Genomic DNA, 70,092 nt, shown 5'->3' with positions numbered 1-70,092 from the left:
CATATAAACAATGAAATGGCATAGGGGCATATAATGGAGGACAGCATAAATGAAACAGTAAAACAAAACAAAACATGGACGCAATAATCTCATGGTCCAAGCATAAAAGACAGAATGCCTCAACATCATTCAGATATTTTCATACCTCGACACCAGTTCTTCCATGTAAAACTCTTTCTTTATCAATGCCCCAAGATAGACATTCAGTGTTCCTCCTTCCTTCTCGATCTGTAAAGAATATGTCCTGGTTTTCCTTACCAATCTCTAAGATCCACTGTGGTAGAGGGATCAGGGCTTCACCGGACTCACTTCTTCCATATTCATGAAATGCCATTACAACCTTCAGCAAAATGATTTCAGAAACCATTCATCAACAGCGTGCAAGATTCTCCAATATAGAATAAGAACCTATTCAAATTAAAACTTCCTTGGGTTACAAGATTAGGAAGTAGCAAGAATGCATCTTAACAAAATACATTATTTTGTTTGAAACCATAGGAGATTGCAGTGGAAGAGTGAAAGGTCTAAGCAGTGATGCATTTTCAAGCACTCAATCTAGTGCAAGAAAACTTGAAAGTATTCTGAAAATAGAAATGTCTTCATAGGTGTAGCTATTTTACAGCATGAATAACAGATATAAAAAATTTCTGGCCCACAACTTAGACAGTATACAAGCTCATAATCACCTACAAGAATTATATGCTTCATACACAAATGAGCTTGACAGAGCCTCCCATAAGTTTGGCTCTATAAAGGACTTGCCACAAACTGAAACTTACATTTATATTCCTTAATCAAGGACCAAAATCCTGATAGATTAAGATGATATAATAGTTAAAAACTTCACAACATTTTTGGGAAAACATAGACCAACATTACCACATGACAAAAGAAAAAAAAAAAGCACCTCCAAGAGACAAAAGTTTCATAAACCCAACTGTCATCTAATTTGGTTCGTCCTATTTGAAGAAAAAAAATTAAATTGCACTGCTTTTTTGACCATCCAATACATTAAGAATCTGGATAGCTCCATTTCTATGTGACATGCTTAAACTTTCTCTGAAACAACATTATCTTGGCCTTAAATTAACACAGAACGGAAACTAAGGAATTTAAAATTCCCAGCAAGTTTCCTTGTGCGCTCAGTAAACAAAAGAAAAGGAAAATTAGAGGCTCTGATACATTGAATATAATTTTATCAATTTGAGGGGAAAAAGAACAGAAAAAGATGTGTGTGTGTGTGTGTGTGTGTGTGTGTGTGTGTGTGCGCGTGAGAGAGAGAGAGAGAGAGAGAACTGATGTAAATTTCCAATTATGCCTACTTGTTAAATTCATGTGTTCTCCTTTGTGTGCCTGTTGGAGAAGATATCAATAATTTTGGTTCATTATCCATGAAAATTTAAGAACAGTTTAGACATACATGTGTTCGGATAAGTCTTAGACAAGTTCAACATGTGTTTGACTAATCATATGCATCACTCAAATTGTTTGCTGATACTAAGCCTTGTGATATTAAATGGAAACCTTTTAAATCCAAATTTTATTAAGCTTAATTTTGATGGTTCAGCTATTCAAAATAATTTACGCTTCCCTAAGCTTTATCAATGAATCAGAGAGAAGTACCTGCAATTTGAACTTGAACTCCCGGAGAATGTTAAAAAGACCTCTATAACCAGACCAAACATATTTCTGGGGGCTCCATCCTTCAACAATACCCCACCAACAATCCACGACAACACCGTCTACACTTAAAGATTGCATATGAGTTAGCTCCTGTCTTAAGCCTTCAGGATCAACCAGCTGGCAGTAATTGTTGATGAACCCAGTCTGCCAAACAAGCCCCAAGAATTGTATCACTTAAAAAACCTAGATTTACAAATATCTGAAAACAAAATAAACATTGTTCGTCTTAGAATTTGACAATCAGCAGTCAGAAAGCGCAGAAAAAAATAAATAAATAAAAGATGAAGAATTTACTTACTGCAAGTGTTACATAGAGAGGAACATAGGGATTGGGTGTAGAAAAAGCAGTGGTGCCAATGCCATGGTTACCAGGTCTGATGGGAAGGTCTTGCATGAGCTGATCAGCCTCAACAGAGTTGATGGGGCTTCCACCACTTGAAAATTTCTCATTCTTGGTGGTGTCTCTCTCTGCAATCACAACAGAATCAAGAGATGCTGGTGACAAGCTCTCATCAATTCTCACAACTGATGATGGGTTGTGAGGAGGATGACACTCCAGTGATTTTGTTGCTCTAACACCTGATGAAACTGGACTCTCTACCGACCTCATGCCCATTGCCTGTCACCAATTTCAAATAACAACAATAATTTTTATTATTCCTTTAAATAAAGTTAAAAACAGAAAGAAGAACAATGAGAAATTAGAAACTAGAAATGTACAGACAATTTGGGAGGGAGGGGGAGATTGGCGGTAAGTGGTGCCGTCGGCCTCGACAACCCAGCCGGCCTCACGTGCGAGGGCTGCGAGGACATCGTTCATATCTGCACGCGCAGGCAGCGGAAAGTTGCCGTACTGACGGAGGCCGGCGAGCATCCGGCTCGTGATGGATCGACGGAGCCGTTCTCGAAGCTTCGTGCGCTCCTTCTCCCTCTCCCTCTCCCTCTTGCCCTTATTAGTGGTGGGGGTGGAGGGACTGGTGGGGCCCACGGACCCGGCAGCTGTGGCGGCGAAGCCACGAGGTCGGCGGGGCTGAGGCTGAGGTTGTTGTTGGGGTTGGAGAGGGTGGGAGGGATGGTGGGGGTGGTGAGGGAGGTAGTCGGAGCTGTGGTCGCTTTGGGGGTCCAGATCCTGTCTGAGACTTTGATCGTCGTTCATGTCGTCCTATGGTTGGTTTGGTCACTGCTTACTCCCGGTATACAGCTTCATAAACATAAAAAAAATAAAATAAAAAATAAAAAAATTGGAATTCAGCATTTCAAGGAAAAAAAAAACAAAAAAAGGGGTAAATTTGCTCTGATTTGCATGTGTACGATTAGAACTTCTTTTTTCTTTTTTATTATTATTTTTTTTTCCAAAAGAAGAACTCGTTCTCATTCATAACAATTAAGAGAATGCAACAATGTCATTTTTTACAATTGATTTCAGCCATAAGGGAACCTCTTCAATCCAAGTTACTATAGTATTACAATTAAGAGCATGTCTGGATAGAAAATGAGCTGCTTGGTTACACCCTCCTGGACTAAAAGAGATAGTAACTTCTTCAAAGTGTTGCAGACTCCTCTTAATATAATCAATAAGATGCCCATCTGATGCCCACGACTCTTCCTCATCTTTCTTTACATCATTTACCACCCCTTGAGAATTAAAATCAATTAGAATAGAAGAAAAACCAACATCCCGAGTAAATTTCATCCCGAAATGAAGCGCTATGATCTCTGCATGTTTAGATGAGGTGGCAGTGGCAAGACGAAGGGCCATAGCCGCCATCACTTCCCCTTTGTCATTTCTAACTAGGGGAATTCGGCCAGATCAGATCGAAAATAGAGATTCCAATTCCAATCCAAAACCTTTTGGAATTCAATATAATTCAATATAGACTTTCGATTCTGATTCCGAAAAATTCTGGAATTTTCGAAACTTTCCGATTTCAAAATGTTGTATTCTTCCTTGACAAAAAGAAATATTAAGAGATTTAAATGCCTAATTTAACATTAGTAAAAATCTCAACTAAACTTTTATTAAGAATGCCCAACTCAGGAGTTTCATAACTAGCTCCACTGAACTATAACTTGACAGGCCTAAAGATGTTGAGCTTTAGGTCTATACGTAAAATGGCTGAGGGTGAAGATATTTACAAAGGTTGAAACACTTGAAGTTTCTTCTTGCAGTCGATGTGCGACTCCAAGCAAAAATAGAACTGCAACTTCTCTCTCCACTCTTTTCTTGATTCTACTTAGTTACTCCCCATCACTTCTCTTCTCTCTTCTGTGTCATGTCTAATCCATGAATGCCAACCTTCATTTTCTTTCTTACTTAACCTCTTCAGATATGGAACAATATGTACTGATCCTGTTTGTAAAACAAAATAAACACTTCTCGAACCAAAAAAGAAATCATTCTTCAATTCTTTATCTCTACTGTTTCTTCTCTTGCTTTTTTATTTTTCTGGGTTTGCACTCCAACCCTGCAGTCTGTCTCCATCAAAACTCAAGACAACACTAGCGTTGAAACTTGAAAGTCCCATCTCCTCAGACCCAACTTATCAAGAAACCCAAGAATGCCATCTTCTTCCTCTTGTCAGCATTGACCTAATTGTTACAGTAATCATGTGCCCTCAAACTTGTATTAGTGAATTCAATTGATGTTTCAATTTCTTTCAAATTGTAAAATTATAGTACAAAAAATTGTTCCCAATTAACTATCCACAGTGAAGAATTTTGATACCAATTAAGAGGCTTTCCTGGAGAAAAAAGAAGAGAAGAAGGGGGAGAAATAGAACTGGGGAAAAAAGAGAGTGGAGGTGCAGATGGGTGCGTTTGGGGGAGAGAGAGAGAGAGAGAGAGAGAGAGAGAGTTAAAGAGAATGGCATGGGGAGGTGGAGTTGTGCCAGATGGGTTTTTTTTGTTTTTGTTTCTGACCCTATGGGTTTTTCGTTTAAGATAATTTTAGGTGTTTTTAAAGATTTAGAATATTATTATATTTTTAAACTATATTTTATTTACCGGATAAATTTTTTTTTTTTTTTTTTTTTTAAATTACATTCCTTTTTTCTATATGAGACATGAACACAAATGTCTTTAAAAAGTAGTTAATATAAATTTGGATGAAAAAAAAGTAGTTCATATATATTGATACATGATGCAGCATTTCTATTTCCCTTATTCTCAAATTGTACTATCACATTTTCATTGTTTTCGTTTTATAAAATTGTTTTCCAATTAACCTATCAGACGCATTCTCGAATCCTAAAGCTCTCTGTATGTATATACAACAATCTATACTATTTGTTCATTCTTAATCAAAATAGTTACATGTTATGTGTATAAAGAGTGATAAACTTGCATTCAATATGTTAGTCTTGCTCTAGACAATTGGAACACTATAATTGTCAAGCTCCAATATGTTTATCTTATATGTGGTGTTTTGTATAAAATAATTTTATAATTAAAAGTTTAAATGAAGATAGTTTAAAATTTAAAATACGTACATAGATGGAATAGTTTACCACATATGTAGTAGGTTTGGATATAACAATCACACATATCATTTTTGTTATATTCAAACAAGCACATTTGCTCCAACAAAAAAGAAACAGGCACATTTGTCAAAAATATATAATCTTAAAGTTATAAATTATTATGTTTAATATTTTTTTGGGAGAGAGAGCCCCTATGATAGTATATATGAATATTTGTATGTGGTGGGTACAAAAAGATAACAAATAAGGGAAATGAAACATATATAAAACCTCTACACTAAAAATAATGCAATTAAAATTAGAAACTCGGAATTTTCCGGAAAAAATTGGAAAAATCGAATCGGAATGGGATCGGAGAACTTCGGAATATTTTCGGATTGGAATTGCGGAATTTTCGTCATTTATCGGAAATATCGGATTCTGATTTTCGGATATCGGATTTATCGGAGTCGGATTTTTTTGGAAAATTTTGGACCAGAATCGGTCGGAATCGGATTTTCCAATCCAACTTACACCCCTATTTCTAACAACAGCACCAATTCCACCCACACCTGTTTCGGGAATAAAAGCAGCATCAACATTTAGTTTATATTTACCAACCGGAGGAGGAGACCATTTGGTTTGTTTCTCTACAATTAATTTAGGTTCCCCTGTCACAAGACTTCCATATTAATTAGCCAAGTAATGAGCTTTGTTGAAAATCACATTTTGTGCATAAGAACGACCTTCAATAACAACTTTATTTATGTTTTGCCATAAATTCCAGCATATATATAAAAACAAACGCATTTCATACTTTGAAAGATACATAGTGGCAATTTCAAACAAATCCCCGTAGTTGTAAAAGTGTAGCCCTATGAAAACCTTCCTGAACATCACTCTTTTCCAAACTTTTTGGGCATTAGGACAACTCCACAAAGCATGAATTACACTCTCAGAATTCACATTACAAATAGGGCAAGAGTCATCAGAAATTATTTTCCTTTTCAGCAGATTAGATCTACAAGGAAGATAATTTTTAATAGCTCTCCAATTAAAATATAAGAGTTTTTGTAGTACCTCTTGGGACCAAACTTTTCTCCAGAAAGCACTTCGTATTCTTGGTTCCGAAGAGGATCCAACAGCCCCACTGCATTCCTTTTTCTTTGACATCTCCAGCCTATATCCACTTTTCACATAATAAATTCAATTAGTAGTATAATGCCAAATCCATCCATCTTTGTGATAATTAACACTCAAAGGGATAGATGTAATAGCCTTAACATCTTCCTCATGAAAACACAAATTTAGTAAATCAACATTCCAATTCCCAATAGGAAAAATAAAATCACTTACTTTAGTTTCTTGATCCAACACTTGAGAGGAAATAGGGCGGAAAAAGTTAGGTCTAGGAATCCAAGCATCACCATAGACTAGTGTTTCTTGTCCATCTCCAATCCTCTTCCTTAACCCACTCAAGAGCAACTCACAACCCAAATCAAAGACCTCCAAATATATGAAGAAGCTCTTCCTTTAGCAGCTGCCAAAAAATTACAATTTGGAAAGTATTGAGCTTTTAACACCTTATGAATCATGGTCTGTTCATTGGTAAGAAGTCTCCAACATTGCTTAGCCACAAGTGCTTTGTTGAAAGACTCCAGATCTCTAAACCCTATTCCACCTTCATCCTTTGCAAAACAAAAATGCACCCACTTTGCCCAACTAATACCTTTGCTACACTCTGAGTTCTCCCACAAGAATTTAGAAATCATTGAGTTTAAGTCTGCGCATAATGTTATAGGAAGTTTAAAGACTCCCATAGCATAATCAAGAATGCTCTGAGCCACCGCTTTGATAAGGAGAGCCTTTCCTGCTTTTGAAAGTAATTTCTCTTTCCATATATTAAACTTCTTTCTCAATCTTTCTTTTATTCCGTTAAAACACTCCTTCTTTTTCCTACCAATCACAGTTGGCAATCCCAAATATTTCTCATGAAACTCAACAATTGGGATCGCTAAAATGCTACTCACCTCATTCCTTAATTGCACATGAGTGTTTGGACTGAAAGCAATCGCAGACTTAGCCAAATCTATTTTTTGCCCTGCTGCCATCTCATAAATCTCAAACACCCTCTTTAGGGTTCTACATGCATGTCGTGTTGCTTCAAGAAAGAGTACGCTGTCATCTGCAAAAAACAAATGAGATATTGAAGGGGCCCTCCTTGCAACTTCAATCCCTTTTATGTCACCAGAAAGCTCTGCATGTTTAAGAAGCGTAGAGAAACCCTTTGCACAAATGAGGAAAAGATAGGGAGATAAGGGATCTCCTTGTATAATCCCCCTTTGTGGGATAATATTATCTTCAACAGCTCCATGCTTTATCAAAGAATATGAAACAGTAGATATACACTCAAATACCAGCTTAACAAGCTCATCATGGAAACCCAATTTCTCCATCATTTTACAAATGAAATTCCACTCAGCTCTATCGTATGTTTTTGCCATGTCTAGCTTCAAAGCAAACCTTGGAACTTTTTTCCCCCTTCTACATTTCATGGCATGGATTGTTTCAAAAGCTAGAATGATGTTATTTGAAATTTGCCTCTTTGGAACAAAAACACTCTGAGTTTCAGATATAATCATTGGGAGCACAAACTTTAATATGTTAGCTATGGCCTTAGAAATAATTTTATAAATCACATTGCAAAGAGATATTGGCCTGTACTGAGTCACAAATTCCGGTTTTCAACTTTAGGGATGAGAGCTATCAAAGTCTTGTTCAGGCTTCTCACACTTTCTTGACCATTAAGAATTTTTAGACATACCTCAACAACTTCATCCCCAAGAATGTGCCAAAATTTCTGGAAAAAAAAAAAAAAAAAAAAGAAGAAAAAAAACAGCTGACATTCCATCAATTCCAGGAGCCTTTGAAGGAGGCATTTGCTTCAAAGCAAAATCAACCTCATTCATTTGATCAGGCACTTTTGGACTAACCTTGTCAGTGATCACCTCCATATTATTGCCTCAAGTTTTTGCAAAGAGAGACTGAAAATAACTACAAAAAATTTTGGTTACCAGTCTCCTATCCGTACACCATTTCCCCTTTGAATTATACACCCCTGCTATGAAATTAGTCTTTGTCCTCTCCTTTGCATTTTCATGGACATAACTCGTATTTTTATCCCATTCTGTCAGCCACCCCACCCTTGACCGCTGCTGCCACATAACTTCTTGTTTTTCCAGCAGATCATCAATCTTCCTTTCAAGAAACTCCTTCCTCTAACTTTGTTGTTTCGAAGGATTAATACATTGCAGTAATTCCAGCTCTTCTTTGCACTCCTTTAATTGGGTCCTAACACTCCCAAAGACATCTTTTTCCCATTTTTTAAAAGAAAAAGCACACCTTTTGATCTTTTCTTTCTCGGAAATGCGATTAGCTCCACTATACTCCACGAAAAAAGAGTACAGCTGTGTGGATATACTACGTATATCTTAAAACAACGACGCTCCCAGCCCCTAGGTGCCACATGTCAAAAGAGTAAAGCCTAGTAAAGCTTTTTTTTTTTTTTTAAAATAAAGGAAAAACGAGTACCGCCGCACGGCTATACTATTTTTTCAAATTCAAAAAAATAGTGTAGCCGGGCGGCTATACTAATATATATATATATAAAGACCCGCCCCATGGCCTAAGCCCACGTGTCAAAGAGGTAAAGCCCGCCGGCTATACTTTTTTATGCAAAACGAGCATCGCCGCGCGGCTATATTATTTTTTGAAAAATAATTAGGGAAAACTGAGTACAGCCGTACGACTATACCCTTTTTTTTTTTTTAAGTACATATTATTTTTATTCAGAAATACGTGTATAATTCGTGAATTTTGTGTGTCTTACTGAAAATTTTGTAAAAAAAATACGTGTATTAAACATGAGAAATACTTGCATACGTGTATAATACATTATTAAACGTGAAAGTGCTAAAATCTTTATATGGGTAATAACTTTGGAAAAGCATCAAAAAGGGATGATAGATACTCGAGTAATGGCATAATTGTAATGGATAGAGCTCTTGGGCTATGGAGAAATTGAATTAAGACACCCAAACGATTTCATAACACTTAATAAATAGAAATTAATTACTTTGTGTTCTTTTTTTTCAATCTTCTTATATTAAATAATAATTAAAATCTAATTACTAAACAAAGTGATTAAAAAAGGCTAAGATATTACTTGATTACGTATGTAAATTAAAGAAGTAGGCCAAAAAACAAAAGTAAAGAAACAAATTTTATATTTTTAAAATATTAAAAATAAAAAAGGGTATAGCTGTGCGGCTCTACTATGTATATCTTAAATAAATAAAAAAAGACGCTCCCAGCCCCTAGATGCCACGTGTCAAAAGAGTAAAGCTTTTTTTTAAATTTATAAATAAAAAAAAAAAAAGGGAAAACGAGTACAGCCGGACGGCTATACTTTTTTTAAATTCAAAAAAATAGTTTCGCCGGGCTGCTATACTATAATATATATATATATATATATATATATATATAAAGACCCACCCATGGCCTAAGCCCACATGTCAAAGAAGTAAAGCCGGGCGGCTATACTATTTTTTGAAAAATAATTAGGGAAAACTAAGTACAGCCATACAGCTATACCTTTTTTTTTCAAAGTACATATTATTTTTATTCAATAATACGTGAATTTTGTGTGCCTTACTGAAAATTTTATATAAAAATACGTGTATTAAATATGAGAATTACTTGCGTACGTGTATAATACGTTATTAAACGTGAAAGTGCTAAAATCTTTATACGGGTAATAACTTTGGAAAAGTAAAACATCAAAAAGGGACGATAGATACTCAAGTAATGGCATAATTGTAATGGATAGGGCTCTTGGGCTACGGAGAAATTGAATTAAGACACCTAAACGATTTCACAAAAGACTTAATAAATAGAAATTAATTACTTTGTGTTCTTTTTCTTTAATCTTTTTATATTAAATAATAATTAAAATATAATGACTAAGCAAAGTGATTTAAAAAGGCTAAGATATTACTTGATTACGTATGGTAAATTAAAGAAGTAAGCCAAAAAACAAAAGTAAAGAAACAAATTTTTATTTTTAAAATATTAAAAATATAAAAAAGTATAGCCGTGCGGCTATACTATGTATATCTTTGAAAAAAAGGGAGACTTTGGAAAAGGCCAAAGGAGAGAGAAAATTTTTAAAAGAAGCCAAAATGGACCAAATTGCCCTTATTTATTTGTGAATTTCCTAAGGAATCCTTTACATTTGCATGTCTTTGATTTGAAAGTTGAGTGGTTTTTTAGTATTTTTTGAAAAAGTTTTGGCTTTTTCCAAAGTGAAAGTTCTTTTGTGGCTAAAACCTAAATTTAATGAAAAAGAATACGCTCCCAGCCTCTATTTGCCACGTGTCAAAAGAGTTAAGCCTTTCTTTTTTCTTTTTCTTTTTTAAAAAAGGGAAAACGAGTACAGCCGCAAGGCTATACGTTTTTTTTAAAATTCAAATATATACATAGATATATATATCTATATATAGATCTGCCCATGGCCTAAGCCCACGTGTCAAAGAGGTAAAGTCAGTCGGCTATACTATTTTTTGAAAAACAATTAGGGAAAACTGAGTACAGCCGTACGGCTATACCTTTTTTTAAAGTATATATTATTTTTATTCAGTAATACGTGTAGAATACGTGAATTTTGTGTCTTACTGAAATTTTTGTAAAAAATACGTGTATTAAACATGAGAAATACGTACGTACGTGTATTGGAACTGAGGCAATCATTCCTCCACACATCATTGTCCCCTCAATGAGCATTGAGATGGGTAATAGTGGTAAGAACTTATAACAAATGAAACTCAACCTTGACCTACTCGAGGGAGAACGCGAGAAAGCCATTGTCCAAGTTGCCTCTTACCAGCAGCAGTTGAAGTCTTACTATGACAAAATGGCCAAGGTCAAACAGTTTCAACCTGGCAACCTTGTAGTTAGAAAGAATTTCATTACGGCATAAAAACAAGGATCAAAGAAGATGAAACCCAATTGGGAAAGCCTTTACGTGATCAACCAATCCGGGGCAGAGGAAGTTATACACTTAACACCATGAAAGAGATTCCAAGACAACGGAATGCATGCCACCTTCAAAGATATTCCTCGTGAAGCTTTTGCCTGCCAATTCTTTTCCTTGTAGATGACTGAGCCCTGCCCACTTCTAAAAAATAAAAGCAGCTAATGGAAGTTCCAGGTTATTTATCCAATTATTTCCATTTCAAATAAAGCAGTGTAATCATATAAACATCAATGTAAGTTAAAAAATGTGTCAAAGAGAAGCAACTATTTATAAGCGTCCTAAGGGAGATGCAGTCCACAAAAAGTCCTTAGGGAGACCTAAGATGCGCTAGGAGTATCCTAAAGGAGACCCATGATCCTGTCAATTTCCTAAGTTAGGCATGACAATCATTTATAAGTGTCCTAAAGGAGACGAAGTCCTCAAAGAGTCCTTAGGGGGAAGCAAGATGCTCCAGGACTATCCTAAGGGAGACCCAGGTTCCTGTTAGTTTCCTAAAGTAGGCATGACAATCATTTATAAGCGTCTTAAAGGAGACGCAGTCCACAAAGCGTCCTTAGGTAGACCCAGGTTCATGTTAGTTTCCTAAGAGAGGCATGTTAATCATTTATAAGCGTCCTATTCTCTTCAGCGGTCTTCACCAACTTTTGGATTGCTTGGGCCATCTAAACAAGTTGTTCTTCAGTGGAAGTGACCTCTACCATCATGACTTGCACAATCATGAAGCATGAAGAGCTAGAGGAGTCTGAGTACATCATCAAAGCCTCCATCCAGTACATTAAATTTGATCAGTAGTATTCGTCCATCCTTGAGTTGGAATCAAGAACATGTGAGAATGGCTACTCTATTGAATCCTTTAGTCTTGATGAACACCTCTCCTTCTTCGAAAGACGTCCTTCTTTGCCCCCAACGAGGTAAGGGTGATGACTGACTTGTGTTTCTCATGGACTCTATTAGACTTAGACGGAGAGACATGGAAGCAGTGTGCTGGCCTGGAAGGTAAGTCTTCGTATTTCTTCGACTTACGGCGCTAGTAGGGGCTTCGCTTATGGTATAAGCGCTCGAGCTCTTCCCTTTACACACGAGAAAGACTTGAAGCCATCAGCTTTAGTGGATTGATTGAGTTTGAAACTGGAGAAAGAGATGAGAGGCTGAGAGGTCCCACTGGGTGTGCCAAACTTGTAAACACGAAAATCCTGCAACAAATGAGACAAGAACACATGAACAAAATAAATATTTATATTGATTTATCAAGTGTGTAGGTTACAATCTCTATGGGTATTCTTGTACAAAATAAAAGAATTCCTCTGATTTGATCTCCTAGTGTGTACGGTTCAAGGGTGCCAAGCACTGGATCATGAACATAATTTGAGGCTTCGAGGAGGACCATCACAACTTGATCTCAAGCATGTCAAGACCACGAGTAGTGTCATGTGGTGGATAGTTTTCGGCTTTGGTGGTGAAGGAATCGACATATGTTTGTTGTGCTTCTCATGGGTGATGACTGACCTGTGTTTCTCATGAACTTCATTAGACTTAGACGGAGAGAGGCAGAGAAAGAGATGAAAGGTAGAGAGGTCCCACCAGGTGTGCCAAATTTGTAAACACGAAAATCCTGTGACAAATGAAACAAGAACACATGTACAAAATAAATATTTATATTGATTTATCAGTGTGTATGTTACAATCTCTATGGGTATTCTTGTACAGAATAAAAGAATTTCCTCTGATTTCTTCTTCTAGTGTGTACAGTTCAAGAGTGCCAAGCACTGGATCATGAAACAGAATTTGAGACTTTGAGGATGACCATCACGACTTGATCTTAAGCATGTCAAGACCACGAGTAGTGTCACGTGGTGGATAGTTTTCGGCTTTGGTGGTGAAGGAATGGACATGTGTTTGTTGATTCTTTACAAGCTTAATGAAGAACTTGAGAGTCTAGGTGTTGCTTTGGGCATAGAGATTTGGAACCCCCAATCTGCATCCTTTAATTTAACTTTTAATTAAGTCAAAATCCATGATTTGAGGAAATTAACTTATGATTTAGGAATATGATTTATTTTATTCCTTTTTGTCATATGATTTAATTTGATTGATGGATCTCTTAGATGTTGGCATGTGTGATCTCCAACGTCCATCTTCGTCTTGATGAGCATGTGCCACATGTATTTGTGTGGAACCCACTACTGTTCCAACTAGCTTTGACTAGTTAAATTTTGAATTTTGACTGATGAAATTTTGGTTTCTACACCTGCATTCTATTTAACAATGTGAATTATGGCTGTGGGAACACATATTTCAGATGGGTGACACGCAGTGGCGGATCCAGGATTGTTACTCTATGGGGTCATAGCGTTAAAGTTCCGATTTTCTTTTTAAGGTGAAACAATGCAAAAATAAAAAACAAAAAACACACCGAACTTATTCCAATTAATAAAAACATCATTCAATAAATCAAGCTGATATATGTATTATGATAACAAAATACCTTGAATATTACCAAAAAAAAAAGGGAACACAGTGGGTGTTGAACCATTGACCTTACAGTACTTTTCAATTCACAGACCATTGTGGTATATGATATCTTTATGTTATTGATGTATAATTTTAATATTTATAGGTGTAACCAATAGAATTAAAAAATATTTTAAAAACCTTAACAAAATATCTTCCTTTTTATTAAAATTTGTGTCGGCTTCTTCCTACCCTTCTCTCTTTTCTTCTCCCTATGGATTTCTTCTTCCTTCCTCTCTCTCTCTCTCTCTCTCTCTCTCTCTCTCTCTCTCTTTCTTCTTCCTCCCTATTTCTTCTCCCTAGCAGCTTGCATCTTCTTCTCCATGGGGTCGCCTCTTATGGCTGCCAAGAGAAACCAAGGACCTCCAAGCCATTTCCAGGGCTGCCATGGTATCGTCTGACCCCATTGACCCCATGCTGGATCCGCCATTGGTGGCAGGTGCAAAAGAAATATTCCTTAGGTCAACTGATTACCCTAATTAAATCCTATTTAATTAGGGAACTCCTTGATTAATTACAATCTCCTATTTATGTGTAAGAATAATCCTAACCAAATATGGATTATTCTTCAAACCCTAGCCTACAAGGAGTTTATAAATACATGGCTACACAACACACAAGAGGTAATTCTAAAACCCTAGCCAAAGCTCTCTTTCTCTCACGCCACTCTTGGCTCTCTCTCTCTCTCCCTCACGACTCTAGCCACCAGGCTCTCCCTATGAGAGAAGACCTCCATCATTTATGTTATCTCAGTATCTTTCTCAAGAACATTTAACTAACCTAGGCATCGGAGGCCCTTTGGCCAACACCCTCTGGGTGTGGTCTATTAACTCCAACCTTTTTTGTAGGGATCGAGGAAGAAGAAACAAAAGGAAGCTTGAAGGGCGAAGAATCTACACACGAATATTCCCTGTGCGGAAATTTGCTCAAACAATGGTGTATCATTTAAACATTATAATATTACATTGGGAATGGAGCTTAGTACTATTACGTTTTAATTTGAAAGTCCAAATCCAGTTAGTGAAACAACTTGGGGGCCAAATTGGGGCGTGACATTCAATAAAATTCCTCAAAAGATACCAAAGGTGTGTTTGAATGATGAAAAGTACTAAGGAATTTATAAATGATGGAATTTAAAATGATGTAAATTAATATTCTAGAATTTATAAATTTTCTTATTTGGCTAATGGATTTAAACATGAAATTTAATATTTTAAAACTTTCACTCTCTTGGAATTTTAGAAATAAAATTTTTTTAGATAGAATTTAATGTTGGAATTCATGATCTCCAAATTTCAATTTTTTTTTCATGTAGAATTTCTAACTTTCAATGTTTTTTTTAAAATCCAAACACGGGAATTGTTGTATGTCAAATTTAGAAGTTCTGACTTTTGTCCAAATCCCAAGTTTATTTCCCCATCCAAATGCATTATAAAATAAAAAGAATAATATGGAAAATAAATGAAAAGAAGATTATGAATCCAATACAAAAACACACAAGAAGAAGATAAACAAGAAAATCGAGATAATCTTTCCTTTGTATGAAGTCTCCTTTTAGCAATTACCAAGTAAAGATTTTAATTTTAGGATGTAATTTTATGGTCAGTTTGATAACCATTTCAATTTTAGCTTTTATTTTTCATTTTTTGTGCTAGAGTATAGAGGAAAAAGAGGGAGAATGGAAGTGAGAATAAGAGTGGAGATGAGATTGAGAGTGAAGACGAGATGAGAGGATGGGAGGGATGAGTAACAAAAGCCTAAACAAAAACTAAAATTGAAATGATTATCAAAAGTGCCCATTCTCATGCTTTATTTGGGATTTGATACCACCACAATTTTTACGTAGCAATTTTGGTAGCTTGTCCTTTGTATGATTCAACCAACATCTTTTGGTAGGAGTCATAACCTTGTGTATCACCATCCAAATCAACATGATCAACTTCATTAGTAGGAGTCATAACCTCAGTTGCATCTGCACCTGTTTCAGCGCCCTCTCTAGTGGCTCTATCTTTGCCACACAAATCTACTATATCATCCCAATTTTCTATAACTTTAAATCGAAAACCTCTAGTATCGTCATGAGACTGCCAAACAAATAATCAAAGTCAAATAAGAATCTTAAAAGCACTATTTAACAATTAAAAAAAAAAGCACGTGATAAATTTAAAATATATATATATATATTTTTACCTTCACATATCTTCCCAAACATGATCTTTATCTACACTTATTATCTTTTTTTGTTGAATCCCAACTGAATCCACTTTGACTTAATATATCACTCACTACTCTATATAACTTTTTCCATGACTTAACACGATTTCTAATATTATTAACACTTATCTAGAGATTAAATTGCACAGCTAATATATTTTCAGTAGTATTGCAAGCAACTGCCTTCCATCTACCATCTCCTTTGGTGACCTAAGCTGCGCTCCTCGCGAAGTATATTAGCTAATTCAAAGTGATAAAGCTAACGAAGCAACTACATAGCTGTACCATAAACACAAATCACACACCAATAACCATGGGCATAGAGTGTTTTGTTAAGATTAACAAAACCCACCCATAATGCCACAAAGATCACAAAACCCATTCAACACATTCATTAATTTAGTCAGAAATACCTAATTTTTTAGCTACTATCCAACATATCATTGGCGCTCCTGATTTTTAATCGAATTTCGAGTTATTTTCCCTTATCCAAACGGAGAGTAAGGTGTGGGATTTAAATCATAAAATTGAAAATTGCTAAAAGAGTTGAAATGCGCATCCAGGGAATCGAACCCTGGTCAGTACCGTGGGAGGGTACTATGATACCACTACACCAGATGCGCTTGTTCATTCAAGATTCACTTATTTCATTATATAGTACTTATTATTGACTTAGCCTCATATTTTTAGCATTTCTTATTATTCATTTCAAACCCCCAAAAATAGCTAGCATTCAAATTTCCCTCTCTTTCTAGTTTCCTTTTGTTTGTTCTCAAATTTCACTCACTATCTTTGGGAGTCTTCACGAGCCGGACCACGACATCTGCATCTACAAGAAGAAGATACCGTAGGCACTTCAATTTCTGCTGGTATACATTTCCCTCTTTATTTTTTTCAGATTTCACTTCAATTGGATTCTAGTGAACCCTAATTTCACGATGCACGGTTTACTTAGTTTTGAATGTTGTGTTGAATCACTCTGGTCTTGTGTGGATCTTAAATCTTTCTGTACTATATCTATAAAAAATCAGAATCTTTTGTGTCTGCGATGGGGACGAGGCATATGGAGATGAAGAAATCCTTCAAGTTCTGCATTCGTTCCCTGCTCACTCCCTGTTCTAAGCAGGTTTCTTTACTTACAATTTCATCTTCTTTAGAAATGGGTTTGCTCAATTGCCATTTCAAAGTCGAAAGATACCCATTTCATTGTGTCTGGAAATTTTATTTTATTCTTTCGAATTTATGCATTTCTTCCTCCAGATTCAATTGACTGACTTTTTTTTATGATGAACACAAAAGGAATTTTGCCAAGCATTTCCGAATTTTACAACTGCCGAGCAAGAGCGTCTTCATAGGATGTTTATTCAGGTACAGATAATGTCATTTAATAATCGATGTAGACATTTTGTTTATATCTCGGCACTTTGTAAGCAGAGATTTGGATAGAGGGTCTCTTTTTTGAGTTCAAATTCAGAACAAATGCTTATTTCATTGATATCCTATACAAATTTTCAGGTCATCACTTCTTTGCATGGAAATGTAGAGGTAATTCATTTCATACCACTTGCCAATATTAACAATGCATTTCTTCTCTTGATTTCTTAAATGTTCTTATCAAAGGATTTAATGATATGTTGAATGGTGGTGTGCATTTGGGGGTCTCATCAGGAGTATTTATTTGTGTATTTATATGTGATAATGTATTTTATAATGCTTTCAGCTGAATTCTGAAGAATTTGTCCTTTTTAATTTTACAGGATGAGTTTCAGTCAGTATGCCTTGAAACACAGGTATACATATCAATATTTTGTGATGACATTAATGCACAGTTATTCCATTTAACAACTTATGTAGATTCTTCTGTGTAATTAGCTTACAAGTTATTTCTGAAATTAGAGAGAGTGAGTTTGAAGTGAGGGAGGTCACTTTAATGCACGATGCATATTTTCTCGTGTAAATAGCCTTCTGGTTGTTATAAAAGAGTTCTAGTTGGGTCTGATAGTTGTTTTATTTGAGTCTTAATTTATACCTTAGTAATGAATTTCTTTTACATGGAGTTTGTGTTAATGTAATTGCAGCTTTATTGTAGAGTTACTTAACAAGAAATGTTCATTCCACTGGCTGACTTACTGCCACCAATTAATGCGATTTTAGCAAAGAAAATATGGTTATGCATTAGACGGTCGTTTAGTTAGACCTATTTTGGAAATGAATACATTAAGACATGCTTAGACACCTAGCTGACCCGTGATATTCTTGATATATTTATACAAAACCATTATGGATTAAAAAAAAAAAAGGAAAAAGATGATGAACTGGTTTTAGAGCAAGTCATTAAAATTCGGGCAAATTCTGATACCAGAAGGCACTGCAGATGAAAATTTTAGTAAAAAGAGGAATACCAAGGACTGAAAGGGTAGAAGTAGGATTTACCATGATTAAGAAAAACATGGGATAAGTTTTAGAATTTTATTAGTTTTCAAAGAAACATTTAGTAATTTGTGTCAACATGCATATGCTGGGCCCTTGTGTTGTGTAATTTGAAGCCTCGTGTATAAATAGGCTCATACCCATGTCCAGTGAAATGATGGCATTTTTTCGATCATTTATGTTTTTAAGTAATTTCCGAAAATGGAGTAATAGTTGATTCAATTAGAGGTTCCATGACGAGAGGGAACTAGTGGTGGCTAATGATGATTCCTAAGACCCAACTGATTCATGTTTTATGCAGGCAACAAGAAGTACCTCTGGTTCTTACTGATTTAGACATTATTACAATCCTAAAGGAATCACATGTCTAACAGATGGAATCTTCAGATGATTACTGCTGAGTGAAAACGATAGCATTTATGGCTGTATGATGTGCCTTGCATGCTTGTATACAGTTTACAAATAGAATTAATAAGCAAACTAACCCTGCTCTGATGTTTTTTTTTTCTTTTTTACCTAACTATTAGTTTAAGATCCTCTTGGTTCTAACTTCTAATATACATTATATATTATACATCATAGTTTTATTTATTCTTTGCATCCAATATATTTTCTTGTTATGTACAGTCTCTCTCTGCTTGCAGGTGGGAACTGCTCTTGATACTATTGAACAACTTGTGGAAGAACAAGCTCTGGATCGTTTGTTTTCAGATAAGTAAGTATTTTCTTGATTTCTTGACAAAATGAATATATGGCCTTTTAGTATTCCTTTCCCTGGACCAAAAAAAAAAAATATAAAAGAAAAAGAAACTGAGTGTTGGTTGACTGTTAAAATTGCCAAGATTCATAACTCATCCTAAATGTAATGCAACACATGCCATCATGTTTCAATAGAATGGTAAGTACAAGATACATATGTTCATGCAGAACATATGAATGCAAGGGGGAAGACAAGAGTGTATAATAAAGGCCCCTTTGTTTAGGCTAGTGTTCATTTGCTTTGGTAACTAATGAAGCTTGCAAGAGTGTATAATAAAGGCCCTTGTGTTTACTTCCATTGTTGAAGTTGTAGAGGTTCTGTACATACATCCCCCCACCTCCCCAATTGCCCCCAGTACTCTAACAGTGCATGAAAACCGTCCAAGAGGTGGTCTTATCCACTTTTGTTTTGGTACTATGGCAGACAGGGACCCTTATCTTGATAGTATCCATCTTAATCTATATAGTTACATTTCATATTATCTCTTACAGTGCCTATTAGTGTAAACTTCATTGTTTAAACATGTGTATTCATGCAGGACTAATGTAATGGATGTTGCTCATGATCTGTCCACAATGAAGAAGGATCAAATCCAGTACTTGACAAAGATGCTGGAAACGGTAGATATATTCAAACTTAAACTCCAATTAAAAGCTGCTTGTTAGAGATGATATCATCTAGTTTTTAGGGAATTGTCCAACATTTATACACACACTGAGTATATATATTGTGTTCTAGAATTCAAGAGTACTAGGGTCTCACATCTATCTGGTTCATTGAGATCAATTGGAGTTCCACTGGGCATATCAGCCGACACAGACTAAAACCCCAAATCCTATAAAGGCGAGATTAAATCCCAGGTAATAGGATATGCCCTGTGGAACAGTTACCAAGCACTTTTACTAGTCAAGGGTTTTCACCCTATCATTTGTGCATAAAACAAGTATGTAGCTGGGATACGCATGGAAGGAATTCTTACTGGGAAAAAGTGTTCTGGTAAGTTGATAAACAATATGTACTGGGTACTCAAAGCTGTGGGCGGTCTGAAATTAAAAAGGAGCCAGCCAATACAAGGTCGACCCTTTTAAGCTTTATTTTTTCAATGATATTAGTCTAAGATGTGAAATTGTTTACACGAGTGTATGCATACATATCCTCAGATGATGTAGTACTTGGCCACTTAGGTCAAAGATGCTGTTACATTGATACCTGTGTTGTATTTCCCCTAACTTTCTGACATTGTTAACTTCTGCAGTTAGACCATCCTTAAAGGTCTGTCAATTAGTGCATGGGTTTTTAATTGAAGAGCATTGATTCACTGATGTTTTCCCCTTAGCTTGTAGTATGGTAACTTTTCCTATTTTCTACTCGTTTGGCTGTCCAGAAACTTTTGATGGGGTTGATGGTTAATCAAATTTGAACCTCTCTCTCTCTCTCTCACAACTGCGCACACACATCTGGTTTCTTGTTGATGTGAAATCTTCTCCAGACAAATTCCTTCACTTCCAAAACATGCATTATCTCATTGAATTTATTCTCTCACATTTTAAAAGGAACGTTTATTTAATTGTAACATAATACGAGTGTTTGCTTCTTCTTATTTTTCTTTTTTAATTTTTTTCCTCCCCAAATGTAGGCTGAAGAACAGAATCAGTGTCTTCGGGATCGTGTAGAGCTTTTAAAGAAAGAAAGGCTAGATGTGTCGGGCATGGCAAATGCTGTTGAGCGGGTACACTTTATTTCTTCATCATCTCTTTTTGCCAACCTCCACCCTCAATAACAATCTTGCAGCTGTTTGAATGGTATAAAATATTTTGCAGTTGAGAAGTGGGAGTGTAATGTATGGAATGTACAACAGCAACAGCCTCCATAATCCATGATCCAAGACAGCAGTTAGTGTATTGAGGTAAATTCCTCCGGTGGATTAAGCCTATTGATTCCATGTGTTTTTGGCTTGAGGATTGAATCTTCATTTGGCTTGTACTCGTCGTGTAATCAGAATCCTCAGGTGCTACTTGTAATGTAGGTCTCAAGTGTGTGTATAGAAGCGATTGTAGCTCTCAAAGTTTTTTGAAATTGGATCAATGTTTTCTGTGCTTTTTCTGCAAAATGAATTGCTGTTAAATATGCCCTACTGTTTTTTATGGTATTGTTATAGTAACTATTTCCACAAGATGGCTCTAAGATTTGGGTGATTGACATACCATCTGACTGTTTTTTTTACATAGTTATACTAGTTGCGATCAATTGTAATCGATCTTGCCTGGTCCTAAAGAAAACATGCCTTTTGGGATGCCTGCAAGCATTCTGGGAACCTTAATCAAACCAAAGCCTTCTGCATCTCTAAGCAATGTTCATAAATAGAGCAAAATATGAAAAAATGAACAAGGGAAAAAGGGGAAAAAGAAGAAGAGGTAATTAGAAACAATTGAACTAAATTCTAATATTTTCTGGAGGTTTTAAATGGTAGAGAGCATATATATTATATACCACCAGGCTCCCTTTCCCTTCCTAACTCATTAGTAACCAAAAGAAAAATAAATAAATAAACCTAATATCCTTTCTACCTATTAGGAGATAGGCAATGGCAACTCTAATTTTCACTCTGCACTTTTGAATGTGGATTGGTTTTTAAATCTACTATTTGCCCATGACTGACTTTGAGCTCAGAAAAAGAGGCCCGGTTCATGCAACATTCCTCTCATACATTTGAAAATGACTGCCGAAGGAAAACTAGTTTATGTTTTATGTACATGAATTCACCATTCTCCCAACCAAAAAGACTAAACAGAATAAACCAATAGTTGACATCAATCATGATTGAGACTTGGTCACCTTAGTTTTTTCCCTGTCCTTTAGGATCATTATATTTTAAATTTCTTAAAAAAATAAAAATTAGAAGCATCTTTAAGCATCCGATAAAATTAGAACGATACAAACAAATAATTTATTCTGGTAGCAAAAACAAAACTTGTCTGCTAGTACCTAGTTGATTGCCTGGATGAGATTTGTCCATTTGATACCCTATGGTGAAAATTAGGCTCTATATAGTTGAAATCATATCTTTCAAATTAGTAGAGAAAACAAATGCAGCCTCAAGAGCTATGCTCATGTCTGGGTTAATGTACAAGTTTCACATTAGTTCAAATTTATTTTTTAAAATTACATATATAAGTATTTCAAATTGACTAAAAATACCACTTATTTGAATAAATAAATTCACATCCTAACTTGCTTATTCCGGGCCTCTTAATTACTTACAAGTGCAACATATATTTTCCAATTAGGACGAGTCTTACAGATAAATTGAGCATTAAGAATATCTATGCACCAACTTGAAAAGAGAGTTTGGTGTGAGTTGACTTTTCTTTCCCAAATGGACTATAATTTATCCATCTACTTTTAATTTCCTACTATGAATAGAATTAGAAATTATATTATGACTTGGCTTAGGAGGAGTGTATTATATATATGGCCTCCGAATACATAGAAAATTCCCGATTATTCAACTTCATATGTCGATCTCTCAAGAGCTTTACCCATCCCTAGACGACCTTCTTTACGAAGAAGAGCTTCTCCGAAAACCCTTTAGCCTGAAGGTATGGTGGCGTTACCTAATCGCTCGATCCGAATCTCCATTCAAGAAGCGTTTTATAATCTACGAGCGAGCACTCAAGGCCCTTCCTGGGAGCTACAAGCTTTGGTCCGCTTACCTTCACGAACGCTTCGAGCTCGTTCGCAATTTACCCATCACTCACTTCCAGTATGAAACCCTTAACAACACTTTTGAAAGAGCCCTGGTTACTATGCACAAAATGCCCAAAATTTGGATTCTGTACTTGCAAAGTTTGACGGAGCAGAAGTTGTTCACTCGGACTCGCCGGACCTTCGACAGAGCGCTGTGTGCTCTTCCAGTGACGCAGCACGACGGCATTTGGGACCCGTACCTGGAGTTCGTGAGCCGAAAGGGTATTCCAATTGAGACCTCGCTTCGGCTTTATCGCAGGTATTTGAAATATGACCCTACCCATATTGAAAAATTCATTGAGTTCTTGATAAATTCTAGTCTTTGGCAAGAGGCCGCCGAGAGGCTGGCTTCAGTGTTGAATGATGACCAGTTCTATTCGATAAAGGGGAAAACGAAACATAGGCTGTGGTTGGAATTGTGTGATTTGCTTGCTAAGCACGCTAAGGAGGTGTCAGGCCTCAATGTAGATGCTATTATTAGAGGTGGGATTAGGAAATTTACAGACGAGGTGGGACAGTTGTGGACCTCACTTGCTGACTATTACATTAGGAGGAATTTGCACGAGAAAGCTAGGGATATATTTGAGGAGGGTATGACTACTGTGGTAACGGTAAGAGATTTTAGCGTAATTTTTGATTCGTATGTTGGGTTTGAAGATAGCATGCTTATCCATAAGATGGAGACTGCGGATTTGAGTGATGAAGAGGAGGAAGAAGAAAATGGGGTAGAAGAGGATGGAAATGAGGAGGAAGTTGATCTTCGATTGGATGTTAACTTGTCTGTGGCTGAGCTTGAGAAGGAAATGCTTAATGGGTTTTGGTTACATGATGATAAGGATGTAGATTTGAGGTTGGCTCGATTGGAGCATCTTATGGATAGAAGTCCTATACTGGCTAATAGTGGCTTTTTACGACAAAATCCCCATAATGTAGAGCAGTGGCACCAAAGAGTGAAGCTCTTTGAGGGCAATCCCACAAAGCAGATACTTACTTACACAGAGGCTGTGAGGACAGTTGATCCAATGAAAGCAGTGGGAAAGCCTCATACGTTGTGGGTTGCGTTTGCCAAGTTGTACGAGAATCACAAAGATATTGCAAATGCAAGAGTGATTTTTGATAAAGCAGTTCAGGTGAACTACAAGACAGTGGATAATTTGGCTATTCTTTGGTGTGAGTGGGCAGAAATGGAATTGAGGCATAAGAATTTTAAAGGAGCACTGGAACTAATGAGGCTGGCCACCGCAGAGCCATCTGTTGAGGTGAAACGCAGAGTGGCGGCTGACGGGAACCAACCGGTTCAGATGAAGCTGCAAAATTCCTTGAGAATGTGGACTTTTTACGTGGATTTAGAGGAGAGCCTTGGTAAATTGGAGTCCACCTGGGCTGTTTATGAGAGGATAATGGATTTGAAGATAGCCACACCACAAATCATAATCAATTATGCATTGCTTCTGGAGAAGCATAAATACTTTGAAGATGCGTTCAAGGTGTATGAAAAAGGTACCAAAATATTTAAGTACCCACATGTCAAAGACATATGGGTTACATATCTCTCTAAATTTGTAAAGAGATATGGGAAGAAAGAACTGGAACGTGCAAGACAGCTATTTGAGGATGCTGTTCAAGCAGCGCCTGCTGATGCAAAGAAACCTTTGTATCTTCAATTTGCAAATCTGGAGGAGGATTATGGTCTAGCAAAGCACGCTATGAAGATATATGATGAAGCAACTAAGGCTGTTCCAAACCATGAGAAATTGAGCATGTATGAAATGTACATTGCCCGTGCTGCAGGGATATTTGGCATCCCCAAAACAAGGGAAATATATGAGCAAGCAATAAAATCCGGTCTTCCAGACAAAGATGTGAAGACAATGTGTTTGAAGTATGCTGAGCTTGAGAAGAGCTTGGGAGAAATTGATCGTGCTCGGGGAGTATATATATTTGCATCACAGTTTTCGGATCCACGATCTGATGTAGATTTCTGGAACAAATGGCATGAGTTTGAGGTGCAACATGGAAATGAAGATACCTTCCGAGAGATGCTTCAAATTAAGCGAAGTGTTTCTGCAAGCTATAGCCAGACACACTTTATTCTACCCAAGTATATGATGCAAAAGGATCAGAGGTTGAACATTGACGAGGCAAAACACAAGTTGAAACAGGCTGGAGTCCCTGAAGATGAAATGGCTGCTTTAGAGAGGCAGTTGGCACCTGTGGCTAAAGACACTACCACCAAAGATAGTAACAGAAAAGTGGGCTTTGTGAGTGCTGGAGTAGAATCACAGATGGACAAAGAGATCAAAGTTACTGCAATTCATGAAGAAATTAAGCTACTGGAAGAAAGTGATTCAGAAGATGATGAAATGGTTGAAATTGCACTAAAGGAGGTCCCATCTGCTGTTTTTGGAGAGTTGGCTAACAAGAGAAAGGAGGCTGAAAAAGATGAGGGTGGAGATGTTGCTGCTGCGACCAAGGATGGTGACACCCACCTTGGCGCCCTTGAGAGAATAAAGAGGCTAAAACGAGGCGGTTGATTTAAGAACATTTTTATGCATATGTTCACTAACTCCAGGTTGCATAATATATTATATTAGAAGTGTTTAAAAAAAATTAATTAATTTCAACGATTTGCACACAATTTGTACCAAAGATATCTTAGAAAATCTTAGATAAAAAGTCCTGCTTTCTGTAAGAAAATCTTAGAAACTTCAGAAGCTCTCAAGCAGTACAATGTTACTACAAAGTGTGAATGATACAAGACCATTGTAAAGGTAAATATGAATACGAGTTATTAAATTTTTTGGTTTTGATAACAAATTAGCAATGAATTTCCATGTAGTGAGGCATTTTACTATGTCCATAACTATGACCAATTATCCAGGTCTACAGTGAAGGTTAGATGTGTAGAACTTTTAAAGAAAGAAAGGCTAGATGTGTCAGGCGTTTTACTATGTCCATAACAATCTTGCAGCTGTTTAAATGGTATAAAATCTTTTGCGGTTGAGGAGTGTGAGTGTAAGGTATGGAATGTACAACAGCAATGGCCTCCATAATCCATGATCCATGACAGCGGTTAGTATATTGAGGTAAATTCCTCTGGTGGGTTAAGCCTATTGATTCCATGTGTTTTTGGCTTGAGGATTGAATCTTCATTTGGGTTTTACTCGTCGCGTAATCAGAATCCTCAGGTGCTACTTGTAATATAGGTCTCAAGTATGTGTATAGAGGCTATTGTAGCTCTCAAGGTTTTGAAATTGGATCAATATTTTCTGTTCTTTTTCTGCAAAATAAATTGCTGTTAAATATGCCCTATTGTTTTTATGTTAGTGTTAGTAATTATTTTGAAATGTCTGCATAAGAGTGTTTCAGGACATATTTACAAGACCTAGATGAAGCTCCTGTCAAACGAACTTAAAAGTCTTGGCTACCTTATCTGCTAAGCGAGAAACAAGTCTATCTGCATCCCTCACTAACTCATCTCTAGCACTGCGTTCTGGATCATCGGTCGACTGTACCAGCTCATGACACACAACTTTCATTCCTTGAACTGACTGGAACACAGGCATATTTGCTCAGAGCATGTTCTTCAATGGAAAGAAATTACAAAGTAGAAAGAAAGATGCAAACACCGAACACCCCACAAACAGATCAAGTGAAAGTTGGCAACGTTGAAATGTGCCCACAAGCAACCAAATTAAGATAGAACAATGTTGCCAACGGGGTCTAGCCCAATAAAAAAGGGCTTTGACTTACATATCAGAGCTTGTGTGTGTGTGTGTGAAATCTCTATTTCTGTAGTTTAGACTATTGCATGTACTAAAAAAAATGAAAAAAAGATGGAACAACATTTACCACAGCATACGTCCCTTTGATTATAAGAAATAAATTGTTACCACATCCAAAAATAACAACTAAACAAGCTAGGTTCAACTAGAATAAGATGGCTTACCATCTTACAATGTTTTTTTGTTTTTGTTTTAGAGTTAATACTGGTGTACAATTTTACTCGATCTTGCCTGGTCCTGAAGCAAATATGCCTTTTGGGCTGTCTGCAAGCATTCTCAAGACCTTATCCAAGCCCAAGCCTTGTGCATCTCTAAGCAATGTGCACAAATAGAGCAAAATATATCAAATGAACGAGGAAGAAAAAGGGAAAAAGGGGTCATTTGGAAACTATTTGATTAAATTCTAATGCTTAATGGGGGTTTAGTTCAAATGGTGGAGAGCATATATAACACCAGGCTCCCTTTCCCTTCCTACCTCCTCAGTAACCAGAAGTACAAAAAGAAACAAGGGAGATTAAAAAAAAAAACCTATATCCTATACGTATTACACCCTAGAGGCTGAACCCAAGACCTTAATTGCAAGGGTAACTGATCTTAATCGCTTGAGTCCTTTGCAGAGAACTAAATATTTTAGAAGCTCTACTTTTTTTTCTTACTCAAAAAAGAAAAAAAGAAAAAAAACAAATCCACTATGGCCTGGAAAGGCATTCTTGATCATTGGGTAGGGCACTAGGCAATGTCAACTGTATTATTTTTTGGACTTTAACTAGGTATTGCCTTACCCTCTTGCAGGTTTGCTATCAGAACAATTTTTGAATGCGGATTGGTTTTTTAATGTAGTATGTGCCCATAACTGACTTTGAGCTCAGAAAAAGAGGCCAAGTTCATGCAATATTCCTCTCAAACATTTTAAAATGAGTATGCCAAAGGAAAACCAGTTTACGTTTTCTGTACATGCATTCTTCATTCTCCCAACTAAAAAGACTAAACAACTATAAATCAATAGTTGGCATCAATCATGATTGAGAGTAGGTGACCTTTGTTTTTCCCCTGTCCTCTAGGATCATTATTTTGAAATTTTTTTACAAAAAATAAAAATAAAAGCATTTTTAAATATCCGATAAAATTAAAACGATACAAATAAAATAAGTTACTTTAAAGATGTTGGTAGCAAAACAAAAATTGTCTGCTAGTACCTCACTGTCGTAGATTTAGGAGGTTTAGGAGGTTTCATTTAATTGTCTATTCATTTAATTTCTCTGAAGTAGATTTAGGAGGTTTCATTCTCTCCTTGTCTCCATCCTATTCGTCGGATTCGGAATCGCCTATATTCAATGAATGCTCATTTCCACAATTCCCACTTTCCTCACTCCAAAATCTCTATCTTCTTTTCTTAATCTCTTCCCCTAAATTCAAACTCACCAAAAACCTAGCCTTCCAAAGTTGAACATTTCGCGGTCTTGTATCCATTTTTTTTCCTACTTCAGCGCTCTAGAGAGAAGGACATAGAGCAAAAGCAAATATTCATCAAGTCATCAAAGAATTTGAAGAGTGGGAGACGAAAACCAAGAGGGTTCCCTTTCCTAGTTAGAATTTTCCACCATGCATGTATTTTCAATTTTGGAACAACAAACATTCAGACGTAATTAGGAAACTAGACTACAATCATATCCATAAAAATGGACTTATCATTTTCCCAGTTCCATCATCCACGACATCAAAAGCGACACGACGGACACATGTCCACTGCTTACTTATTCAAAGTCAACATTTTCGCAAAGTTTTGAACGTAATGAGAGTCAAAAATATTTATGACGTGATGGGAAAGTCAATAGAGGCTTATAGTTAGTTGGTTGTCAAAAACATGTTATTGAAATGTACTTATGATGTGATGAGACAGGGAGATGGTGGACAGATATGTTTCAAGTAATTCACCAAGTCACACAAACAAGGTGGCAACGCAACGTGTTCATTTCTCATTAATTTCTTGATTACTCTACTCTAAAAAATTCTTGCATGGGAGGTGAGGTGTGCATGCAACACCTCTCTTCCCTTCATCCTTTTATGTACTTGTCACATGATTAATTATAGCGAGAGAAACATTTGTATGATTCTATAAAGTTTGAGATCTTTGAGATCTTTTAAATTAATATTTGTATGATTTTATAAAATTCGAGATTTTTTAAATTAATAATTAGATAATTTCAGAGACTTATGAATTTAAATATAAGGATAATACTTTGAATAGTTAGTATACACCCGTTGTCTGTAAGAATTTCACCAAGTTATTAAAAGTTGTCTTGTTTTGACCTATTGACATGCATGACTCTGTTGTGCTGTAGTTTTGAAATGAAGGGACAAAAGTTAATAAACATGGTTGGGAGAAAACTGTTTATTGTTGAATTTGCATTTTTGTACTTTTTGCTAGATTTTCAAAATGTGTTGTTCATTTCCTCTCGACCTGTTCAGATGAAGAAAGGTAGAGTCTTAAATAGCACAGTAATGCATGGTAAATGGCAGCTAGGTAGGTTATGGGTGAGTGCATGGAGCTAGAAGAAGGGGCTTAGATGAGCTGATTTTGGAGCTAGAAGAAGGGGCTTAGATGAGTAGAAGAATAAGAAAGATTTATTATGGAAAAAATGTAAATCTGGAGTGGAAGGTCGGGGTGGGTACAATTTTGGTCAATCTGACCAAACCATTCAACCCGATCATAGTGGATTGAGTTAATCATTCAACCCGAATAATTTAGTACACAAATTTAGTATCCCTAATATTATTGGTCCAAGGAGAAGTGGTTGGGGAAGATGAAGGAGAGAATTGGCTAAAAAGATCATTGGCTATTCAACAATTGATGTTGGCATTAAAACATGCGGAACCGGCCGAGTGACAGAAAATTTTCAAGGCGTGGTAACCGAAGTTTGTCCTATTATTTGATCAAATTGGAAACATTATGTTGATAAAGAAAGTTGGCAATATGATGTTGATGTGATCATAGAGGGTGAGACAGCGTACATATGGTTTTATGAAGGGAGAAGAAAATCGTGTTGGGAAGAATGAAAAGAGAGAGAAAATCCAGCAAACTAGGAAAGTCAATGTTTCTAGTGAACAATAACGAAGAATTTTGGAATGGTAGGATAAGTGATCTAGAATGTAAGATATCCAACGGAAAAGAGCTTATGCTGTTGTGTTACTAGCTCAAGTGGGTATTTCTTCTACATGTATTGTAGAATATTTGTTTAAACTTTAAATATCATCCTCTAGGATCAACATGCCTTCGATATTTCTAGCAATCGGGGCTGATTTTTCTCAAACGTGGGATAATGATATGCTGCACAATAATGAAGGATGGGGTTACGTGTAATTAAGTATATTTTTATCTTATATTTATGATAGTGGTGGGCATCAATCCGGTCAAATCGATTAAACCGTCTTATTTAAATTATAATTATCGGTTTGGTTTGGTTTTGATCAAGAAAAAATCGAACAGTTTAAAAAATAAACCGAACTATAAATGATTTCGTTTTGAACTTTTGCAAACCGGCCTAAACCGAACTCGACTGCCTACTTATGTGTGTGAGTATATATATATATTTATTTTATTATACATGTGAATATATACTTATTTTATTATACATGTGAAGTCCTCTAATTGGATAATATTTACATATGGATGTTGAATTTGAAGTTTGTTGGAACTTTGAAGTTATTGATATTTTTCAGATAAAGACGATAGATTGCATCTATAATTAAGGCAAAAAGGTTAGCCATAAGAGCCAGTACAAATACAAATAACCACTTAAAGTTATTACAAATATGGAAGCTCAATAACCACAAGGGGTTAATTCAAATACAGAGGACTCCACTGGAAACATCATGCGCACAAGTGTACCTCCACAAAGAGCGATAGAGGGCCAAAGAAATTCCGACATAAAAGTCACAAGCCTGCAAAAGTCAGGCATAGACCACAACGCACAAAACTACAACTGCAAACTGTAATCTTTAAACTCTTACAAGTAAAAAAATTACAAATAGATACTATGAACACGCAACAAACTCAAAAAGAGTTGAAGCACTTATTACAGATAAAAACTAAAACACACAAAGCAAATCAAGAGCTGGAACCCGAGATCTGCAAAACAATCAAACAAAACTAACAAAGGCAACCATGTAGAGAGAGAGAGAGAGAGAGAGAGAGAGAGAGAGGATAAGGAAGGTGAGGGGAGGGGCGAGTAAGAAGGAAGTGAGGTGAGGGGACAAGTTTGGGAAGGAGATGAGTAGGGGACGGGGATTTGTGTGTCAAAGCAGAGAGGAGATGGGATGAGGAGGAGGAACAGTGACCTCTTCCCCCCTCAAGGTCAGTGTGGCTAGAGAGGTTTTTTATTTTTATTTTTTTATTTTTTTTAAAATAATAATAATTATTATTTTTTTTTTAAGGAGAGGGCTAGGGTTTCACATTGATTAGTTATTGAACTTTGACTTTTTATGACATGTCAATTTAGGATGTTTGACACGCTAGAAAATGAAAAAGAAATAGGTAGCAAGTTGCGAATTTTTTTTGGGTACTAATTGGGCTAAGAATGTTGAAAAAATGTACAAGGAAAAAGATTGCATATAGGCCGAAACCGACCAAACTAAACCAAATAAAATGGTTTGGTTCGGTTCGGTTTGGTTTCTTTCATGATTTTGGTCAAAATCGACTCGAACCAAATTGTTATATTGTATTTGATTCGATCACGATTTTGAGGTGAAACTGATACAATCCAAATTTGGCCTAATCATAATTTGACTATTTCTATCTAAAATAATGTGTTTGTCTATTTATTTAATTACCACTAAATGACTAATAGAGTGCCTATTATGTTTTTTTTTTTGGCACGGTATGTTCAACAAAAGCTCGGTTGTAAATCTGTCATAAGAAAAAAACTCGGTTGTAAATGTAAGTTTTCTACATGCTTTGCTTTTGGTACATTCACTCGGAAGTTTCTTATATGATCCACCATATAGGAGATGATGATATGCAAAACTTTTCCCTTATTTTATGCAGATCGTGTCTGCCATTCCATTCCCTGGCTCCTGGCTGCCAACTGCTAGCTACTGTTAATAGTGGGGAAGCAAAGTTCTTGAGTTGTTTATAACTGATTAATACTGTTGTTTACGCAACTATACAGCGTCTAAACTTAGTGAGACATTTTAATGATTGATGGTTTCTGTCCTCATCTAATTGAGATATTTGCTCCAAGTTAAAAAATTGTGTTTGGGAAAATAAAATCATGTATAATAGATATGGAGAAAAACTTACCTTATATTTCATACGATTTTTATTATTATTATCATATCATGTTATGAGAGATAAAAAAAAAAAAGGTGTAAAACATGTTACATGAAAGTTTTATTCGAAAACTATTTCATATTTCATCGCAGACTTCAAAAGTGCCGTAAACAATAGGGCATTTCTGCGCCATCTCTCTCTACTTTTTCTCTATCTCTTGTTAGCGTGATTCTTATTATAAATGCAAGCATCACACCTACTATTATTTCAAACAAAAAAAGTAAACAAATATTCTGGCCGTTTGGAACGTGGTTGGAAGTCACATAAAGACATCACGTTGGAACTCATACAGAACCAAATTCAGTTTCATTCATTGAATTGCATCTTCATCCTGCCTTGCGGCTCTTTACATTTATTTAAGAAAGAAGAAAAATATTTTAAAATTAGTTAAATACAATTAGTTCATCCTTCCTACCTGCTCAGATACAATTATCACATTCGGTGAGGAGTTTTCCTCTTCATGATCTCTTGCCAAAAAAGAACAAAAAAGGAGAAAACATGACATGGTTTGCATATCATGTTTTGGTATGAAGCCTCTGTTCTCTGTACACTTTGGCTTCCTCTGTTGCAGCAGCATGTGTTCCTATCTTCAACTTTCTTAATACTTTTTGGGTATCATCTTTTCTCTTGGCCAAAAAGAAATGGACTTTGGGTAGCTTTCCTTATGCCAAAGGTTTGTGGCTAGCTCTCATCAATATTTCTTCATTTCTTTAAGAAACTAGAAAGAAACCAATTCTCTTGAAAATTGCAATGGAAAAGGAAGTGTCTGGAGTGTTATGGGCTTATGTTTTAGGAGATAATCTGATGGGCAGACCATTTTGGGGAAGAGCAAAGGGGCCATACTGGATGCCATTTTGTGCACCAACCATAGACCACCTGCATAATGCAACAAACAAGGCCATGTCAGCTCCAACAGATCATAAAATCATTGGCATTCTATTTTAAGAAAGAATGGCCTTTTTATTACTGTGCTCTCTGTCCCTGATGCTCTGCCAGAGCCCACCCCCTCAAAACTCAAAAGGTTCAACAACTCAAGGGGAATCAAGTACCTACCTGTACTTTGTTGTTAGATGGTGTAAAAAGACCAAAATCTCCAGCTTGGCTAATTCATTCCCAGGACATGAGTGGGTCCCGCTGCCAAATGGCATATATGTGTTGGGCTTTGGAGCAACCTGTCACACAACATGATTAATTGATGAGTGTCCACTGCATCCAATTCCAATTCCAATGAATAATGTGATCATGATGATGCTGTGGTGGTTCAGTTTTAGAAGAGACTTTCATGCAAGGGAAAATCACTTTTTGTTATTTCTAAGAAATAATGCAATGATACGCGGAATAACTTTTTCACACATTCTTGCATTATTGGTTGGAAAGTACAAAACAGTACTATTCTCGTTATAAGAAAGTTTTTTTTTTGCAGTTTTAGAGGGACAGAACACAGATATATGAAATTATATGCATATAGTATCAAACTATATTCACCTCAAATCTTGAGGGATCAAACTTCTCAGGTTCAGGAAAGATTTCTGGGCTGTGGTGAATGTTTCTGAAAAGTGGTAAAACTTTCCACCCTTTTGGTATAAGATAACCTGAAAAATAATTTTCAATTTTAATTAGGCTAGAACAGATTTTAACTTTCAAGTAAAAACTACATCATTTACTTCAAATTTTTTAACTGACCTTCATATTCAACATCTTCCACAGCTTCCCTGAAAGTAAAAGATAAGATGGAAGCAACTCTAAGTGTCTCCTGAATAACCCTTGAAGTCATTGGCATCTTCTTGGTATCTGCCCAACTCAGAGCCTTCTGGTTCCCTTCATCATCACCCTCCTCTTCTTCTTTTGTCCTCATTATGGCCTCTTGCTCTTCCTGTAAAATCATAGCCAGTAGGAATAAGAACCCACCAAGAACAAAAAAACAAAAAAATGACACAACATAATTGAATTGAATTAGTAATCTTACAGTGACAGCTTGAAGAACACTTGGGTTTTCGCCAAGGTACTTGACAATCCAAGTCAAAACGCTGGCCGTTGTATCACGAGCAGCGAAAATGACACCGATGACGTTGTCAGCAATCTGTTGGTCTGTGAGGCCTTCTTTGTCACCCATAAATGATCCAAGAAGGTCCTTATGGTCCTCCACCTGCTTCCTCTGCCTCCTTGTGGAGATAATTTTAGCCAAGATCTGAGCAAGCTCCTTCCTGGCTTTCATTGATTTGTGAAAGAGTGTGCCTGGAAGATTAATTGGCATTGAATTGTAACCCTTCTCAAGAATGTAGTAGCACCTCTTTAGATCCTCTCTGTACAGAATTTCATCCTTTCCCAAAATAGAAAGGAGTGCAACATTGAATGTGAACTGCAACAACAGCAACAATTGATTGATCAGCACAAATTAAATATATTATCATCCCAAAATAGCTACTACCCATTTTAAATCTTTGATTGCTAGTTGCATAAATATGAATATTATAGCAAGTAGAGGAAATGTTCTCTTGCCAGAAATATATTTCTATACTTCTGTTTGCCCTGTTTTTTTAGTTTTATTTTATGTTCTCTGTTCTGCTCTGTTCTGTTCTGTTCTGTTCTGTTGAGAGAGAGAGAGAGAGAGAGAGAGGGGCTCTGGTCTGGTCTGGCTAACTCACCGTTTTCATTTCTTGGAAGGTGTTGACCAAGCGGCCTTCCCAGGACTGAAGAGAGGCTTTGGCTATGGATTCAATGTCAGGGACTATGCTCCTGATGGCTTCAGGCATGAAGGCACGGAGGACAAGCTTCCTCAATTTGGCATGGTAATCTCCTTGGTGAAAAAAGATGGCTTGTTTCCCCAACATCCTCTCTTTGCTTGCTGGGAAGGTTGGCTTGAACAGATGGGATCGAGTTACAAGCACAAATTTTGCAGCTTCTGGGCTTGAAATCATGACACAGGGACAACCCAAGATGTGGGTTTTGAAGATAGAGCCAAACCTTTATAATATATATCAACACAGCACACATATTAATTCACATGGACATAAAATGAATTAGCAAGTAGGCAATTAAGCAAAACCCCAAGATGTGGTTTTCCATTTGGTAACCTGAACAATGGATGAATTGTTACCTCTTTTGTTTTGAGGCAAAGAAGACATTTGGGTTTTGAGAGTAGAGTTGGAAGGTCTCTCCAACATAGGGCCAACCTAAGGAACCAGGTGGAAGTGGGAGTTTGGGGCTACTGGGAGTGAAGAAGAGCTTGGCGATGAGGGAATGGATGAGAAAGAGGAAGAAAACAACAAAAGCAAGCATGCAAAGCATGGAGTATAAAATACTGCTGATTTCCATGTCTCTAGATATGAATATAGCTTGCGCTTCTTCTTCTTGTAATTTTGGGTTGTTTTAATGGCTGATAGTTTTGTGAGCTACTAAATTGATTGTTGCAGTAACAAACAATAACTAGAGCAATTGAATGAAATGGTGATGAACCAAAAGAAACAACGAAACTGGTTGTGTTGTATTATGTGGTGAAAACAAGTGAAGTGGAAGACTATTTATAGGCTATGATGTGGGTTTTGAGACGAAGATGCGAGGAAAGAAAAGGTGCCTTCAATTACAGCTCGAATCCCACACACGGAATCTGCCTCCAGCTCATTCCCATGCTTTCCATTTCTCTATTGACTCGTCTCTTTTGTGTGTGTGTGTGTGTGTGAGGGAGGGAGAGAGAGAGAGCGAGAGAGAGAGAGAGAGAGAGAGAGAGCACGTGTCGGAGAGAAACAATGCATAAAGAACGTGTCCTAGTGTGCGAGGGTCGTTTGACCGTACAACAGTGCGACTGCCGTTAGTGAATCACGAAAGAAGTATATTTTCTAGTAGTGCGGTTTTTATTAGCAGAAAACAAACACCCACCAAAGTTTAGGAGGATGCAAAAACACCTCGTCTCTTCAGCAATACAAAAAGGCAAAACTTTTATCTCATCATCCTCTATCCGTACTCTTTTCATATTATACTCTCTTGCAATTTCATTTCTACACTCACTACTTTACACCAACCCCACGTACGAATAATCTATCTAATCTACTACTATGTATTACCCAACTATCTTGCGATCTTTGCATGAAATTGCACAATAACTAAATATGATGTAGAATAGTTAACCAAATATCTTGCTATTGTTGTTTTGAAGAGACAAGTGCAACTCATTGTTGTACTGTGACATATGTGCTTTTCGGCCAAATAGCGACATTTGTTAGGTCAAAACAATGATTAATTTGAAGAGTAATTTTGGAATTTTTGTAGTTTGTTTCCAATTAGGATTACTAGAGTTTCTAGAGCTCGAGGTAGTACTAATATCAATATTAGCTAAGGGATTATGGTTGTTATCCCTATTTTATTATCAATAAAACTTTGAGGTTTCTCAACTTTCTAATGGATATTCTAGGTTTTCTTGTGTTTTAGGCTATCATGTGATTGCAAATTATTATCACTGTCAAATCTCATGCATAACTCCATCTTGAACATTGATTGGTTCCTTGACTATCCCGAGTTATTGTGTTATTGGTTGGGGATAGTAAAACAGTGATATCCCCGTTACAAGTAAGTTTTTCTGCTTTCAACAAGACCTGAAGAAGCAGTCAGCCCCTTCCACATTGCAAAAGAGCTTATTGCGTAGTTGAAGAAGTCTGTTTTGTGATTGCGATGCATAACATGATCTAAGGACACCCAAACACACCCCCCCTATACAAGCATGCTTGTATGGCAAGCAACCAAAGGTTCTACCCTTCACCAAAGTGGACCTCCTTCATCCCAACTTTGGATCCACATGTTCATGGGGGCATGTGCCTAAGGGCGAAGCCAAGCTCGAGTGGGCTCCAGCCCAGTGCAATGTTTTTAAGAGCATAAATTTAGTTCTAAATTTTAAAAAGTTCATCTTATTCCCATTCCAAAAAAAAAAAAAAGAAAAAAAAAAGAAAGAGTCTATTTTACCCTAGTAGCTCTTTAAATAAACAACATATGTTAAATTCAGAAATACTGGCCAGCGGCCCACTACCAACAACACCAATATTGTCCCCAACTTAACCACCTATAAAGCCCAGCAGGTGTGGGGTTTTGTCACAAAGGCCTCGGTATTATTAATAGTAGAACCATTCATTATATTTTATTTTTTATTTAGTTAAGTTTCTAATGTGAGACTTATATTCTTCAACACGCCCCCTCACGTGGGACCACTACATAGTGGGTCATACGTGGAGCCAAGTTCACAACGGAGTCAATCATTCAAGTCCAACATGTGAGCACCACGTATTGGGTAAAGGGTAGGGGTAAACATTCAAGCCCAACATGTGAACACCACATATTGGGTAAGGGTAGAGACCCAATTCAGGCCCAGTCAATCAACCTACTCTGATACCATGTTAAATTCTGAAAGACGGGCCAGCGGCCCACTACTAACAACACCGATATTGTCCCTAACTTAACCACCTACAAAGCCCAATAGGTGTGGGGTTTTATCACAAAAGGCCTCGGTATTATTAGTAGTAGAACCATTCATTATATTTTGTATTTTATTTAGTCAAGTTTCCGATGTGGAACTCATATTCTTCAACAACATAACCCTATGAAAGTTCTTGACTCCTCCTTTGGCACCACACCATGTCTTTAGAGAGATTCTGGTAAAATTATGAGAGACTGATTTGTGTGAATTTGCTGTATATTCATCTCTTTGTAGGAGACCATATTTATAATACAAAGAAGCCTTCGAAGCGAAGTACAGTAATAAATTCCTAATTCTATTTACAGTAGGAAATCATAAATAAAGGGAAATCAATTACAATTACTATAGAAATCCTTGGTGAGCAAGGGATGTCAACGGGCCTACAAATTACGCCAACACTCCCCATCAAGTTGCTGCATAGCTATCGCCGATGTCCAACTTGTCCAAATGGAAATTCAAATTATGTGGCCTCGAGCTTCTGCCTGATAAAATGTTGATACACTTCAACATGTTTAGTGTGATCATGTTGAATTGGATTATGTGCAATGGATATTTTAGTTTTGTTGTCACAAAACAGATTCATCACATATGTAAGTGCATATCCAAGCTCAGTAAGGAATTTTTTTAACCATAGAAGTTTGCAAATTCCTTTTGTCATACTTCTGAACTCAGCTTCTGCACTGGATAAGGCAACCACTTATGTTTCTTGCTTCTTCAAGTAACCAAATTAACCCCTACAAATATGAAATAACCTGATGTAGGTAAAGACAGGGCAAAGTTTAGGGTCAGAAGAGAGGGCCATGTGTCTCAACAGACAAGCTAGGCTACTCCTAATTCTCAACCCAACTCAACTAATGCGCCTAACTTATCCAATGCACCTAACTCATCCAATGCAACTAACTCAAGTTTTCAACCTCACCAAGCTTCTCAATGCACCTAACTTGTTGTTTGACAAGGAACTTGTTTTGATTAAGTGGAACTTTGAACCTATGTTAATATGTGGAACTTTGAACCCATGTTGGTGGAACTTTTGATATCTGGTTTGTATCAGGTCTAGACATCATGGGAATGTTAATCATTTTGGAACTTGTTGTTTTGATTAGGTGGAAGTTTGAACCTATGATATGTCTTTTGAATAGGAGGAAAGTTTGGATGTTGTGTCTTTTGATAGGTGGAAAGTTTATTCAGGTTGTTCATTTTGTATTGCCATGGATATTGTAATGGATATGGTTAATTGGTAATGTATTTCCATGGTCTTGCTTATGACAGAGGCTTGATTTCTAATTGAAAATGTTTACTTACCTTCTCAGACTATCAATGGAGTATATCAATTGCTTTCCTTTTACCAGTTACAAACACATTTGTCAAACACAAAAAGTTTTACATTCCAACTAAAAGTTTTACATTTCAAACACAGCTATTACAAAACTCATCTTCCAAAGTTTTACATTTCCACTCTCCTTCCTTTCTACACCACATTACAAGGGCAATTGCAAATATACATTATTTCCTTTGTGTTTGGCATACATCAACCACAATACAATCACAAACAATAAAATACACAGCCCAAACCAAGTCTTTCCCGCCTTCGATTTTTCCTTTGCAGACTTTTTTTTATCTTCCAACCTGTTTATTTTCCTTAGCAGCTCAGGTATGATTTCTTTTGATCTCTCCCACATTTCAGGGTCACCCCATTCCCATAATGTACATCTATTTTGCACAATTTTCATAGCCAATTCAAACAAATTTTAGGGTATAATTTCCCTAATCAGAGCAAACAAATCAAAACCCCAAATTTTGATTTGCAAACTTATGCTTCCACGGACATAAAACCTCCTCCTTGGATGTGAAGCAGTCCAAGATGTCTACACTTTTGCAGTCTTCCTACAATAGCAGACCATTGAAGCCAACATCCTTGCACTGCTCTCCTCAACGTGCACATTCCACCTTTGTGAACCATGCCGTCCCTCAAGTAAGTTCCTCCTCATCTTCACTAATTAGGTTTTCAAAAGACAGTCTGTCCCTTTTATTCAAGGGTTTAGGGTTCGACAATCGCGGGCATCTAGATTTGGTGGAGTTGGACGCGTAATGACGAAAGGACGCTCATAAAGCAAGCACGTGACAGAAGTTGATGGAAAACTAAATGGAACGTGTCGAATTTTGTTCTCGGGGATACATTGGCGAATTATTAAAAAAATTAATATCCTTAATTTTCTAAAAACAAAGGATAGAAAAACAAAGGATAGAAGGTCGATTGAAAGTTAGGGATAAGTTCAGGGGGCATTTCACTAGTTTACCCTAAAATTAATCTCATGTGAATAGTAATGGGTGGCAAAGTAAAAATAAATAAAAATTCTATGGTACACAATATTCACGTGAATAGTAACTCACATTTACTTACCCTTATCTTTTATCATGACAAGTAGGTGAAAATACTCTTATAAATTGTAGCGGTGTAAATAATGAATAGTGATGAACATCATACAACTATAGTTTATTCAGGATGGCTACTTGTCATGTTAATATTTTAATTTTGTATATTGATTCTTGTATGAGACTTACATCACTTCCATTTGAGCAAAGAATAGCATAGGGCGGCCGGCCGAAATCACTCACATCAACACAACTGATAACCAATTTAAAACTGAATGCTAGGTTTCTGTTTCTTGGTGAATCGAAGTCAAATGCCAAGTTGGGAGAATCGGGAAGCTGCATGCATATATAAACAAATCATAAGAAAGGGTTAGTTGGTTATTATCGATCGGCCTTTTGACATCATCCCAAGGCAAGGGGAAGGGGGGCTTTTAATGCCCCAAGTTGAGTTCTGATCTGATCTATCCATCTGTTTGTGATATCAGTCAAGAACATTAAAACATGGACCTGCATGCGTAACGGTCAGTTAGTTGCACATAAATGATATGTGACACTGCAAATTAAAGTCTTAGACGATAGGGGAAGACCACTGGCCAGGTGTCCATTGTATAATTCATCCATGATCCACACAGTTGCACAAATGTCCACAAATGTGTGGGCTAAGGAAAGAAGAATTGGAAGAGAAAAGTCAAGGTGATGCCAACTTTGAACATTAATGAAGGGAAAAGTAGAATGACCACGATATCTACTTCATGCATCCAAAAAGTTTGCAATGTTGAAACAGAGAGAGAGAGAGAGAGAGAGAGAGAGAGAGGAGAAAACTCATGCCTGCATATCTACTTCATGCATCCACGTGTCCCGAGCAAACTCATACCACATACACTACTTTTTTGTTCTTATATATTTTGCTTTTTTGTTATTACATTGCCATTGGTGAGATCCACATTCATTTGTGGCATTAACATAAAAACTAAAACTCAATCATGAAAAGGGTACCAAACCGACACTAAATAGAAAATAGAGCAATTTACTTATCAGTATTGTATTATTTGTTACATCTCAACCGATCATCTTATGCATCTCAATCCATTTTTATTAAAGAGAATATTGTATAGAAGAAGATGATGAATTGAGATGGTACAAAATAGTTTTATTATTTTCTTCTCAATACGAAAGCAAATCTTTTTTCACTTTCACTCAGAAGGGACACTTAAAGGGAATTAGAGCTTTGGTTTTGTTCTAAAACGTCAAGTAGTCTGACTACTGTACTTTAAAAAAAAAAAAAAAGTTTGACTATGAAAATGCATTTCTGTCATTCGAAAATAATTCATCAGTTAGATAATTATACGATTAAATAATGAATAAACCTAAGGCTAATTTTATAAGAAGCATTTCTGCTCATAAATACTCTTTGCTAGAAGCATTTTTGTAATAACAGGATGATACGTAACACGAAAGTTTTTACCTAATTCAAGGCAAAACAATATATAAAGCGAAAAAGTAAGCTAGACTTATTAATCAAGAGACAATGAGATGAGATCCTGATAGTGACCTTCTAAGGAAGATGAATCAAACCTAGGCAGCTGTAAACTAAATATTGTGGTTATATCAGATGAAAATAAAAAAAGATCATATCTTGTGTTCGTTCTATTTATTTAACTCTCATATTTTTTTTTATGGTAAAGCATAGATTCCATAATTTCTTGGCAGCATATAGTTTTAATTTTCTGACCTAGTCATGGACTAGCACTATACTTAACCTATTTGTTAAAATCCATAGATGTGGTATACCACATGTATTTTCAAATCTTAAAGTTATAAAATAAACTTAAGTTGGAAGAGGGAAGTCAATTTTGGATCATCTGAATTGGATTTTTTTGGCTCTTTTCCTTGTTCTTGAGAGTGCCTGGTTCCAGCTATCATTCTTATTATTTTCTATATGAGAGAGATAGAGAGAGAGAGAGAGAGAGAGAGCCCACTAGGTCGACTAATGTGACACTTGAAGTGGACATTCACCTTTGATAATTGATAGTGTATCTAGCTCCACTCCAAGTCCAAAAAATAAAAATAAAAAAAATCGTTGGATTTTACTCTTGAGGACGAGACACTACCATATTATTATATATATACATGCACGATATATATACTATGTACAAATTGGGAATGTGTATAATGACAAGATTCTCCTCTCTCTCTCTCTCTCCCCTTCCCTTGAAAGAAGAGTTTGCGATCCACCATATACCAAAAAGGTCTCAAATCTTTTTGAAGAGATTGACATCAGCTTTCCTTTTTCTGTCAAACTAAATCACTCATCAATTATCATCACATCCTTTTACTTTCGTGTCACCAAAAAAAAAAAAATCAACAAAAAGACTATAACCAGATCAGATTGCGATCTTTGGCTTCCGAAAAAGTTATATCGAGTATCAATTCCCACCGCTATTATCATTAACTGGAATGAGGATATTGACCAGATGCCAAGCTAGTTATAAGTGTTCGTAAGCAATTTGACTAGAATTAATCATTTTGTGCTAATATTCTCCCTGTTATCCGATGGGTATGGCCGTTGATTGAGAAAAACTTTCTTATCACCGATTGTATACAATTATATTATATATTAAGATTTTTTCTGGTTGATAATTAATTTTAAAGATCCGAACGTCATCTCACTCAAAACCAACGTCTCAAATTTTTTTACTATTTTGGTATAAGATTTGACATAGACTTAGCTCAACAAGTTTACAACTTAAAAAAAAGCGGCTTTAAATAATCATCCACTCATTGTGTGCCCAACTTGGAGTGGGGTCATTACCCCTACTTCAAGTTGATCTTGAACATTGTGATCATTGAACCTTGCTTGTTAATTGAACCTAGGAAAGAGCAGGGAGACCACACGTTAAAAAATCATATTGATTTTTTGACTGATTTTTTATCTTGTGCTTTATATATATGTAACGTGAAAGTGAAACTTTCATGTATCCCAGAGAACATGTACAATATTTCTATATATATCAAGACAAGGAAGATGTTGCAGATTTAAGAACCAAACCCATGATCTATCATTAATGCATGTCAACGCATGACGTGTCTCAAAGATGAACGTCTGTACGTATATGTATGTATGTATGTTTTGTATGTCAAAAGCCGTAAGTCTATGGGCCCAAATCAAAACCAGACGACTCCTAGTTTGTGAGAAAACCACCTAGAAGGGCAGCCCCAGTTTGCTGCAATTTGCATGGACTTTAAATAACTTGTTTTTGTTTTGGATTCAGATAAGTTCCAACTTTTTGACGGGTGGGATGGGGTCATCGGTCATCCACTATACAGTATCATAAACCCCCCCTTGCTCAAAACAAGTCAATTTTGCTATATTATTATTATGCATTCCTGCATTCAAACTTAATTAATGATTATGATGTATCTCTCCTGTTTGTTCCATATTTGTTTATTCTTGAATGGGACAGAAGGGTATGGGATGGGATAGGATGAGAGACAAAAATAGTACCACTTGTTCTTCCCCCATGCATGTTTAATTTGGTATTTTGCACCTTTAGGGGTGGAAACCACTCCTAATTAATAACAACCTTCTTATGATGTTCTCAAATACACAAACTATAAATTATATGGCTAATTTCACAAAATCACTCCAATTTATTTTTAATTCGTGCCCGATTATTTGAAGATCCGACAAACTCCTATACTTTAACTCATGATCGAAAATCTACTTATGTGGGATATGAGTTTGGGTACATAATTTGGGGGTTTTTATGTCTGTGAGCTCATATGTAAGTTTTTCTTGAGTTTATGTATGAGTTGGTGAATCTTTACCCAACATTTCAAATTTTAGGGCTACCTATATTTCATGACTTTGCTCAAAGATCATCAATTGAAAAAGAAAAAGAAAAAGTCATATATAAAATTGTTAGGTGATTTAAAGGTTGCAACTAAATACAATCTAGAAGATTACAATGTCTATAATTTAGCTGATTTTTCACATGAATGATAATTGGAGGAAAACTTTAAAAATAGATTATTTTGATCATTCAAAGCTAATTGTGCATAGTCCCCTTTGCATGAAATATCATATGACTCTTTGGATCACTTGATATTTGAACACCACGTAAGGTCATTTGAATGCTAACAATTCTGTCATTTTATTTATTTATAAAGTAATAGCCTAAATTATGTTAAATCAAGTGAGAGGTATTTGAACTTGGGACAGACATATTATCCTACCCAACTGTCATAATTCATTTATGCAATCTTTTGTAATGTTTACGACTTCGATTTTAAGATTTTAGCTTTAGGGTTTAAGTTGTTGCCGTAAATCCTATTCTACACCCTAGACCTAGAGTAATTTGCCAGACCAAAAAAAAGCACCCTAGAGAATAGAGTACATGTAGATAATATAAAAAGTAAAGTTCGAACAGCTGGAGACTCCGCAAAGCCGATTTCAGTCTAGGAAACTTTTTTACAAATATTCATATCATAATAATATAAATTCACATAATCGCTTTCTGTAGAAGTCTTTCTCTGCTTTACAGATAAGGTGCGGCTAGCTGTTTTCAAAGTGTTCTTTGTCACAATTCAATTAAACTAAGTATTAAAATTCATTAATCAGAATGGTAAACAGAGTAAAAGCATCAACTGTCAACTCTAATAATTTATTCTCAAATATTTACATAATTAAATCAAACTAATTTATATATATATATAAACATGTTTTGACCTATGATCTTTAATTGGCGTGCGGACCCATGCATGCCACTGTAGACACGTGGTTGCATTTTATTCGAAGTACACATGCACGTACGTAATATGTACATGCGTAGAATAAAACATTAAACTAAACAAATTTTTTGCATAAACCCATGATGGATCGTATAAAAATACAAGTGGCATTAATTCAAGGAAGCTTTGACAAAGCCAGTTGTAATTTTGGAGTTTTGATCGATTCTCCTATTTAAAAAATTATATCTTGCAATAATTTATCATCTTGACATTCTGTATATTTATAAGTTATTTACTTAACAATTATTAATCATGGACTAACCAGTTTATTTAATTATTTGGTAGCTGCAGTTGACTTATTAATAAAATGGACACGTGGGTCAGGCTTGGCCAGGCGTACACCTCAACTTGTAAAATGTAAGCTTGGGCTAAATATTCTAACATTTTAGTTTATTTATTGAGCTTCAGCTTCTCATGATGTTTGCTTGTGATTTACATCGTTGTTATAATTAAATTGAAAAAAATATATTAATGGGGTCAACAGGAGTTTAGTTTAGTTTAAAAAAAAAAGAAAAAAAAAAGGTTTTCATTTATAGGTCAGTAGTCTTAAGTTCGAACTCAATTGATATTTTAATAATACGCATGAGAAAATACGCCTTCCCTTCCTGCCGTACGTTGACAAAAAATAGCCCAGAAGAAGGGTCCAACATGGATTCAAATACTACATATTGTAAACAACTATGTGGAAAATTTGGAATGTGAGCCTAGGATCGAGTGAACAATATTGGATCCCGGTAAATTGTCTTGACTCTTAAAAATAGTATGCTAAATTAAGTTTAAAAAATTCAATGTCAAATTTTAATAAAAATGGTGGAAGTATAGTTTATGCTAGCATGATTAAGCAACGAAGGACATGCACTTCCTGTATTTAGTAAAGATTGACTTTAGATATATAATATATACACACACAAACAATACAGAAAAGAGAGTAAGAGATCACTTGAATTTTGACTTTAATACTGTCAACTGATAAATATGTATAAAATGTTTTGACAGAATTGAATATATATTGCTAGATCTCCAAGACTAAAATTTTCAAAACTCTTCAAATTTTTTTTTTTCCTCTTTACAATGGAAAATAGTTGAACTTGGGTCTAACTTAATCTCAGCTCATTTTCGAACCTTTATTCTAATCTAATCCTAACTCAACCCCCGCTTTTTGTGACTAAAGTGACACAAACTGGAGGTTCTGTTTGAAAAAAAAAAAAAAAAAAAAAGGTGGTGATCCAAGTAATTTACTTCGTAATGAGAGTAGGAATGAGAGAAAGTAAAGGACACACTAGTTAGTAGACATTGTAATATTTTTGATTCCAATACAAATTCAGGTATATATATATAAGCAAGAACATTATCAAACTTCAACATATTTTTTTTTAATGACATTGCTTTAGTAAACCTGTCACATTAGTTCTATTCACGATCAACCACTTGAAACTTAGACCCGTTTGTTTGACGGAATAATATAGTTGGAATAAGAATGTACTTCATTTCCTCACTATCTTGGAGTTATTTTCTTTTCTAATTTTCATACAGCCAATTAATGAAAGGGCATTTGCAGTGATTTTACATTCCAAGTAGTTCCATGGCATAGAAATACCACTCTCTCTGTAGTTCCATTCCGGCTCTTAAGTGGAATTGAGTCCAGTCAACTTAGGTAAATTCCTTAGTTATGTTTCATTCCAAAACTAGACAAACATCATATATGGATTGAATGGGAAAAAATTCCTATTCTTGATCTAAAACTTTAAACTCCAAAAGATAGGATTGTTGGGTTCCATTAAAATCACCACATGCATTTTGTTGTTTTACAGGGTTGGTCTTCCCCTCAACTTCAAGTAACTCTTTATAGGCATCCATTAGATATTGATGTGTCGTCTATCAACCCTTGTACAATGACTCTTTTTCCATTCCAAAATGCACTCCTGCAATAGCAGTGTTGTCACATTACATGGTCAGTGTAATAACAGTCTTGTCATAGTATCAATGTAATAACAGTTTATCTTTTATATGTACCAATGTGCGAATTTGTGTGCCATGTTGTTTCAGTTTATTAGTGTGCCTTGTTGTTTCAGTTTCAACATCATGAACATTTCTTACCCATCAAGTGAAAATCTCTAGCATGCTTTCCAGTCTTTGCTTGCAGATGGCATCAAGAATGTTATAAACCCCATAGTGCCAAAGATGCAATATCAAAGTCATTTTGTTTCATGGTCTCAATGCATGACATTTTATCTCTTTCAAGCAGTTCATAGTTATTCTGCAGGTGCCTCCTCTTCAATTTCTCTTCCTCTAGTTGTGCTTGTAGCTTTTTGTTTTGTTCTTCTTGTTGTTCAAGCTTCTTCTTTAGTTTCTTTGTTCTTTCCTGTGCAGCTTCCTTTTCACTACAGACTTTTTCAATAAAAGCATTTTTTTCCATGCACGATTGAATTGCAACCTGCATCTTATACTTGAGATCTTCTGCTTTGTCTATCCAATAATCAACTGCTTCTTTGAGCTCATGGATGCGATCATGGGTAGGCTTCATTTCATCCTTGTAGTACTCTGGTATTGACCCCACCATCTCCACAAAAATATTTTGATACATCTTTTCTTGGCTGTCGGGTTGGGATTCAAGTTGTTGCTGATGCTTCTCTTGCTGGACATTAAAAGTGGTGTCAATTGTGGTCATCAACATCGTTTTAAAAGGAAAAAAAAAAAAATATAGTTTTTTTATTTTCTTTCATACAACAGGGGGAAAGTAGTTTGAATTTGTTTTTTGAGTTTTTATACCACTTGTTCATTTTGGTTAGTTGCAATGTCTTCATCCATGTTGTGTTCATTCATTTTTTCCTGCTGAAATAAGAAAGAAAGAATTATTGAATTAAGGTTGTTGTACTTGGATATTTGAATCATTTATCTTGTCTAATTGCTGAAAAGTATACCTTTTGCTCATGGATTTGAGATGTGGTTTGCTCTGCATCATTTTTCACAGTTTCACCACTGGTAAACAGTTGTCGCTGAGCAATATCATTTTCCCCTTTGCCAGTATTCTGTTTTTTACCCTTGCACTGTACAAGCATTAAAATTAGAATCAAGTTAGTCAATAACATACCTTATTCAGATTAGTAGTAATCCAGCTATAAAACTCAAATCTATGTATCAAATCTAAATATTTGTGGAGTCTAGGTAAGTGTACCCAATCATTCAAAGTTAATTTGGATTCTTGATTTTGAACCGCTTGTTTATACCTTTTATGCAGTTGTTTAAGCAATTGGTCTTGATTCTCTTGTTCATTCTCATCTTGATTCTCTTCATTATCTTCATCATCTCCACCATCATTATGCTCAGTGTCGCTCTCTTTTTCTTCATTGTCGTCTTCATTTTCAGCAATGGTTATCTGATTTTCGTAATGGAGTCAGTAGCTATGATTGTGAATTATATATATATATATATTGATATAGTGGATGATGAGTACCTTAATGTGCTCATTTTTCAAATGAGTTAGCATCACGTTCAGCTCTGGAAGGCTCCATCTCGCAGCTGCCGGAGTCATGTCTTCTCTTCCAACAATAGGACTTATCAAGTTACCTCTTTGACACAACCAATACTACAAACATGGTTTTCAATGTGACGTGTTAATACATATTAAGAGAAAGCGATTATAGTATTAACAACGGATGGGATGTAGTTTCTTACCAGTATTAGAACAAGGCATCCACTGACACTTGGCTGTTTTTTCTTGTCTTTCTTGTTCTTGATTGCTTGGTCCAAACCAAAGTGCATGTAGTCCAGCACACCCTTTGCCCAGTTATATTGCTTCATATCTTTCACGGTATTTATTGTTGTCACACATGTCCAAGCTAGTGTACATCCTGAGTTACAGAATAAGTTGCTGATGAATAACTCTAGAATTATGAACCTTGTGACGTCCATTGGCCCCTGAGGTGTCTCATCCTCCAGTGCTTTGTCCAGAAACCTATCAATTTCAGTCTTGGTGAGCGTTTCGACTCCCATGAAGTATTTGTTCACAAAATCCAGTTTCGGTCTAGTTGATGTTGTTGTGTTTGGCAGCTGCTTGCCATGGTTCGGCAACCCAAAGATGTCAGCCACATCTTGGCTTGTAATTGCGTACTCATTGCCAGCTCTAAAGTTGAATTTTTTGGTCTCAGGGTTGTAGGTATTGATTAGTCTAAGAATGTCATAGTTAGACTTTTTGCAATTTGTGTTTGTTAGGTAGCCCTCTCTGTAAGCACTGATTAGGTTCCAAAATGGTGTCTTGGCTAGGTGTCTGAGGGCCTGTTTGTTTGCATTACGTCTGTCCTTTATGTTGCGCAATGTGGTCTGAAAAGTGAGCATATTGCTTTTGATTTGAACATAGTTTGGATCGTCTTGTCTTTGGTGTTTTGGATTTTGCTTTTGTGTTGGTTGTTTTCTTGGGTTTTATGGTGGCTTTCTTTGTGGTTTTGGTTGGTGATGATGTGGCTGTTTTTGTTTCCTTGGGCCTTTTTGCGGTTTTCAAAGGTTCTTTGCCTGACATATCTGTAATTCAATGACACATTATTTTAAATAACCAAAGTTCTACTGCTATTGCAGTGCAACAGAAGTGCGATCTCATCCCAAAGCAAAGCCTAATAAGCAAAATAGGCACATCTCATCTCATCATCTAATCTAACAGAGCAGTCTCGCAGTCTCAAACTCTCAGTCTGAGAGTGGCTTCGAGGCCTTGGAGGGAAGAAACTAACTAACCAACCAAAGAGAAGAGAGCTTCCTCCTCACTCTGGTTTTAGGCCTTTGAGCTTCAGATAATATAGTCATACTGATAAATAAAAATATATATAAAAATATAGAAAGTGGGTATACCTTAGAATCCTGAGGCTGTGGTGAGTCTTTCTTGCAGATTCGGGTTTCTTTTACAAAACCCAAGTGTTATTGCATGTTAATAACTTGAATGGAAAAGAAACTTCAGAAAATAAGTAAATGGGTTTGAGTTCTGCTTTTACTTTTGTTGTCGAACAAGATTGTAATCTTTTTTCAAGAAATGTTGTTTGTTTTTGTAATGCTTTTGCAGTTTCCTTTCGATTTTTTTGGTGGTTATGTATGTAGGTTTTCTGGTGGTTATGGAGGATATCGATCGTTACAGAGGTGAGAGACAGAGTCTGGCAGGGTGCCTTGGGTAGTGTGTGTTGTTTTGTTTTTATTTATTTTGGGTTTGTTTTTTTGTAAAAGTGGGCTGGGCTTTTTGGAGTCTTTGTTTGGATTTTGCTTTGTGAAAATTGGGTTTGGGTCTTTATGAATTCAGTGGCAGTGTTGTAATGTATAGGTGTTTGGAGTGTTCTTTTGTTTTTGAAAATGGGAATCGATGGCTGCATCTTGATGCACTTGCTAATACATTTGAGAATTCTTAATTGGATAGTTGTAAATCGCCCCAGAACAAAGGATTATCCCGAGTTTTGATATGGGTTTTAGGGGCCTGAATCTCAAGCTCCCTTTATAATACTTTGGTTATTATTAGCGCGTTTTTGGACCTCATAGACTTCGGCTTATTTAAAGAATATGCCCAATACATTTTTCTAATCCAAGGGCTAATATGTGTTTCACATCAACAATGATTCAGAGATGTAGGGCTCAAGCCCTCAATTAATTAGTTTCCTCTTCCAAATGGTTTACAGGTTTCCTTTCTAATAACTCCAACCTTGAGATGGTTTCATAATTGATTCTAACCTGGAAAACTTCTGAAAACTCTTTGATCAAAGATTTACAAGTAATATCAAGTAGCTGGCCATCATCAGGATCAGGTAGACGTGCTCTTTCGCAGTCAGTGGATGACTGAAATTCCTTCAGCAAGCCTCTAACACTTCCAACCTGATAGTCTCGTAACCCGCAGGGCACTATCGAATGAAAAGGGGTTAAGTCAGTGGTGACATTCAACGCTAAGCCATGATACGTTATCCACTGTAATACTCGTATTCCGATGGCTGCCAGTTTCTGGGTTCCTGAAGAAAGTTAGATACAAACATCAAAGGAACATCCCAGTTTTATTTCCTCTACCAATATTCTTTTATCTTTGTAAGACAACAGAATTAGGGAAACAAGAAATCACTGCTTTTAATGGAAGGTACGAGAGCAACCAAATGGCATGGCTATGAAAATATGCTAAGCTATTATTTTGAAAGGCGAAATATCATGTCTTTCATATAGGAAGCATACCATGCCAAACACCAGTGAGGCCCTCAAGCCGTGATGCCTTGATACAAAATGTCTTTGAAAGCGCACGGATGATCACCTCCTCAAGTGACCTGAGGTACCAATGAAGATCCATCTTGTGATTTCGGAGATTCATAATGGGGTACATAACTATCTACACACACACAAGTTAGAGAAATTGAGCCTCTAAACAATTAAGTAATATGTTCAAATTGTGATTCATTCTTCACCACCAAGGGCAAACATAAAAAGTTTAAATGATGAATTCATCCATTGACATATACCTGACCAGGACCATGATATGTAATGGCAAACATAAAAAGTTTAAATGATGAATTCATCCATTGACATATACCTGACCAGGACCATGATATGTAACCTCGCCGCCACGTTCGGTTCGATAAATGTCGAAAGGTGAGTCCTTGACGTCAAAATTAAGGAACTGCTCTGAACTAGCAGTCCCCAAGGTATACACAGGACGATGCTGAAGAACAAACAGCGAGTCCGAGCAATCCTCATTCCTCTGAATCAAAGTTTTTTTCTCGTTAACTATGCTCTTCTGCCAAGCCCACGCCTGACCATATGGAACCTGCTGCTCGTACAGATTGAAGCACTCACACCTGCACAATTCTAAGTTGATCCTGTAAGTTGCCCAGGAATATGCGCATGTAAAAATACTTGACTAGGAAACTTACTCGTTTCTTGGCTCGAAGGTTAAAGAGGTCGACTGCGGAATTTTAACATTTGAGACTCTATTTGATCTTGATAAGATCCGCTGGGAGAGAGATCGAGGAGGTTTATGTTGATGCTTGCAGATTGGGTATGTTGGGATTGAGGCGACACAATGCGTTGCCGTGAGAGTCATATTTTATGATCCTTGTAATTTGGTGATAGCCCTTAGGGCATGTTTGGTGGGATGGCCTAGACTGGCATGGATTCAGCTTCGAGTATTGGACTGGGCTGGCTTGGACTGGCTTGGGTTTGAGTCTTGTCAGTTGTTTGGTACAGCACTGAGCTGGACTGGACTTAAATCTTTTATCTTTTTATTAATGTTTAGTATATTTTATCACCAGCTTCAATGACTCAATGAGAAGATCAGCTCTTGATTTGCTTGCCTTCAAAATGACAGGTCTCACACCAGGAAGCTTAGGCTGCCATAAACAAAGATATGTACATCAATGGAAAGTAGCAAAAAAAAGCCCGAGATTATCCATTCATATGTTGCTGTATTGCATCCAAGAACACAAATTTTTCAAAGTAATAAAAATAAAGAAACATGAATGTTTAAAATGGTGATCATGATTCATGACAACAAATTAACTTAAGGAGTGAAAGGTTCAATACCATTGAAACTCATATATGGTTACTGCAACATCAGTGACTCAGCCCAATAAAGGCTGGATATCAAAAATTAGCAAGTCTATTAACATATTGGGTAAAATTTTATCAGGTAACTCAGATGAAGCATGGACAACATTATTAAGGCTAGATAATAGAAATTAGCAATTATCTGACTGAACTCAATGGAGCTACCAGCACATTCCCAACAATCAGATGCATTCCTTCCCAAAATTAAATCTATACAGCACTGGTTTACTACAAGCCATTAAAAACAGTTTAATTGGTACACAGAAGGTGATATATAAACACATTTGATGCACATTATATGAGCAAAAGACCCAATTGCACATTATATGAGCAAAAGACCCAATTGCACATTATATGAGCAAAAGCCCCAATTGCACAAGATTTGGAAAGAGCCTCAAATGCACAAGACTAAGACTAGGACTCAGCCTCAGCTTATACAATCAAACACTCCCAGAAGACCCAATTGCCCAAAACCATAAAATTTCCCCAAAACCATTCAACCTTCCAATGCATACCCAACAGAGAAAAAACTACCCAAAACAGAAACTACAACGAAACCCAATATTTTTGCCAATTATATTGACAAATTCCACGTCAAAAAGGAAGAAAATTTCAGATCAGAGGAGGAAAAAGAACAGAGAACTGAAGAAGGCGATAATAAGAAAACACAGTTGTCTTGTGCTGTTTTAGAATTGTGAGAACTTAGTAGAATCAAACATGGAATTCTCAAAACTTAAATCAAACAGGCCCACAACAACCAACGAGTTAGATTCAGAAAAAAGTTTTAGAAAGTAAACTGAGAAGCAGCCAAATCAACGGGAGTTCAAATGTTAGAATTAGGCATGGAAATCAAGAAAAATAAAATTCGAATGGATAAGAAAATGGAGAAAAAGAAGCAACCTTGCAACAATGGCTAAAATCACACACACACAGGGGCGTTGAAACCATGGTGGAGAAAGCAAATAAGATAAAGAGATTCAGAAAAGAGAAGCTGCTCAAACTAGAGACGAAAGCAAAGGAGGCTGAGGGAGAGAAAAGCCCACGTCGAAGCCAGCCCACCAAACAGGGCTTAAGGGATTGAGAATGGGAGTAGGAAAGGCAATGAAATGGAATTAAACAAAGAATAGAATCTAGTACATATAGTTTGCTTGGGAATTAGGATGGAATGGAATTAGTTCCATTGTTTGCTTTTGCATTTGTAATGGGATGTAATAAACTGTAAAATAAAAGTAAATAGGAAAAAGTACAAAACAAAAGCATACAATTATAAAAAGAATTGAAAGAGTTTAAAAACAAGGAAAAATCAAATAAGTTATAAGCAAGTAATGGTGGATGTGGATCATAGTTTAAAAATAAAAAAAGTAAATCCTATCAAATATGCTTGTGTTAAGATTTAAGAGGGACGGATCCTTGGCCCACCACTAGCAACATAGATATTGGGATTGTCCCCAACTTAACCACCTGTTTCGCAGGCGTGGGGTTTTACACAAAAGGCGTCGATGTTATTAGGAACCATTTATTATATGGGACTTTCTATTTTGTTAAGTTTCCGATGTGGGACTCGTGTATTCTTCAACAGCTTGTACAATTTATTACTGACTCCAACTTCCAACAAAGATGAAGAACCAATGTATGGGAAATTAAATACTGGCACAGTATTCAACAAATTAAAAGAGGTCAAATTTATAGCATAAACCACCAAACAGTATTTGAGCTTCCACAGCCCAGTCTTTTTGAGAATATTTAAATTTCCGCAACTGTTAAATTTTTCTTTTCTTCTAAAAATAGTTCCTGGAAAATATCTTATGTATGTAGATTGTACTTTAAAAAAGTTGTCATCTATAACTAATTTACAAGAAAAACAAGACTCTAGTGAGGTTGAACCAACTACAATATAACCAAGAAACACAATACATACCCAGTTGTAGGGACAGAGCCAGGATTTGAAAATACAATGCGCTGAATCTCTAAGCTTTTCTTTTGTACCCTGAGTGAAAAGATTCGCATTTGTTTTTGTGGGCGGGGGATTGATATTTTCCGGATTTACAGAACATATTGAAAGCATACAAATGAACCAAATTCAAGGATTCTAAGCAAGTGGAAGCACTTAAAACTTGCAAGACAAAAAATGAAATGAAAAAAGAGAGAGAGAGAGAGAGAGAGAGAGAGAGAATTAAAGCAAATCTTAGTCTCTGATTGAGCTACTCAGTAATAAACATACCAATTCAAGACTCTCTTGTGCAATTCTGGATCGTTTCGTTTATCCTTTTAATTGTTGAAAATTTGCCAATCTGTTGTCTGTTTCTAAGCACTTCTTGCTATCAAATTAGGTTGCCATAGTACATGTAACAGTGAATCACAATCTTCTAATAGTTGTTTCTACCCAATTAGTGTTTTTATTCAGTTATTTTTAGGTGAGATACAGCTGCTTTAGAGCATCAATTTTTTCTCACTAACCACCAATTCGTGTTTGTAACGCAGCTCTAATTATCCCATAAGCTAAAATCTTAATTGTATGTCCATGAGCATAAAATCTTAATCTTAATTGTATTTCCCCAAAACCATTCAACCTTCCAATGCATACCCAATGGAGGAAAAACTACCCAAAACAGAAACTACAACGAAACCCAATATTTTTGCCAATTATATTGACAAATTCCACATCAAAAAGGAAGAAAATTTCAGATCAGATGAGAAAAAAGAACAGAGAACTGAAGAAGGCGATAATAAGAAAACACAGTTGTCTTGTGCGGTTTTTTGAATTGTGAAAACTTAGTAGAATCAAACATGGAAATCTCAAAACTTAAATCAAACAGGCCCACTTCAACCAACGAGTTAGATTCAGAAAAAAGTTTTAGAAAGTAACCTGAGAAGAGAATTAAACATGGAAATCGAGAAAAATCAAACTCGAATGGATAAGAAAATGGAGAAAAAGAAGCTACCTTGCAACAATGGCTAAAATCACAGCAGACACATAGGGGAGTTGAAACCATGGTGGAGAAGGCAAATAAGAGAAAGAGATTCAGAAAAGAGAAGCTTGCTCAAACTAGAGACGAAAGCAAAGGAGGCTAAGGGAGAGAAAAGCCCACGTCGACACCAGCCCACCAAACAGGCCTTAAGGGATTGAGAATGGGAGTAGGAAAGGCAATGAAATGGAATTAAACAAAGAATAGAATCTAGTACATAGTTTGGTTGGGAATTAGGATGGAATGGAATTAGTTCCACTGTTTGCTTTTGCATTTGTAATCGGATGTAATAAACTGTAAAATAAAAGTAAATAGGAAAAAGTGCAAAACAAAAGCATACAATTATAAAAAGAATTGAAAGAGTTTTAAAACAAGGAAAATCAGTAAGTTATAAGCAAGTAATGGTGGATGAGGATCACAGTTTAAAAATAAAAAAAGTAAATCCTATCAAACATATTTGTACAATTGATTACTGACTCCAACTTCCAACAAAGATGAAGAACCAATGTCTGGGAAATTAAATACTGGCATAATATTCAACAAATTAAAAGAGGTCAAATTTATAGCATAAACCACCAAACGGTATTTGAGCTTCCACAGCCCAGTCTTTTTCAGAATATTTAAGTTTCCACAGTTAAATTTTTGTTTTCTTCTAAAAACAGTTCCTGGGAAATATCTTCTGTTATGTAGATTGTCTTTTTCATCTAGAACTAATTTGCAAGAAAAACAAGACTCTAGTGAGGTTGAACCAACTACAATATAACCAAGAAAAATAATGCATACCCAGTTGTGGGGACGGAGCCAGGATTTGAAAATACAATGGAAGCAAATTCAGAGGATTCTAAACAAGTGGAAGCACTTATAACTAGCAAGACACAAAATGAAATGAAAAAAAGAAAAGGAAAAAAAACAAGGAGAGAAGTAAAGAAAATCTAAAAGCGCTTGTTTGGGAGTGCTTCTAGATAGACTTAAAAGCGTTTTTTGACAACTAAAAGCACTTCTGACAGCGTTTCAAAAGTTTAGAAGCGCTTTTGGGTCATAAAAGTGCTTTCTGGAGAAGCACCTACTATGTGCTTCTCCAGGAAAACCAATAAACCGCAATGAAAAACTTGAGGAGCTGATGGACAAAATAACAATAATAATAATAATAATAATAATAATCAAACAACACCTTAAATTATACCCCAAAATTAAACATGAGAAATAAAATGTTGATTTAAAAAATCCGCAACTAAAAGAAGAGTAGACGATTACCTGGGCTCAGTGAAGCTCTGAGGCTTATAAGAAGCAGAATTGAAATTAGAACATGAGAAGAACTAGGACAGTGAACGGCACACGGGACAGAGAAGGTTGGCAGAGGTGGAGAATAGGAGGGAAAGGCTAACGTTCTGAAAACTGAAAACCTGGGTAGTGGCTGGAGTGAGCTGAGAGGATTTAGGCTTAGAGTACATAAACACCTAGATTTTGTTTTTAAAGAAGTTAGCTTATAGGCTATAGCCCACCCAGTCTTGTGATTTCCGTCCCAGACAGACAAGTCAGTGAACACTCAACAGGGAGAGGAACCAAGAAAAACAAACCCTCCTATGTTTGCACATCAAAAGTAAATACAAAATAGAAACTTAAACAAGCACACAAGTGAACAATGCAGACACGAGAGAGCCTGAGACTGGTTTCTACACCAATGATCCATAACCCAACAAATATTAAGATGATAAATTTGGGTACTTGAAAATTGATGGGGAGAATCAGAAAATGGAAGAATCAAATCAAATCAAATCAATAGACCCAGTACATAAAATGCAACCAAATCATTGCATCTATTCAATACCAAAACAAAGACCATATGCTGGAATAAACACAGAAACAAAATACATTTATTTACCTTTTCCGTTTGGAGTGATCGATGGTGGAGGATGTTAGGAATCGGGGAATCGGAGAACGGGAATGATGAGAGAGAGTTGGTCTCGATTTGTACTCGCTCTGCGATTCTGCGAATGGGTTCGCGAAGAGAGCTGGAGGTCGTGGACTGTGGAGGCGTCGGCCGGGAGAAAGAGAGACCAGGCGAGCGACTGAGAGACAGGTGGAAAGACGTATTTATCCTTGCTGGGGCAATTACTGTTTGTGAAAATTCCAAACACACTAACACGCACATCACTTTCAAAGAAAGTGATTTTCCCCTAAATAATCAAATGCCAAAATGGTACGAAAAGCCGGTCAGCCATGGCGGCACCACATATTGAAACCAGTTGGTCAAAACACTCTCTTCTTCTGCTATTGTGTCTCTCTAAATTGGGCTCCACAAAGATGAATTGCAGCTCTCAGAATTTTCAAGTCTCCACCTTTACCTTGTGTCTCTCTAAATTGGACTACAAGCTTTGCTTTCTTCAAGTCTCCACCTTTACCTTGGCCATACGTTCTTTGGTTCTTTTCCTTCAAGTCTCCACCTTTACTTTGCGGTATTTGACAGCTCATCGTTGTATTAATATTAATTACAAGTAGGTAGCTGGTCCTCAAGAATACCACGCCCAACAAACCCATCCAAATATGCGGGTTTGTGTTCCTAAGGCCTGGAACTTGTAGCTGCAGTCTCCATAAGTCCCCACAAGTCAAGCTAATATTTCCTGCTTTCACACTTCCAATATTTATTGTTTTCCCGCACAAGCTAACAGAGGATTCGTATCGGAAAGTTCCCTTCTCCACAAGGCTAACGTACAGTAACCAAACAGAGGTATTTATGTCTCAAAGAAAAGCACTTGCTTATTAGCTATGGAAATTGAGAGAGCAACAACTGGTTTCCTGGTTTGCAAATACTCGTCGTGGAGATCAGTCTTCTTCTGAGCCATATTTAGCACCTAGTAGTAATCTTTACAAACCCTCCTTGAGTTTCAGGGATGAGGGCTACTTCAGAATCAGCAGAGTGGATATTTTTAGCCACTGGCCTTGGCCTAGAGATCTTGTCAGCTGCTTGTGATCAGGCTTCCTCCCCAAGAACACCCCAGTATGCACTATTTGGGATGCTGTTCGCTATTGCAGCTGTGCTCATTTCCATCTGGGAGCTAATTTACAGAGGTAAAAAGGAAAGAGTTGTGTTGAGGAGATGGGGAATGCTCTGGTGGTTTTATCATACACCACCTCCTCGACATACGCCTTTTGGTACTCTTCCTGACATTTATGGACTAGCTGCTGGCATCTCACAGTGCATTTGCTCTATAGTTCAGTATGTTTACTGCCTTCGGCATGCTAATAGTCCTTTCAAAGCATCCCTTTTGCCTGCCATATTTCTTATGTGTTTAGGTGGTTCAAAACTATGTAATAACCGAATGAACGCGAATACCACTGATAACAAGGACTCATGGGAAAATTCTCCAAGGTAAGCACGAATTAAACTGCTCATCGGCTGCTTAATTAATTTGTATAATCTTTTTGCAGCTTTTTAGTCTTATTTATTTAGTTTTGAAAGGAGACGAGATGGAAATTTTAAGAAATAATTAAGGGGGATTTTAGTGGATATCATATCACATGAGAATTCTATTTTATTTTAATCAGCACAAAATGTAAAGACTAAAGTGCGAGGGGATGGAGAGAGAGAGAGAGTGGCTAATTAAGCTAACTCTCTATCTCTAATAAACAAGATTGCTTTCTTTTCTCTGTTTACTTTTTCATTTGTATGCATGGCTTCCATTCCACTGATAGAAAATATTCTCTCAATCTGTTGGTTTGTAGCACGGAAGAAACTTCGTGGCAGGCAATCAAGGTAGATCTACCATTTCTTTATGATCAGGAGGTAGAGGTACCAATTTAATTATGATTTAAAGTAAATTATTTCCAAAACATACATATATATATATATATATATACTTTGAAAGATTAATTTAAAAGTTGTCATTTATATATATATTATGGGAATAACTGAACAAAATAAAGGAAATTATATTTCCATCTTTCTCTGGATAGTAAAGTGAAATTTATCCTTTTATTTATTTATCGTATTTGTATGTATATCTTTTGTTTCGGGAGGACATGATGTATCCAAAAGGCTTAAGTTATGAAGTCCCATATCACAGAATGTCGATTTGGAGCTCACTTTGGGAAGGCCACATTGGGATTGAATACAATAAAGAAAAATTAGGTATTAGACAAAATGACTAATTAGGATTTGAGACAGAGTATTTTTGTTTGGGTTTTAATATCTATGAATGAAATTTTGTTTTGAATTAGGCTAAAGAGGAGGCCCATATGTGAAATTTTTTTATATATAAAAAAAACCATTGACTGTTAATATAAATATTGCGTAACTGACAAAACACCACAAAAATAAGATTGGTGATGTGGTTTGTGAACAAGGCTTTCCTCCTTTGAGGATCAAGGTTTAAGTCTTTTCATGCACACTAAATTTCTTACTTTTTTAGGTTGAAGGCAACATAGAACAGCATCGGCTGCAAGAGCAGCGGCGGCAACCGCAGGAGCAGCAGCAGCTGCTGGAGATGTGGCTGCAGGAGCAACATGAGCAGTATGAGCAGTATGAGCAACAGAAGGAGCGGCGGCGGCGAGAGCTGCAGCGGCTGCAGGAGCAACAGGAGCGGCTGCAGGAGTTGCAGCGGCGGCTGGAGCTAGAGCAGGAGCAAGAGCAGCAGAAGTTCCTGCGACATCGGCGAGTAGTGAAGGCGGATTGATGGAGGTGGACATGCCTCCAAGAAAAGCGAACTCAAACTTGTGTATGATTTTGTCTCTTACTAACTCACTATATTTCTAAAAATATAATGCTATGAATGCTCTAAAAACTACTATTGGATGACAATTGGATGAATGAAATGTTGGAGGATCTTCTCTATTTATAGGCAACAAGGCCTTTGTTCAGAAAATATGTGATTGAAAAATATCAATAAATGTGTCTTTTCATGTTGCAACCATAAGCTAGGAAGTGCAGTGTTTCATTTATTATGAAATAATGCAACTTAAGGCAAGAAGTGCAATGTTTCAATTTCTATGAAATAATGCAACTTAAGCCAAGATGCAATGTTTTAATTTCTATGAAACAATGCAACTTTTCATATATGAAACAATGCAACTTATCACATAAAGTATTATCATTTTACAAACAAAATAAATAATACTTTATTTTTCCTCGTTTAAGAACATGACTATTCCCAATGGATACATACCAATTCGTAAAAGTCATGTACTTAAAGTCACGAGTCCCACAATTTAATTTTCATTCAATTATTAAAAAATTAAATATAAATATTATAATTTTCTAACAGGATGACTTCGAAGTAGTGGCATCTACTTCCTATTATTAATTGAATCTATTAATTACTTTTAATTCATTATTATATTATGTCTCTGAATGGAATAAATCAAATAAATCGAAATAAAAAATTCAACTTAGTTTCTTACTGATTAATGTGAGTTGTACAAGTTCTTTTGTCATGTCATGTTTGTCTACACCCATGGCAATGACGTTTACTCTTATTCATTGCTTTCTCCTTTGCTCCCTTCAATCTTTTACCGCAGCCCTCGCCCTTACTTGAAGAGGGTCATTCAAATGTGGTGGAAGATAACTACTAGTTGCATTTTCATTATTGCCTCCACATATATTGTTTCTACTACGCACCACAAAATTTATCTTTTCTCGCATACCTTCAAAACTTTCTAGTCGAACTTTACTTGCCTCTTGAGATACCAAGCACCATCAATAAGCTCAAAAGCAATTTTAGACAATCTTGTTTGCCTCATTAATAATGAATTATCACCACTTTCAGTAGTAATTTGCCTTCCACACTCTTCCACAACTATATCAGATTTTGCGGCTCTTGTCCAGCTCTTTAATGTATATTTATTTGACAAATACTCAATTTGTCTCATTTTCATGTATGCCAACACATGCATGCATAAGATTCCTTTAAATTCAAATTTCTTACATATACATGAAGCATAGTCTGCAACTTTGTCAACCATGACTTCTCGCACATTCAACTTGAAGCTACCATCTTTTTTCCTCTCCATTACCTTATAAAAGCATAAATTGTCATCCTCTCTTGCAAGTTGGAGTCCACATGCCAAACATTTCCACAACTCTTTTTGAAACTTGTAGAAAATTTTACGAGTATAAATGGCAGCCATTTTGCTTCTCCATTATCAATGGAGATTTCAACATAGACTGCTCATTGAAATCAACATGATCAGCAATTATCTCTTCATGACGTTGCTGGGCAAGCATTCTATTAAACCGTAGTATGAAATCCATTAAAGAATTTCTTTGTGAAATATAGAACTTGAAAAATGCATGAACACCCTCTACTCGTTGGCTACTTGACATACCTGCTTAAAAAATCTTTCACATATGTTGGCACCCATCTTGAACGTATTCTATAGATTGAAGATAGTCACTCATCATCATTTAGTTTACCTTTGTGGACCACATCCATCCACTTTGACTCACCTTTGTTACTGATTCCCACAACCAAAAAGAATAGTTTGACCATGGTTTTTAACCCCTACCAATGGGACAAATACCATACCATATCGATTAGTATTGTAAGTGGTATCAAATACAACCACATCACCATAAAACTTATAAGCTCTTCTAGATGTTCGATCAGCCCAAAAACAATGTTTAAGCCTATCATCATCGTCAGCCTCTATCATGAAAAAGAAAGATTCATTTTTTGCTTGCAAACCAAAAAAATGCTCACTCAACATCTATGCATCATGCCCCTTCATCTTTCTCTGCAATTGTCTTTTGTAGTTATATAAATCTTTCTTTGTATATCCAATGTTTTGCATCCCTCCTGCTTGCACTTCAAGAAGACTAAATTGTTGATGTGTTGGGATATTAACATCACCAAATTGTTGATTTGTTCCTTCTCTTACCTTCAAAAACACAATCTTAGCCTTACACCCACTTCGTACTACACCTCGCCGCCTTTCACTTCCATTAGAAACTTCTTTGGAATATACTCCCTCTTTGTAGCACGCATATTCTTTTCTCAAGATCTCATTAGAAGTTTTACTCCTTTGCTGACAATAACTTCGAACACTAAATCCCGCTTGTTTTGCATAGTTGTTATAGAAGTTATAGGCATCCTCAAGTGATTCGAACTCTTGACCAATTTTTGGTACATGTTAATCTTCTACTTGAGCATTGAAAAATAAATCTGAATCATTTTCATTAGTATCTTCCATAAATTCATATGTCCAGAGTCCTTCTTGTGGGCTTCCCCATCTCTAAAGTTTCATCTATTAAAGCAAAAAAATAACAAAAATATTGGTCAATGGGACATTGGTAAACAATAGCAAAGAATACTCTAGCAATGCTTAAACCAAAAGCCAAACTCGTAAGTGCATATGAAACCTAAATTAAATAAACTTTCAACCAGAAAAGGAAATAGAATAACTTAGCCAAAACCATACAAAAACAAAGACCAATTAGTAGCCATATCCATATAACCCATACATCAATGCTTTCTGTTTTTCCGATTCCAATCAGCTTATCCAAATCTAATCCAACGACTGGCATTTTTTGAGCAATAAAATTATGAAAAAAAATCGAAATTTTTTTAAATAAATTCTAAAAAATTCTGATTTTTTTTCCTTCTATAAATATCTATCAATACCCTTCACTTTCAATACCAATCCTCATACATTTCATTATACTTCTACTATTATTCACTCTTTACTCAACATTTTTCTCTTTTTCACCTTGTATTTTTATTTCATATTTTTATGGCTTCTTCTATCGAAGCCGGAGGGGCCTGGAGCACCATGGAAGATGTTTCCTTGAGTGAGGCTTGGCTCCAAATTTGTCATTGTCCCGTGTTCGGCAATGAGATGAAATTTTTTCATATGTGGAAAAAAATTCATGCCGAATTTTGTGAAAAAATTTCAGGGTCTACTCGTACGGAGATGGTATTATCTAGTAGGTGGAAAATTCTCAATAAAGAGTTGGGAAAATGGAGATATCCCCTGGCGAAAGTGATGGACAACTATAGAAGCGGGAAAAATCGTACTAACGAGGTAAGTATTTTACAATTTTTGGTTTATTAAGTTTAATCTCCTAATATATATATTTTATTAATATTTATTGCATTTTCAATATTTTGTTAATATTTCTTGCATTTTAAATATTTTGTTAATATTTCTTGCATTTTCAATATTTTGTTAATATTTTTTGCATTTTCAATATGTTGTTAATATTTCTTGCATTTCCAATTGTTTCTTAATTTTCTTGCACTTCTAATTGTTTCTTGCATTTTCAATATTTTTTTAATATTTCTTGCATTTTCAATATGTTGTTAATATTTCTTGCATTTCCAATTGTTTCTTAATTTTCTTGCACTTCTAATTTATTTGTAAGGTTAATTGCATTTCCATTATTTTTTTTTTTTGTTACTTGCATATCCAATATATTTTAAATATTTATTGCATTTCCATTTTTTTGTTAAATAGATGATTCAAGCACAGATGTGGTTCGGTGCAACTGGGGGTGGCAAAAAAAGTTTCAACCATCATGAATGTTGGGAGGTGGTGAAATATTGCAAACGCTTCATAATTATTCCGACGGGTCCCGCCGTTGTGTTAAATGAGATGCCACTATGTGATTCAATGACATCGGATTCACTCTCATCCACCTGATCAGCAGATGCTCCATACGCCAATATTTGTATAACAGCTGTAAGCTATTGCTCCGGAAGAAGCCCTAAAACCCCAAAAACACAAAATACTATTCACGTGAATTGTGGCTGCCCTAGCTTCCTCCTTGTCATGGCTAAGAGCAACACCACCCATTTGGCCCTAGCTCCCCCCTTCCATTCACATGAATAGTGGTTGCCCTTGCAAATATTATTTTGTGTTTCCACCCATTGTCATGGCTAAGGGCAATTACTATTCAATTTTTTGTTTTTTTCACAAATTTTTCCACCCATTGGATTCGGAGAAACTGATCGGAGCGCTATGGACGTGACACGTGGCTTCTCCCCGTTGGAGCTGACGTCAGCGCGCACTGGTTTCAAATTTTGCAATGCACACGTCAACGGTAAAAACATTTGAAACCAGCGCGCTGACGTCAGCGTGAGCAGTACAAGACGTATTTATCCTTGCTGGGGCAATTACTGTTTGTGAAAATTCCAAACACACTAACACGCACATCACTTTCAAAGAAAGTGATTTTCCCCTAAATAATCAATGCTAAAATGGCACGAAAAGCCGGTCAGCCATGGCGGCACCACATATTGAAACCAGTGGGTCAAAACACTCTCTTCTTCTGCTATTGTGTCTCTTTAAATTGGGCTCCACAAAGATGGCTTTGCTTTCTTCAAGTCTCCACCTTTACCTTGGCCATACGTTCTTTGATCCTTTTCCTTCGAGTCTCCACCTTTACCTTGCGGTATTTGACAGCTCATCATTGTATTAATATTAATTACAAGTAGGTCGCTGGTCCTCAAGAATACCACGCCCAACAAACCCATCCAAATATGCAGGTTTGTGTTCCTAAGGCCTGGAACTTGTAGCTGCAGTCTCCACAAGTCTACACAAGTCAAGCTAATATTTCCTGCTTTCACACTTCCAACACTCTTATTGTTTACACACACAAGCTAACAGAGGAACCGTCTCCAAAAGTTCCTTTCTTTTTCTATGTAAATTCCTTTCTCCACAAGGCTAACGTTCAGTAACCAAACAAAGGTATTTATGTCTCAAAGAAAAGCACTTGCTTATTAGCTATGGAAATTGAGAGAGCAACAACTGGTTTCCTGGTTTGCAAATACTCGTCGTGGAGATCAGTCTTCTTCTGAGCCATATTTAACACCTACTAGTAATCTTTACAAACCCTCCTTGAGTTTCAGGGATGATGGCTACTTCCAAATCAGCAGAGTGGATATTTTTAGCCACTAGCCTTGGCCTAGAGATCTTGTCAGCTGCTTGTGATCAGGCTTCCTCCCCAAGAACACCCCACTATGCACTATTTGGGATGCTGTTCGCTATTGCAGCTGTGCTAATTTACAGAGGTAAAAAGAAAAGAGTTGTGTTGAGGAGATGGGGAATGCTCTGGTGGTTTTATCATACACCACCTCGACATACGCCTTTTGGTACTCTTCCTGACATTTATGGACTAGCTGCTGGCATCTCACAGTGCATTTGCTCTATAGTTTAGTATGTTTACTGCCTTCGGCATGCTAATAGTCCTTTCAAAGCATCCCTTTTGCCTGCCATATTTCTTATGCGTTTAGGTGGTTCAAAACTATGTAATAACCGAATGAACGCGAATACCACTGATAACAAGGACTCGTGCGAAAATTCTTCAAGGTAAGCACGAATTAAACTGCTCATCGGCTGCTTAATTAATTTGCATAATCTTTTTGCAGCTTTTTAGTCTTATTTATTTAGTTTTGAAAGGAGACGAGATGGAAATTTTAAGAAATAATTAAGGGGGATTTTAATGGATATCATATCACATGGGAATTCTACTTTATTTCAATCAGCACAAAATGTAAAGACTAAAGTGCGAGGGGATGGAGAGAGAGAGGCTAATTAAGCTAGCTCTCTATCTCTAATAAACAAGAGAGTCGTAAAAGATTGCTTTCTTTTCTCTGTTTGCTTTTTCATCTGTATGCATGGCTTCCATTCCACTGATAGAAAATATTCTCTCAATCTGTTGGTTTGTAGCACGGAAGAAACTTCGTGGCATGCAATCAAGGCAGATCTACCATTTCTTTATGATCAAGAGGTAGGGGTACCAATTTAATTATGATTTAAAGTAAATTATTTCCAAAACATACATATATGCACATATATAACCTTGAAAGATCAATTTAAAAGTTGTCATTTATATATATATATATATATATATATATATATGGGAATAACTGAACAAAATAAAAGAAATTATATTTCCATCTTTCTCTGGATAGTAAAGTGAAATTTATCCTTTTATTTCTTTATCGTATTTGTATATATATAGACACATACATATCTTTTGTTTCGGGAGGACATGATGTATCCAAAAGGCTTAAGTTATGGAGTCCCATATGAAGGCCTACGTGATGAAGATGATGAAGTCCCATACGTATCACAGAATGTCAATTTGGTGCTCACTTTGGGAAGGCCACATTGGGATTGAATACAATAAAGAAAAATTAGGTATTAGACATAATGATGAATTAGGATTTGAGACAGAGTATTTTTGTTTGGGTTTTAATATCTATGAATGAAATTTTGTTTTGAATTAAGCTAAAGAGGAGGCCCATATGTGAAATTTTTTTATATTTATATAAAAAAAACAATTGACTGTTAATATAAATATTGCATAACTGACAAAATACCACAAAAATAAGATTGGTAATGTGGTTGTGAACAACGCTTTCCTCCTTTGAGGGTCAAGGTTTAAGTCTTTTCATGCACACTAAACCCTTTTAGGTTGAAGGCAACATAGAGCAGCATCGGCTGCATGAGCAACAGCAGCTGCTGGAGATGTGGCTGTATCAGCAGCATGAGCAGTATAAGCAGTATGAACAGCAGAAGCAGTGGCGGCGGCAAGAGCTGCAGCGGCTACAGGAGTAGCAAGAACGACTGCAGGAGCTGCAGCGACAACTGGAGCTGGAGCAGGAGCAAGAGCAGCAGAAGTTCCTGCGACATCGGCGAGTAGTGAAGGCGGATTAATGGAGGTGGGCATGCCTCCAAGAAAAGTGAACTCAAATTTATGTAAATATTGTCAGAGATAAGAACTGCATTTGTCACGTAGTGGCATGTAACGAGGAAATTGACTTGGAACGTAACAAATTTAATATTTCTAAAAGGGTTAAAAAATGAAACATTTAAAAGATTGAGACTAAGCTAAAATAGGATCCATAATTTATGGGTTTTATGATCCATAATCTATCATAAATGTTTTTTCATCCATTGATTTTAAGAAAAATTAGGTTTTAGACAAAATTAACTTTATTAATTAGTTTGTAAGATATTGGATATTTTGGTTTTAGTTTTAATACCTAGGAAAAAACTACTATTTTGGATAAGCTCAAAGAGAGGCCCAGATTCATTGGGCCAGGTAAAAAATAACAACTGATAAGACAATTCTACCCTTAAATAAATTGTATTTGACAGTTAAGCACAATGGCACGTGTAGTAATTTAGGGTTGTTGGATGTCCTTTTGGTAAAATTAGGTGGCTTTGGTTTTATATTAATTAAGCAAAATTAATTATCTTTCTTCCAAATTAGTTAAGTTTTTTATGGGTTAAAACTAAAGAACCCTTGATTTTATTATCTTCTTAGAGCATCCACAATGGGCTCCCTAAACCACCTCCTTAGATAATTTTAGGACGGAATCGTAAAAATGCAACTCCAATCATGCTCCCTATTCACCTTCTAAAATAAGGAGTCCTCTATGAGCTCCTAAATCTAAGGAGAGAGAAAGGACTCCTAGTGGCCCCTTATAATTTAATGAGTATTTCAAACCTTTATTTAATGCTAACTATTTTTTATTTTATTTTTTAATAGAGATGGACCAATCAAAAAGAGTTATAGATTTATGACTCTCCAAATTAGGAAGTATGGTTGGAGTTGAAATTTTTTATAGAGCTTCTAAAATAGCTTTCTTATATTTTTAGCTAAATTTTAGCTAAGAAATAGAGAGCATCACTGTAGATGCTCTTACCAATCAGACAAAAGAAGGGTTAAATTTTCGAAAGTTCTTTAACGCCCTTGAGAAATAAATGTACTAAAATAGATGATTCTTTAAAATATGAGGGCAAAATGGTAAACACAAAATAATGAAATAAAATTTGAAGGAAATTTTTTGTATTTTCATTGTCTTTTATTCTTGTGGAGTCGCAATTGCCCAAAGCCATGAAATTTCCTCAAAACCATTTAATGTTCTAGTGCGTACCCAATAAGGGGTCGTTTAGTACGGCGGACTGTCATGGACTGGACTAAATTCTGGGATTGTTTTGGATTAGCTTGGATGACAGGACCCGAGCCTAATTCCACTTTAGAATTTGAGCCGAATCATGTGCGTGTCCGACACCTGGCGAATGTCGGGCACAAATGACCTTTTTACCCTTCCTGTTTACGTTTAAAACTTCCCTTAGACTCCTGCCGAAAATCCGGCAGAGTCTCCCTTGTAATTTGTCAAACCCAAAAAAATTTCACCTGTTAAACAAGCAAATAAAATTCACACAAACTGCCAGAATAAGTCAACCAAACATTCACCAGTTCTGGTTTTCCAGTCCAACAAGATATCAGAGCAGTTACTAATAATTTACAAGACTTTAAGTGCTTTACAACAAAATCCTACGTTTCGTGGGTGGCGCGGGAGCTAGAAGTGGCCCGGTGGTGAATTCCTGTGCACTTCTACTGTCTGTGGGCGCAAAACAATTTGAAAGTGTGAGTGGACAAAAATAATGTTCTTAAAACAAGTTATAATCATAATAACCCCCATTGTAAAAATAAATAGGTAGGTAAAGCTAAAGTTCGACTGTATTCAAATACAAGGTATTCATCTAAACATATATATATATATATATATATGTATAAGCAGATGTAAAATCTGCACGAATGTCGAGAAAATTTGCATAAAATGACTGAAAGCAATGATTACATCAAAGCACTGAAATTCCTTTAAAACTACCACCTAGGTGTACCCTTGTAAATCCGTCAATTCCCCTGGCAGGCCTCGGCAACACACAGTCTATCCGAGCCGCAAACTGGCAGGATTCAAGGGACTATAGTCAGCCTGATCCGCTGGCAGGTCTCAATGACACAAAGTCAACTCGAGCCGCTCTGGCAGGATTCAGGGGACTGTAGTCAGCCTGAGCCGCAATCCTGGCAGGTCTCGGTGACACAAAGTCGACTCGAGCCGCAAATCCTGGCAGGTCTTGGGACACCAAGTCGGCCGAGCAGCAAATCCTGGCACTCACAGTCCGAGCGTCCCCGAAACTCGTGAGGCAATGTCAAGTGCACTGACAGAACTGAGAATAAACTGGACGTCTGTAGACGTCGGTATATCTGAGGGTAAATAACCATATCTGGGTACATGGCGGTTTTAAAATAAATTACTTTAGGAAAGTCTGATAAATAACTGAAATCTAAAATTATGCTGCTATCTTATCTGATAAAAGCCTCAAACTCTGTTTTCTATAACTTTTTAGCATGTGCAACTAAGCAGCATAGAATTATAGAAATATTACTGCATAAATCATGCTCGGAAAACATTCAATAGAACTTATTCAAGATCAAATATGAAATTTATTTATAAAAATCATTTAGAAAAGAAAAGTCCACTCACTTCTGGTCCGAGCTAGCTGGACCTCTTGAAAGTCCCTCCTGTGGTTCAGTCTGGCCCCTGGTGCATGATTAACCATGAATATTAAATTAATAAAACTGCTCAATAAAAGAATTAAATTAAAACCCTAACCCCCGGCTCCTAGAAATGCATGCACTCATTTTAAAGTCAATCCTATGCCCACTGTAGTATTTCAGATAATTAGAACGGCCTTAAAAGACCTGAAGCTTTAATAAACGATAAACTGCCAGACCGGTCGATCTGGAATCCCGTGAGGTCCACGATCTCCGATGGCCGATCTGGGATTCTCTAGAGGTTCCTCACAGAGAAAGACCCAATCCTACGAGTTTGGCCCGAAACGGACGGTCGGATTAGCCAAAATCGCGTTATCGCTTAAAATCCAAACCCTAGCCCCAGGGTTAGCGATTTTGGAGTATCCGGAACTCCGATTCGCGATCCGTTGGATCCTACTCGATCCTGAAATCATGTAGAACGACATATCTGAATGGGTGCAATCCAACAGGTAGACGATATAGCACCTGAAAAACGCATAATATGGAAAATCCGTTCGGGGCTCAAACGGACTCCAAATCGAGATCCGCGAAATCCTATGCGCTTGTGATAATACGAGGATCGCAAAAATACAGAGTCACTACTGTACCC

At 36.3% G+C, this 70,092-nt stretch overlaps 7 protein-coding genes and 1 non-coding gene across 16 annotated transcripts in view; 3 read left to right on the top strand and 5 right to left on the bottom strand.

The window, feature by feature from the left end:
• The window catches only part of LOC117628848 (beta-amylase 8), a 7,050-nt gene extending 3,917 nt beyond the window's left edge, over window positions 1–3,133 (bottom strand). The window contains exons 1-4 of the mRNA XM_034361386.1: window positions 2,408–3,133; window positions 1,982–2,302; window positions 1,624–1,827; window positions 146–340 (exon numbers count right to left, since the gene is read on the bottom strand). Coding sequence (XP_034217277.1) covers window positions 146–340; window positions 1,624–1,827; window positions 1,982–2,302; window positions 2,408–2,839 — 1,152 coding nt within the window. The 5' untranslated portion in view covers window positions 2,840–3,133. The remainder of the gene's footprint in view (window positions 1–145; window positions 341–1,623; window positions 1,828–1,981; window positions 2,303–2,407) is intronic.
• A 13,379-nt stretch (window positions 3,134–16,512) lies between these two features.
• Window positions 16,513–16,583, bottom strand: TRNAG-CCC. The gene has a single exon. It is a non-coding gene; the product is annotated as a tRNA-Gly (tRNA).
• A 94-nt stretch (window positions 16,584–16,677) lies between these two features.
• LOC117627991 lies at window positions 16,678–21,323 on the top strand. Its single transcript, XM_034360324.1, has 9 exons — window positions 16,678–16,829; window positions 16,992–17,086; window positions 17,260–17,328; window positions 17,476–17,505; window positions 17,718–17,750; window positions 19,035–19,105; window positions 19,689–19,770; window positions 20,787–20,879; window positions 20,971–21,323. Exons 2-9 carry the CDS (start codon window positions 17,009–17,011, stop codon window positions 21,028–21,030), a joined length of 516 nt encoding a protein of 171 aa, XP_034216215.1. The 5' UTR covers window positions 16,678–16,829; window positions 16,992–17,008; the 3' UTR covers window positions 21,031–21,323.
• Window positions 21,324–22,609: 1,286 nt separating this feature from the next.
• On the top strand, window positions 22,610–26,649 carry LOC117628858 (pre-mRNA-splicing factor SYF1-like). Of its 2 annotated transcripts, none has more exons than XM_034361400.1 (2): window positions 22,610–25,983; window positions 26,257–26,649. In XM_034361400.1, exon 1 carries the CDS (start codon window positions 22,666–22,668, stop codon window positions 25,429–25,431), a length of 2,766 nt encoding a protein of 921 aa, XP_034217291.1. In that variant the 5' UTR covers window positions 22,610–22,665; the 3' UTR covers window positions 25,432–25,983; window positions 26,257–26,649. The 2 variants fall into 2 exon arrangements, with proteins under 2 accessions (XP_034217291.1, XP_034217290.1); XM_034361399.1 differs by having other exon boundaries at window positions 22,610–26,085; window positions 26,267–26,649.
• A 5,653-nt stretch (window positions 26,650–32,302) lies between these two features.
• LOC117628432 (abscisic acid 8'-hydroxylase CYP707A2-like) lies at window positions 32,303–35,492 on the bottom strand. The gene is made up of 7 exons (XM_034360891.1): window positions 35,109–35,492; window positions 34,657–34,975; window positions 33,978–34,370; window positions 33,695–33,884; window positions 33,497–33,603; window positions 33,065–33,183; window positions 32,303–32,887 (listed from the first exon to the last, which is right to left on the bottom strand). The coding sequence occupies exons 1-7, from the start codon at window positions 35,324–35,326 to the stop codon at window positions 32,794–32,796; spliced, it is 1,440 nt and encodes a 479-aa protein (XP_034216782.1). The 5' UTR covers window positions 35,327–35,492; the 3' UTR covers window positions 32,303–32,793.
• Window positions 35,493–46,172: 10,680 nt separating this feature from the next.
• On the bottom strand, window positions 46,173–49,614 carry LOC117628483 (uncharacterized protein DDB_G0290301-like). 5 transcript variants are annotated; one of them, XM_034360955.1, is made up of 8 exons: window positions 49,476–49,614; window positions 48,312–48,591; window positions 48,091–48,222; window positions 47,812–48,012; window positions 47,558–47,683; window positions 47,406–47,468; window positions 46,734–47,271; window positions 46,173–46,558 (listed from the first exon to the last, which is right to left on the bottom strand). In XM_034360955.1, exons 2-7 carry the CDS (start codon window positions 48,546–48,548, stop codon window positions 46,795–46,797), a joined length of 1,236 nt encoding a protein of 411 aa, XP_034216846.1. In that variant the 5' UTR covers window positions 48,549–48,591; window positions 49,476–49,614; the 3' UTR covers window positions 46,173–46,558; window positions 46,734–46,794. The 5 variants fall into 5 exon arrangements, with proteins under 5 accessions (XP_034216846.1, XP_034216841.1, XP_034216842.1 ...); XM_034360950.1 differs by lacking the exon at window positions 49,476–49,614 and having other exon boundaries at window positions 48,312–48,987; XM_034360951.1 differs by lacking the exon at window positions 49,476–49,614 and having other exon boundaries at window positions 47,406–47,465; window positions 48,312–48,987.
• Window positions 49,615–50,221: 607 nt separating this feature from the next.
• Window positions 50,222–57,686, bottom strand: LOC117627286 (octanoyltransferase LIP2p, chloroplastic-like). The gene is made up of 5 exons (XM_034359292.1): window positions 57,036–57,686; window positions 51,515–51,970; window positions 51,175–51,439; window positions 50,823–50,973; window positions 50,222–50,608 (listed from the first exon to the last, which is right to left on the bottom strand). The coding sequence occupies exons 2-5, from the start codon at window positions 51,682–51,684 to the stop codon at window positions 50,253–50,255; spliced, it is 942 nt and encodes a 313-aa protein (XP_034215183.1). The 5' UTR covers window positions 51,685–51,970; window positions 57,036–57,686; the 3' UTR covers window positions 50,222–50,252.
• Window positions 57,687–57,701: 15 nt separating this feature from the next.
• LOC117627287 (protein DDB_G0276689-like) lies at window positions 57,702–59,986 on the top strand. Of its 4 annotated transcripts, XM_034359294.1 has the most exons (4): window positions 57,702–57,881; window positions 58,043–58,523; window positions 58,877–58,943; window positions 59,563–59,986. In XM_034359294.1, exons 2-4 carry the CDS (start codon window positions 58,045–58,047, stop codon window positions 59,824–59,826), a joined length of 810 nt encoding a protein of 269 aa, XP_034215185.1. In that variant the 5' UTR covers window positions 57,702–57,881; window positions 58,043–58,044; the 3' UTR covers window positions 59,827–59,986. The 4 variants fall into 4 exon arrangements, with proteins under 4 accessions (XP_034215185.1, XP_034215187.1, XP_034215186.1 ...); XM_034359296.1 differs by having other exon boundaries at window positions 57,702–58,523; window positions 58,877–58,907; XM_034359295.1 differs by having other exon boundaries at window positions 57,702–58,523; window positions 58,877–58,937.
• The last annotated feature ends 10,106 nt before the right edge of the window (window positions 59,987–70,092 follow it).

This window comes from Prunus dulcis, chromosome 5, assembly GCF_902201215.1.
Source record: "Prunus dulcis chromosome 5, ALMONDv2, whole genome shotgun sequence".
Taxonomy (NCBI): Eukaryota; Viridiplantae; Streptophyta; class Magnoliopsida; order Rosales; family Rosaceae; genus Prunus; species Prunus dulcis.
The sequence above is the reverse complement of the archived record's forward strand: the minus strand, read 5'-3'. Positions and strand labels throughout refer to the sequence as shown.

Coding starts and splice junctions, on each gene's coding strand:
- LOC117627991 (XM_034360324.1), top strand. CDS start 17,009: ATGGGGACGAGGCATATGGAGATGAAGAAATCCTTCAAGTTCTGCATT. Junction 19,771..20,786: donor TGACAAAGATGCTGGAAACG/GTAGATATATTC, acceptor CCCCAAATGTAG/GCTGAAGAACAGAATCAGTG. Junction 20,880..20,970: donor TGGCAAATGCTGTTGAGCGG/GTACACTTTATT, acceptor AATATTTTGCAG/TTGAGAAGTGGGAGTGTAAT.
- LOC117628858 (XM_034361400.1), top strand. CDS start 22,666: ATGTCGATCTCTCAAGAGCTTTACCCATCCCTAGACGACCTTCTTTAC.
- LOC117628432 (XM_034360891.1), bottom strand. CDS start 35,326: ATGGAAATCAGCAGTATTTTATACTCCATGCTTTGCATGCTTGCTTTT. Junction 34,976..35,108: donor TTTGCCTCAAAACAAAAGAG/GTAACAATTCAT, acceptor TATATTATAAAG/GTTTGGCTCTATCTTCAAAA. Junction 33,604..33,694: donor GGAAGATGTTGAATATGAAG/GTCAGTTAAAAA, acceptor ATTATTTTTCAG/GTTATCTTATACCAAAAGGG.
- LOC117628483 (XM_034360950.1), bottom strand. CDS start 48,971: ATGCTCACTTTTCAGACCACATTGCGCAACATAAAGGACAGACGTAAT. Junction 48,223..48,311: donor GATGCCTTGTTCTAATACTG/GTAAGAAACTAC, acceptor CCATGTTTGTAG/TATTGGTTGTGTCAAAGAGG. Junction 47,272..47,405: donor CTAACCAAAATGAACAAGTG/GTATAAAAACTC, acceptor TTTAATGTCCAG/CAAGAGAAGCATCAGCAACA.
- LOC117627286 (XM_034359292.1), bottom strand. CDS start 51,684: ATGACTCTCACGGCAACGCATTGTGTCGCCTCAATCCCAACATACCCA. Junction 51,440..51,514: donor ACCTTCGAGCCAAGAAACGA/GTAAGTTTCCTA, acceptor AGAATTGTGCAG/GTGTGAGTGCTTCAATCTGT. Junction 50,609..50,822: donor CCTCACTGGTGTTTGGCATG/GTATGCTTCCTA, acceptor AACTTTCTTCAG/GAACCCAGAAACTGGCAGCC.
- LOC117627287 (XM_034359294.1), top strand. CDS start 58,045: ATGAGGGCTACTTCAGAATCAGCAGAGTGGATATTTTTAGCCACTGGC. Junction 58,524..58,876: donor TCATGGGAAAATTCTCCAAG/GTAAGCACGAAT, acceptor GTTGGTTTGTAG/CACGGAAGAAACTTCGTGGC. Junction 58,944..59,562: donor TTTATGATCAGGAGGTAGAG/GTACCAATTTAA, acceptor TTACTTTTTTAG/GTTGAAGGCAACATAGAACA.